The sequence below is a fragment of the Alexandromys fortis genome, unplaced genomic scaffold, assembly GCF_014885135.2.
Source record: "Alexandromys fortis isolate MF-2015 unplaced genomic scaffold, M_Fortis_MF-2015_v1.1 scaffold_199, whole genome shotgun sequence".
In the NCBI taxonomy this organism is placed as follows: domain Eukaryota; kingdom Metazoa; phylum Chordata; class Mammalia; order Rodentia; family Cricetidae; genus Alexandromys; species Alexandromys fortis.
Window position 1 is genome coordinate 2,487,570 of NW_026068074.1, and position 56,678 is coordinate 2,544,247.

The 56,678-nt window shown below is 49.1% G+C and overlaps 3 protein-coding genes across 11 annotated transcripts in view; all 3 read right to left on the reverse strand.

The window, feature by feature from the left end:
- Positions 1-19,114: 19,114 nt before the first annotated feature.
- On the reverse strand, positions 19,115-24,507 carry Lat (linker for activation of T cells). 9 transcript variants are annotated; one of them, XM_050121612.1, is made up of 11 exons: positions 23,794-24,507; positions 23,597-23,624; positions 23,458-23,492; positions 23,202-23,232; positions 22,967-23,013; positions 22,856-22,885; positions 22,707-22,773; positions 22,541-22,635; positions 19,845-19,907; positions 19,683-19,745; positions 19,115-19,584 (listed from the first exon to the last, which is right to left on the reverse strand). In XM_050121612.1, exons 1-11 carry the CDS (start codon positions 23,894-23,896, stop codon positions 19,487-19,489), a joined length of 660 nt encoding a protein of 219 aa, XP_049977569.1. In that variant the 5' UTR covers positions 23,897-24,507; the 3' UTR covers positions 19,115-19,486. The 9 variants fall into 9 exon arrangements, with proteins under 9 accessions (XP_049977569.1, XP_049977568.1, XP_049977563.1 ...); XM_050121611.1 differs by having other exon boundaries at positions 22,967-23,019; XM_050121606.1 differs by having other exon boundaries at positions 23,157-23,232.
- A 152-nt stretch (positions 24,508-24,659) lies between these two features.
- On the reverse strand, positions 24,660-32,452 carry Spns1 (SPNS lysolipid transporter 1, lysophospholipid). The gene is made up of 12 exons (XM_050121602.1): positions 31,854-32,452; positions 31,689-31,754; positions 30,021-30,157; positions 28,873-29,024; positions 28,716-28,782; positions 27,376-27,521; positions 26,984-27,139; positions 26,484-26,673; positions 26,135-26,200; positions 25,786-25,884; positions 25,328-25,499; positions 24,660-25,005 (listed from the first exon to the last, which is right to left on the reverse strand). Exons 1-12 carry the CDS (start codon positions 32,092-32,094, stop codon positions 24,911-24,913), a joined length of 1,587 nt encoding a protein of 528 aa, XP_049977559.1. The 5' UTR covers positions 32,095-32,452; the 3' UTR covers positions 24,660-24,910.
- A 20,257-nt stretch (positions 32,453-52,709) lies between these two features.
- Positions 52,710-56,678, reverse strand: part of Nfatc2ip (nuclear factor of activated T cells 2 interacting protein) — a 12,566-nt gene continuing 8,597 nt past the window's right edge. Inside the window, exon 8 of the mRNA XM_050121614.1 lies at positions 52,710-54,939. Within this exon, the coding sequence (XP_049977571.1) occupies positions 54,781-54,939 (159 nt within the window). The 3' untranslated portion in view covers positions 52,710-54,780. The remainder of the gene's footprint in view (positions 54,940-56,678) is intronic.

Genomic DNA, 56,678 nt, shown 5'->3' on the forward strand with positions numbered 1-56,678 from the left:
GGGGGGGGGGGGGGGGGGGGCGCAAGGTTGTCTGGGAGGAGTGGCCTTCACCTGGGCGCGGCCAGCGCGCACACAGGTGACGGTAATCCAGGAAAAGTCTGGGAGCTGTAGTTTCCAAGGAATAACAGGGGGTCCGTAGGGTCTTTCAAAAGCAGGCTGAGCAAGCCAGAGAAAACAAGCAACCCCTCCATGCCTCTGCATCAGCTCCTGCCTCCAGGATCCTGCCCTGTTTGAGTTCCTGTCCTGGCTTCCCTCAGTGCTGAATGCCAATATAGAAGTGTAAGTCAAATGAAGTCTTGTCAGCTTGCTTTTTTAAAAAAATTTATTTACTTTTATTATTTAATTCAGCTTGCTTTTTGATCACGCTGTTTAGTCGCAGCGATAGAAAGCCTGCGTAAGACAGCTGAGAAAACTGGACTTCACAATGGAAAGTGTGAAACTAGATCTAGACTTCCCACCTTACACAAAAAAAACCAACAGAAGGGAACGAAGCTTAAAGTAAGAACTGACACTTTGAACCTGAGAGGAAAACACCTCAAGACATAAGCAAAGGCAAGGCCTTTCCCAAAGGATTCCAATGACACAGAAAATCATCTCAAGTATTTGCATAGAATTTCAAAGCTTCTCCCGGGCAGGTGAGCAGGCTCTGCAGGGAAAGGCACTTGCCACTAGATTCTTCTCTTATACAATACATCCCAAGCATAGTTTCCCTCCTGCCACTCTTTCTAGCCCCCCCCCACCTCCCCTCTCCCTCAGATCCATGCCCCTTTCATTTTCTGTCAGAAAGGAGTAGGCCTCCAAGAGACAACCACCAAACACAACAAAACAAGATATGGAAGATAAGGTAAGACAAAGTTAAAACCTTCATATCGCGGCTGAACAAGGCAACCCAATAGGAGGAAAGGAGTCCCAAGAGCAGGCAAGAGTCAGAGATACAACCACTCCCGCTGTTCCAAGTTCTACAAAAACACCAAGCTAACGAATGGCCACAACGTGTACACAGAGGACCCGGTGCAGACCCACGCAGGCCCATGCTTGCCTTACGCCAAAATCTGGTCACTCACTAAATAGCTTTGGGTTCAAAGAAACCTCCATTATAGAGCCAGTCAAGTTCAAAGAAAATGCTGGGACGCCATTCAAAAGAGCTAACTGGTAAGCTTTTAATTATCATAGGACAAACCTTAGAGTAGACCCGGGCAGCAATTCTATCTTGAGATACTTTCATTTGATGGTTTTTTTTTAATTCCCTTCGAATAGCAAGTAACATGCTTACTTCTAGTTCAACCTGAAACTCCCTGCCAGTTATTTAAATCATTTCTTGACAGCTCAGTTAGATTAGGTGGTTTGCAAATTTCATCTCGAGAAATTTCTCTGCTTAGGCTCCTGCTGTGCAGTGAGCCAAGCCACCGCCTGCCCCCACACCTGTGGTTCTGGGCAGCTCTCTCCGAATGCTCCCTGCGGAGCCTCTTCTCTCCAGACCCTCTGAGGAACTGTCTGCTTCTTACTCGGGTTTTCTCTTGTTTTTATCGATTGCGTTTTTTTCCCTGTGTTTTCCCAACAGATGCTGTCTAGGTTATCTGAAAGCTTGCCAAAAACCTTTCGTCAGCCGTTCCCAAAATGCCTGCTCCAGCCTTTGCTTCTTGTCTGTCTGTACTTACATCTGTATTCTTAACCGCATTTTTTTCAAATGGGAGTTTCTTCTTGTTGTTGTTTGTATCTTTTGTTGTATTTTTTGAGACAGGGTCTCTCTGTATAGCCCAGCCTAGCCTTCAACTCTCAATCCTCCTTCCCAAGTTTCCTATTGCTAATATTACATACACATGCTGCCACGCTGGCCTGTATCCAAACACTTCTCAGCATTTCTGCCAACAACATAAGCTGTGACTCTCCATAGCCCCCACTGCTGAGCCATGTCCCTCCGCCTGATGGACACCGCACACACCTGTCTGGCGCTTTGTTTGGCATTTCCCTGGCCACTGGTGAGGTTGAGAGTCTGTCGTGTGTTTATTTGCTGCTGGAATTTGCCTCCTTGTGAACTGCTTTTTCATGCCCGGTTCCCTTTTTCAGCTGTTTTACAGTTCTCAGTCTGGAAGGACTGTCTTGACTACAGCGACTTGCCTGCCCAAGTGCAGCTTGGCCTTCAACTTTTTGTAAGGTAGTTTCTCATCATTTTCCCTTCAATACTTTTATATTAGGTGGAAATATGAAATATATACATAAGACAATCTCTTTCTGTCACTCAGGGTGAACTCAAACCTGCTTCCGTCTCCCCAGGGTGGGCATCAGAGTTGTGTGCCAATGCGACCGGCTTTCTGAGGCTGTTTTCTAACATTTCACTGAGAGTAGAGGGAAGCTGGTCTGCTTCTTATTTTTTTGTTTGTTTGTTTTTTGTTTTGGTTTGGTTTGATTTTTGTCGTCTGTTTCTTGGTTCACTGTGTGCATCGATTTTTATATTAAGATCACATTATGTATAACATGACAGAGACAGGAGGATGCCTGAGTCTTGCTAGCCAATTAGTCTGTTCAATCAGTGAGCTCCAGGTTCAGCAAGAGACCCTATCTCAGAGAACTACGGCGGAGAAACAATTGAGGAACTGATGTTAACCTGTAACTTACATATGCATTTTCTCTCTCTCTTCCTCTCCCTCTTCTTCTCACCCCCCCCCCCACACACACACACATACACATATCCTGACCCGTGGGATACGAACCAGGGTCCTAGTGGAGAGGAATGAAAGGAGACAAGGGACATGAGAAATGACGGCAAGACATGATTTCTGATCAAGCCGTCCAGTTTATTATTTCCTCAGAAACTGTTATAAAGCAAACAGGCAAAGGGGGAGGGGAGGTGTCAAAGGGAAGGGAAAGGTGTCAGGAAGCTCAGGTCTGCTGGAGTTCAGGTCCGGAGATATCCCCAGGGGCTGGAGAGATGATCCAGTGGTTAAGAGCATTGCCTGCTCTTCCAAAGGTCCTGAGTTCAATTCCCAACAACCACATGGTGGCTCACAACCATCTGTAATGACATCTGGTGCCCTCTTCTGGCCTGCAGACATACAGACAGAATATTGTATACATAATAAATAAATATTTTTAAAAAAATATCATGCTGCCTCCTTAAAATAAGAGTTCACACAATCTGCTGTACCCTAGAGTAATGTAGGTAATCCTGGGATACCTTCCCACTGGACAACTCAGCGGGGGTGTCAACTCCTCTGGGATGTGGTCAACTCCTCTGGGATGTGGTCCCTACATTTAGAACCTTAGCAGATCTCACATATATAAGTTCTAAGTTTGTTGCCTTCATTTTGTTTGGTTGGTTTTAGTTTCCAGACAGGGTTTCTCTGGGTAGCCCTGGCTGTCCTGAAACTCTCTCTGTTTAGACCCACCTGCCTCTACCTTCTGAGTGCTGAGATTAAAGGCGTGTGCCACCACCACAAACTGGCATTACTTTTTTGTTTTTATCCCTTTTTGAGACAGGGTTTCTCTGTATAACGGTCTTGGCTGTCCTGGAGCTCGCTTTGTAGACCAGGCTGGTCTCGAACTCTTTGAGATCTACCTCCCTCTGCCTCCAAGTGATGGGAATAAAGGCATGTGTCACCACCATCCAGCCTGTTTTTATTACTTTATTTGAAGGGATTTTAAATCGTCAAAACCTGCTACCTTTATAAGTAATTTTTAAACAGTTTATTTTTATTTTATATGCATTAGTGTTTTGCCTGCATGAATATCTGTGTGAGGGTCTCAGGACCCCTGGAACTAGAGCTACAGTTGTGAGCTGCCATGTGGTTGCTGGGAATTGAACCTGGGTCCTCTGGAAGAACAGTCAGTGCTCTTAACCACTGAACCATCTTTCCAGCCCCCATAAGTAATTTTTTAAGGCCAATTCCTGCCTGACCTGTAACTCACTATGTAGACTAGTCTCTCCTCAAACACAAGAGACCCGCCTTCCGATACTTCCAGAGTGCTGAGGTCAAAGGAGTGCTTGTGCCCCCATACCCACCTGATGGTTTTATAACTATGGATGAGGAGGAGGATGATGGGGGGGAGAGAACGGGAAGAGAGGAGGGAGAGGAAACTGTGGCCGGAATATAAAATAAAAAAATGTTAATAAGATAAAATAAAAATAAATTTTAGCCGGGCAATGGTGGCGCACGCCTTTAATTCCAGCACTCGGGAGGCAGAGGCAGGCGGATCTCTGTGAGTTCGAGACCAGCCTGGTCTACAGAGCTAGTTCCAGGACAGGCTCCAAAGCCACAGAGAAACCCTATCTCGAAAAACCAAAAAATAAATAAATAAATAAATTTAAAAAAATCTCACACACACACACACACACAAACACACGAATGTATGCACAAAAGTTAAATAGCACAAGCTAAATGAAGAGCCGAGGGTCAAGCTTGGGCGTTTTTTTAACTTTCTCATCCTTGTCACCACAGCTCAGGGGCAAGGCAAGTGCAATGCCCACTGCCTTCTCCTAACAGCTGGGGTCTGTTGGCACAGGGTAGAGCCAGTTTCCACGGGTTCCTTGCAAGGAAGTCAGACCCCTGGGGTGCAGCTTGCGATTTATCTCTGTTCTCTTCTTCCTTGCGGTAGAAAACGTGCCCACATTTAAACCCTGGTGTTTCCTTCCTCTGGAATTTATGTGGACAACAGACAGAGACTCTAGGGGCAGCAAGACAAACGGGATTTGAAGCTAGCTATCCACCATGGTGCTGGCTAATGGGTACCTGCAGGGGCTAATTTTCTCTGTTGAAGGCCTCAGAGCAGATTCTCCATAGACATGTCCAGCTTGTCCCCACCCCACCTCTAATAGGTGGGAACTGAGCTTTGCTGAACGGGCTGGAGCTAGGAGGTACCCCCAAATCTAATAAAGAAAGTAGGTTAGTACTCAGAGGTAATCAGGCTGGGGTGAAGATGATGTGGGATTAGCCTGGTCCTGCAGATGGAGAAACTGAGGTATGGGGAGGTAAATTGATTGCTGGGGGTCACACAGTTACAAGGTGTTGAATCTTCTGTTGAATCCTCCATCATGGGCCATCATGGGCTGTGTTCCCTGTGAGCCCGGGTGTCTCTGCAGCCTTCCACAGCCACCTACACCCCTAGCTTCTGCATGCCCTGACACTTCGTACTGCCCCTCCCACCCCCCACCCCCAGCGTGACTCACCGGCTGCCTCCCTGGGGAGGCTTCCCCATGGCTGCTTGTTCCCACCCCTCCCCCACCTGGGAGCGGCTTCTCATACCTACTGTGGACTTAGGACTGAGGGCACAGACAGTGGCCGCAGGCAGGGCTCCTGCAGGAGGCCAGAGGCCTGGTCCCAAAGTGAGAGCAAGGAGCACACTATCCCAGCAGCGCCCAAGGTCCCCTCATCCTGGGAGGTAGGAGACAGCCTCTAAATACCCATCAGCTGAGAACAGTCTGGGCTTCCTGGAAGGATCCCGTCTCAAAAAAGAAAAAAAAGAAAAAAAAAAAAAGAAAGAAAAGAAAAAAAAAAAAGAAAAGAGAGAAGTGAGCCCGTGAGCTGGGTGGTGGTGGTACACCCCATAGGCAGGTGGATCTCTGAGTTCCAGGGCAGCCTGGTCTACAGAGCGAGTTGGACAGCCATAACTACACAGAGAAACCTGTCTCAAAAACAAAAAGCAAAAAACAGCAGATTCTTAGGTCAATTACAAGATGCTACTTACGTAATCCGCAAAATGCCCTTGTCCACAGGTTACATTCCAAGATTGCCAAAGGCTTCTTGAAACCATGCATCCTGCCAAGAACTGAAGTACACCAGAGTCCGTCTCAAACTGAGCCAGCTACTAAGTGCATTACAGGAGCCCCCACTGTCCTCAGCTGGGCAAACGGACAATGCACGTCTTAGACAGGGCAGGGCAGAATCGTTACACTATTCAGAATGGCATCCGTTTAAAAATTATGACTTGCTTGTTTCTAGAATTTTCTATTTAATATTCTTAGACAAAGTTTGCCAGAGGGGACTTTAAACGACAGACTCTAAATGGCAGGTGAGGAGAGACTGAGTATAAAGTGAAAAATGCCAGCTACGAATGGTACAGAATTACACCACTTATGTAAAAAAGAAGGGGTGGGGAGTAAGCATTCACGTGCATTTGCTTCTATAGTCAAAGAAAATTCATACTTTTCTTTTCCTTCTGTTATTGTTGTATGAAACAGAATTTATGTAGTGCAGGTTGGCCTCGAACTCATAATCATTCTGCCTCAGCATTCTGAGTATTACGCTCACAGGCATGCGACAATATACCTGGGTTACTGTAAAGCACTTTTAACATTTATTTATTTATTTACTTACTTACTTACTTATTGAGAGTGTGTGTGTTTACACATGCCACTGCAAGAGTGTGGACACCGGAAGACAGTTTGCAGGAGCTGGGTCTCTCCTACCATATAGGACCTGGGGCATCAAACTGAGGTCATCGGACATGGTGGCCCTCCCACTGGACAGTTATTTGATAACTGTTAACATCAGCTGCACCTTGGGACAGGGTCTTGGTTGTTAGGGATGGACTGGGAGGGAAAATTTTTTCCATGGACAGCTGTCCTTCAGAATCCTGCTTCCAGGACCCAGAAGACACCGAAGTCTTTGGTGTAAAGTGGCCTGGTGTTTGCACGTAACCTACAAAGTCCTCCTGGGTGCCTTACATCAACTGTGGAATATTCATAGCACCTCCTCGCTGTGGTGAATCTTCATGGCCTTAGGATCACCATGGAAACACACACACTCCAGCTGTGTCTATGAGGGTGTCTCTAGAAAGGGTTACGAGAGCAGGGAAGGGAAGATAGGTCGTGAATGTGGGTGACATTCCTCCCACTCCGTTTTCTGACTATGGATGCCATGGAAGCATCCTCCTACCACACCCTCCTACCACGGTGACTTCCCCACCACGAAGAGGTTACCCTCAAACTGTAGCCAAAGCAAGCCCTTCCTTCCTGAAGCTGCTTTGCCAGGTATTTCAGTCACAGCAAGGACAGAAAGTAACTACAGAGTTCCTACAATGAAAATGCTATTACATAGATGCTGGGCTGTGTGGTTGCGATGACGGCGCTGGCAAGAAAAACTGCGCGTGCTCAGCACGGAAGCCATCGCTTCTCCAGATAGCTTCTTCTCTTTGTTTTGTGCAGCCCTAGGTGGACTGGAACTCATGAAGACCAGGCTGCCCCTGAAATCAGAGAGCTGTGGCTGCCTCTGCCTCCAACATGGGGGGACTAAAGGGGTGCCTCTTCAGACATTTCCAAGGCTGGCTGCATCCGTGGGTACATGATTCATGGCTAGAGAGCGAGCACCAATTGGCACCTCTGAAGCCACAGCAATGCACCGCCAAGTTTATAAAAACATTAAATTGTATTGAAAATTGAAATGAAAATAAACCAGCACATGCACACGCGGGGCTACAGGCCACCGTGAGACAGCCCACATCTGTGTGAGCCAGAGGTGAAAGGCCCGTGAAGAAACCCGTGCTCCAAATGGCGGCCACAGCTGACAGCCTGTGGTTGCCCTCTCCTTGGCCCGAGCACTTCCTCCTTAGTAACAGAATTCTGTTTGTGTTTGAGGTTGCTATGGGCCCAGATTCAGAAACACAATTCCAGGTATCTTTACAATGACAAGCGGCCCTGACCTCAGTTGTGGCCTCCCTGAATGAAGACTCTTCATTTCTCTGACAGGCCTCAAGCTGGCGGGAAGGGTCCCATCTTTTCCTCCCAGTTTTCTTCTCACGGGAACACAGACCGTACACTGGCCGCCACCTCGTCACGGCTAGGTGGAACTAAGAACTAGGGTGTGAGGCAGAGAAGCAAAGTCCTCTGTGTCCCAGATGCTGCCAAGCCCACTGCCCACCCTCAAGCAGGGAGTTGCTGTGCCAGAAGGCGCATCGTTCCTGCAGCAGACACTGCAGGTTTATACGCGGATGGTGTATGCAGATCGTGATGGTTTTCTGGAATATAGTAGCAAAGCATTTCATTTAACAAAGTCAGCATAAAGATTTCCAACTCATGAAAATACAGAGAACAAAACACTCTTTTCTTTTCTTTTCTTTTTACTTTTTTCTTTTTTTAAGACAGAGTTCTTCAGCAACTATGGAGCCTCTGAAGACCAGGCTGGCCTTGAACTCACAGAGACCTGGCTGCCTCTGCCTCCTGTGCTGGGATTAAAGGCGTGCACCATCACCACCACTGCCTGGCTAATTTCTGGCTTCTGAAGGCAAGCACACATGTGCACATATATACATATATATACACATATACACACATACTACAAACATAAAAAATTAAAAACCCATCATAAAATATAACCATGCAGATCTTTTGCAACCAAAAGGGCAGGAGTAAAGCGTTCGAAATCACACATTTGGTAAGCAGTTAATGTCCACAAAATGTAAATAACTCATAATTCAACAATAACCAAAAAATGACACAGCCTTAAAAGTAGGCAAAAGATTTGTAGACATATCTCAAAAAAAAAAAGGCCAGCAAAAATATAAGAGATGCTTAATGTTACAAATCTCTCAAAAAATGCAAATCTGCGGGGTGGTGGTGGTGCACACCTTTAACCCCAGCACTCGGGAGGCAGAGGCAGGCGGATCTCTGTGAGTTCAAGGCCAGCCTGGTCTAAAAGAGCTAGTTCCAGGACAGGATCCAAAGCTACAGAGAAACCCTGTCTAGAAAACGCCCCCCCCCCCCAAAAAAAAAAAAGAAAAAAAGAAATGCAAATCCAAACCAAAGATTCCACTACAAACCTGTTAGGACAGCCACCATCAACAACAGAAACTGTTGTCAAGATGGTTCAGCAGGTGAAAGCCTTTGTCCCTAAGCAACCTGATTTGCCCCCCAGGAAAGTGGGGGGCACAGAAAGAAACTGCTGAGTTCCTACAATGAAAATGCTTTTACGTGATGCCGGGCTGTTGAGGAGATGACGGCGCTGGCAAGGAAAACTGCGCATGCTCAGTAAAGGCCCGGCACTCAACGAGGCTGAGGCAGGAGACCCAGGAGTATAGACCAGTTTAAACCAGTTGTAAATCAGGATTACACGGTAGGGCAGGCAGAGGGAAAGAGGGAGGGAGGACAAAGGGAGGAAAAAGGGGAGGGGGGGCAGGGAAACAAGCATCAGGAAGATGCTGAGAACCTGGAAGCTGTGTGTGCCATTAATGAAAATGCGGGGCAGAGTGCTCACCGTGGAAAACCATGTGGCCTGGCCTGAAAGAATTCAACATCTGACTTGCGTATGATCCACCCATTCTATTTCTGGGCGTGTGTGCAAAAGAAAGGCAAGGATTTGAACAGACGCGTGCACTCTGAGGTTCACGGCACCGTCACACACACAAGAGCAGGGCCACCTATGACCCGTGAGTCTGTCTACTAAGCACGGTGTTATTCAGCCTCTGGAAGGAGAAACTGAGCAAGCTGGCCTGTGACTCGGGAGGCTGACTAGCAGGATCACTCGAGACCAGCCTGGGCTATATGCTTACCGTCTCAACAAAAAAGAACAAAATTCTCATACATACTACAGCATGGGTGAATCTTTAGGACATTATGAACCCAGTCATAAAACAACCAAAAATGAAAACCAGAGTGGAGGGGGGAAGTGGGACATTGGTTAAGAGTACAGTTTTCATTTTGCAAGATGAAAGGATTCTGGAGCTCAGTCTGCCCCTGGGCGATGCGAGCATGCCTGGTGCTGCTGAATTTACATATGGCTGAGCTGGTGACTTCATGTCCCGTGGGAGCTTCTCTTGGCTACAGTCTTTAAAAACCAAGCACTTGAGTGGTCTGCCACTTTCACTGTTTCACGGGCGCCTTCCCCAGTCTGGGCTTGTCCCACCTGCTGGAGCTGGACGGCTGTGAAGCTCGGGGGCCTGCCTTTTTTTAAAATGATTTATTTTAAATTAATGTTTGTGAGTGTTTTGCCTTCACTTACATCTATACACATGTGTCTGCTCCCCTCGGAAGTCAGAGGATGCCAGGGTCCCCTGGAACTGGAGTTACAGATGGCCGTGAGCCACCACGTGGGTGCTGGGAATGGAATCCAGGTCCTGGTAAGAGCAGATCTGATAATTGCTCTTAATGCCTGAGCCATTGCTCTAATCTGCCAGGGGTTTTGGTTTTGTTTTGTTTTCTAGACAGGGTCTATGTAGCCCTGGCTGTCCTGTAACTCACTCTGTAGGCCACGATGGCCTCAAACACCTGTCTCTGTCTCCCGAGTGCTGAGATTGAAGGTGTGCCCCACCACTGCCCGGATAATCTACCAGCTTTTAAAAGCGGTTTATTTTTTGCTTGTTTGTACCGACAGTGTTGGAGATTGGACACAGGGCTCTGGTGTGCCAGGCAAGTGCTGTGCCGCTCGAGCTGTTTGAACAAAAGCAGCCTCTGTCCTTTTGAACTATTTCTCCAGCACTATTGGCTGAGCTCCGACTCCATGCCAAACCGTATGTGGACCCCTGGAGTGGCCCTGGAGGACACGCAGCACACAGTCCAGAGAGACAGAGTCATGGCAACGCTGCATCACAGAGTTAGAGACTGAGGGTGGAGCCCAGGCACAGAGCATGTCCTTAGCATGTGCGCAGCCCTGGAACCCGGCACTGACACAGGAAGGATAAGATGAACGTTAGGAAGCCAACCCCACGGTGTAATAGGATACAGGGGCACTTGGAGAGAGAAAGGACTGTGTGAAGGGAGAATTTTCAAGCCGGATCCAAGTGACTGAAGGCAGCCGGAACGTCAGACAGAGAGAGCAGCCGTGTCTGAGCTGGCAGGAACTGGGAGGCAGCAAGAGTGATTTGGGGAACAAGTGGGAGGCAGGTGGTGGAAACACTGCCAGTGGCCCTGTATGCACGAGTCAGATGAGAAGCCATCGAGGTAGGAGTGAGAGTTCCAGGGCCACACACTGAGATTCTGGAGGGAGAGCAGGGGACGGGGAGTGAAGTCCCAAATACCATGGCAAGAAAAGGAATCATCAGAACCAACTCTTGATTCCTGGAGAAAAACTGAGCAGTGGCCTCCCTGGGCTCACCTTTTACCTCAGCATTCACTGTAATGATGAGAAAAGACACCTATCCACCATCCACTCTGTCTTCCGTCGTCTCCCTGTGCAGTGGGTGTGTTGGGCAGCCCAGAGATGGGAGGGGAAAGCAAGGCTGGGACCCCGAAACAAATGTCTGCAGGGTGGGGTGGGAAGGCTGGGGAAGGGCACCCCAGTGTTGGTGGTCTTTACTTATGTGAGAAAAACCCAGTGGTGTAGGGCTAGAGAAACCTGGGCCCCGCTCACCTTGTGGGGACAATCCCTCTCCCTGACCCTGTAGTAACTGGGAGTGGGACCTAGTCAGGGCTCAAAGGAATAACACAGGGCATCCGAGGGAGACAGGAGTCACATTGTGCCCATGACCTTGTGGCTGAGTTGGGGGTGTCTGGGCTAGCAACAACAGCCACTACTTGGTGTGGCCACCCCTGCCTCCTGCTTGCTCTTCTCCCATGATCCCCATCCCTGTTCTTGGCCCCTAGTGCTTCTCTGGCTTTAAACAACTCCGGCTCATTTCTTCAGCTGCCACAGGAACTCGGAAGGACCTGAACGGTCGCCCAGGCCACTGCAACAATCTGATCGCTCTATAGGCCCCGCCATAGCTGCTGGTGTCCCAACTGGGCCTCTGACTGGTCACGTGGGCTTGGATCAGTGAAGCCAGGCTCTGCCTGGTGGGTCTGAAACATGCCCAGTCAAACGGGGGTTCTCAGTTATCAACTGGCTGACAGTCACCTAAACCCCAGTCTTTCTGAGCCGACAAGATGGTTCAGATGGTAAAGGCACCAGCTGCCAAGGCTGGCCACCTGAGTTTGATCCCCACCACGCACACAATAGGAAAACTTCTTTCCACAAGTGGTCCTCTACCCTCCACACACACGCCGTGTGCACTTGAGTAGAGTCAATCAACCAATCAGTGCAAATTGTTCTTAACATTTCAATCCAGTACTACTGATGGGTAGAGCATGCGTTAGGGTGTGAGTCCTGGGTCGCATCCGCAGCCTGAAATCAGCTAGTCAGATGCAGCACTTCTGCATCCAGTCGCGGCTAGCCATGCCCACAGCTGCCTGCATTCATACTATTTGTCTGTAAAGCAGCTGGAGAGGCAGCTCAGCGGTTAAAAGCATTGGCTGCTCTTGTAGCGGGTTTGACTCCGACACCCACATGGCAGCTCCCTCACGGCTGTCTGGAACTCCAGTCCAGGGAATGCAGTGCCCTCTTCTGGCCTCCAAGCTACTGTATACATGTGGTGCATTTATATTTGCTGGCAAACACTTGAATAAATAAGATTTTTTTTTCCTTTTTGAGACAGAGTGTCTCTATATAGGCTGTCTTGGAACTTACTATGTAGACCAGAGATCTGCCTGCCTCTGTCTCCCAAGTGCTGGGATTGAAGGTCTGTGTGTCACCGCGTCCAGAAATACTATATTATTAAATTTTTTATTCAAAAGAGGTTATAGCTTGATTCTGTCTGAATACATAAATAAACAAACAACAATGGACCGGCTTAGAGCCAACCAGACTTTGGCAAAAAACAATTTAATGGGATCAGATTCCTGTCAGGAGGCATCCTGGTGGTGTGGCCGTAAAGTCTCTCAAATTCTCTGTGCCTCGATTCCCACACTCTCTAAATAGAGTTAATAAAAGCAGCTACCTTAGAGTTATAAGACAAAAGCAGTAGGACATGTCACAAAGTGCCACCAAAGTAAGTTCACCACCGTGAGAGTGGAAGGTTTGGGAGGGGGTCCAGAACTCTCTCCTGCTCCGGAAACCTCTCCTCTGACCCCTGGCAGGCTCAGCTGACCAATCCCCTTCCCCAAGGGTCTGATCACCCACCCTCAACTGTTACAGTCAGGCCCCTTGACTTAATTCTCACATGACCAACTGGTAAGAAGGTGGGTTCGATGGGCCCCATCCACAGAGGGAAGAAGGGAGATCCGCAGGAGGTTGGTGGCAAGACCCCTCAGTCTGCTTTGCAAGGGAGCGAATAGATGCTGGGCTCCCGCCCCTCCCCCTCCAGCACCCCAAGGCATTATCTCCTGGCAGCAGTAGCAGCTGAACCTCCTGGTATCTCTCTGATCCCCCAGATTTCCGGTTCCCCAAAGACAACTCAGGATGTGGGGAAGGAGGGGCAGGGAGAGGAGGAGGAGACCAAGCAAGAGAAAGATGAGAAAGACAGAGAGAGAGAGAGAGAGAGAGAGAGAGAGAGAGAGAGAGAGAGGNAAGAAGGAGGAGGAGGAGGAGGAGGAGGAGGAGGAGGAGGAGGAGGAGGTGGAGGAGGAGGAGGAAGATGGAATGACCATTATCAAGGGACAGTGACAGACACACCAGAGGGGAAGCAGACAGACAGAAAGACGGTTGGAAAGACAGAGAGAAACAGACAAGAGGCCTGTCATTCCAGTATTAGGGAGGTGGAAGCGGGAGGGTCAAAAGTTCAAGGTTGCCAGGCTTGGTGGTCACCTTTAATCACCGCACTAGACAAAGGAAAAGCAGATCTCTATGAGTTCAAGGTCAGTGTGGTTTACAACAGAGTTCACGCCAGCCAAAGCTACTTAGTGAGAGCCTCTCTCAAACAACCACAAAACGTTCCAGGTCATAGTCATTGTCCTTAACTGCACAGTGAAGTTAAGGACCAGCCTGTGCTTAAACAGTCTCAAAGGGGAAAAAGGAGATCGAGTCAGAAAAGCAACACGTGTACAAAGGGAGGCAGAGGCGGGGACGTCGAGAATGAGGCAAAACTGAAAGCAGTCTGTGGGAGAGGGCGAGAGCAGGGCTTGGTGTGTGGGGTGCTGCAGGGACCCAGAACAGAGAGAAAATTAGTAAGCTTGTGAGCCTGGTGGGAGAGGGTGAGAAACGCTAAGCACCTACCTGTTAGGGGAAGAGGAGGGGTAGCTGGCCCAGAGGCTAAGCCAGAGGGCAAAGAACCTGTCACCTTCCTCAAGGCACTAGGGACCTGTCAGTCCCCCCCCTCCCTGTCTTCCTCTGTCCCGGGGTTCTGGTGCTCTAAGTACCCACCCCACTGAGCTCACACAGCCACGTCCTAGAGAAGTCCAGTGGGGGAGCACAGCACAGAGGGGGAGGGTCCGGGAAGACACGGGCACAAGCCAGTGAGTGTGGTGGCTGAGGAAGAGGAGATCAAAGAAAGACTGGCTGGGAAGATGGCTGGAGGGAGAGCCCCAATCCCGCCTAAGCCTCGCTGTCCTCTCTGAGCCTCGGTTTGCCAAACAGGAGCATAGAGAAGCCATGCAAGGGTGACCCTCCGAACAGGCTATATATGAAAGCACAGGGCCCTGAACACAGCATCTGGCAGGTGCCTGAGGCCTAGGGCCCTTGCTGCAGCTGATGCCCCCACAGCATCCTGTTGGTGAGGCGAGACACTTTCATTTACAAACGGCAGACACACAGCTGAAGCCCATCTAGACCAAAGAAGGGTGCTGGAGCACCATGTCCGATGGCAGGGCCTGACCTCCTCCCAGGGCGGATCCAGGCCTCGGTGGAGTTCTCAGCAACCTGCAGCCCTCACCTCCCGACTATCCTCTTGGGATGGTCCCTCGAAACTCCAGGCCTGGGCCCTGTTGAATGGTCTCCGGGTGAAAGAGTGTCTTCCGGTGTGTCAGGCAGAACCAGCTGACTGTTGTTACTCTCTGGTTTTGCCCTGCTTTTTCCTTCGCCAACATCTAACGGTACATGGCTCCCCTTCCTCTAGCTCCCAGCAAACAGCGCTTCTGTTAATAACTGTGCAATGAGCTATGTGACAGTAAGAAAACCTTTTAACCTCCGGGGCCTGTTTCCCTGTCTACAGAATGGGCCCAGTGAGTGCAGCGGGAGTGGTGTGGCTCCCACGTCTCTGCAGTAGAGCACCTGGTTTTCTTCAGATGCCTGCTCATTTCCAGTCCTTTGAGTTCGGGGTAGAATATAGAACATGGCAAACCTCGCCAGTCAGCCCAGGGGAGTTCTACCAGCCTGTGATTGGTTCAGGAGAGTCTGTGTCCTGATAGAGTTCGATAGAATAACCTCAGCCAGGTGGTGGTGGTGGCACACTCCTTCAATTCCAGTACTCAGGAGGCAGAGAACAGCAGATCCCTGTGAGTTTGAGGCCAGCTGGTCTACAGAGCGAGTTCCAGGACAGCCAAGGCTACCCTGAGAAACCCTGTCTCAAAAAACAAAAAAAAAAAAAAAAAAAAAAAAAATTTTTAGTGTTTTTGCTGGAGAGGCTGAGACATATTTCATGGGCTCCCAGAAGGATATGATACTCAGAGCAGACAGAATCATGACCTGACCGCACAGGGAAAAGCTGTGAGGAGATGGCTGAGGGGGTAAATTGTTTACTCTAAGTGTGAGGGCCTAAGTTCCAATCACAGGACACGTGTAAAAATAAATCCAAACTGGTGACTTTGGGAGGCAATGATCAACCACGCTCTCCTGGTGCCTCCCAGCCACAACCTACGAGTCACTGTGGTCCCCGGATTGTGAGGCCGCTTCTCTGCTAGCCGAGCGCCTGCTCCTGCACGCCTACCTCAAAGCCATCTGCCTCTCCTAGTCGGCCTCCACAGCTAACGCAGAGAGAGAGAGAGAGTTGCTGAAACACAAACTCGGCCCTGTCATCCTGGCCTCCCAGTCTCCAGGGACCAACCATGACCTCAGGATGAAGCCGTCAGCTTGCTCAGTCCCTCTGTCCACCCTTACGTCTGCTGTGGGAAAATCTTTTGGACACCGTGGAACTATATCACTCCAATTAGTTTACTAAAAAGCTGAATGGCCAAAACTTAGGCACGATTTCCAGGCACAGAGGATGCTGGGAAGATGGGTGGGGTCACAAGGAGACCCAGAGGAAGCGTGCCACGTGGGAGATGAGATAAGCCGTGAGCCACGTGGCAGTGCGTAATAGAAATGGGTTAATTTAAGTTCTGAGAACTCGTTAGAAACAAGCCTGAGTATCTGCCAAGCTTTCATAAATAATAATAAGTCTCCTGTCATAGTTTGGAAGCTGGCTGGCAAGATAGGAAAAGACTAGCTCCTACACACGTCTGTTTCTCCAGGATCCTAACGCAGTGTTTCTTTAGCTCTTCAACCTCTCCTCAGGGCTTTAGTATATGTGGCCAATAAAGCCTGGAGCATCTTGGGCAATTCATCCAATTGTCACAAATCAATCAGTGACGCTCTGGCCCGGGGCTGATTATGCCACACACTTTATGTCCACCGTTCCTGGGCCTTCCTTGATCTTGTTTTTGTTTTGTATTGGATTATTTGGTTTGTTTGTTTTGTTTTTCAGACAGGGTCTTGCTAAGTTAAGTAGCCCTAGCTGACTTGCTATGTAGATCAAGCTGGGCTTGAACTCACTGGCTCTGCCTGCCTCTGCCTCTCAGGTGCTGGAGTTAAAGACACACACCATCATGCCCCAGGCCCTTGACTGTAATTATTATGAAATCATCCAGACCTGAAAACACTTCAAATTTTTATCGAATAATTATCGAACACTTTTGGAGCCCCCCCCATTACAATGTTTTGGGGGAGGCAATGGTGGAGCTCAGACCTCCCCACATGCACAAGTATGCTACCGCCGACTTCCCCAGGCCAGACGTGCACAGTTCGCTGAGGCCCTTGTTGCACTCCCATCCTGGTTCTCTCCCTCCACTGAAGGTGGCGCTGTCCTGAATTTCGTATTCACTCCACACCTGCCTTGCTACACCACATGCACATGCCCCTGAGCAACACATACAGAGAACATCCCTAAATCCAAACATCTGAAACCCAAGATACTCCCAAATATAAAACATTCCGAGTGTTGACATGACATCCTGAGCAAAAAAAATCCATGTCTGGCTTCAAGGGGTGGGTTTCAGTCAAATACAGATGCATTCACAATCATGGAGAGAGCTGCTCTCAAGACTATGTGTATAAGGCACATATGAAACTTAAGAATTCCATGTTTAATAATAATAAAGTCCAAGCAGAGGCAGATGGCTTTCTCCTGGGTCCCTCTGTTTCTCGGCAACACTGCCTTGCACAGCTGGCGCCTGTACATCCATTGAGCTGGTAAAGGTCCTACTCAGGGAACCCACTAGGCACAAGGGCCTGCCTGTCTTCAGCTTTACCGCTTGTTGCTCAATTGTTTGACAAGGTTGTTCTGCCAATTTGCCTTCATTAGTAACTGCTGTTGGAGCCTCTGCCCATTCCTCCTGCCCCTGCCACCCAAAGAAAAGAATCTAAGCCCATTAATTTATGCCAAAGGTTCCCAGACTCTCCCTCTTCAATCTGCTGCAGCTGGATAATCTGAAGGGCTCCCCTTGTTTCCAGCTGTTGGCACTTTGCAAAGTCACCAGAATATAGAGGCTACCAAGAAGCAGCGTAGTGACTCTGGAGGCCCAGATCTGATCGTAGACTGATCTTTTTGGCTGTGCATCTTTGAGCAAGTTACCTCACCTCTCTGGGCTTGTTCCCTTACCTACAAAATGCAGACACTAGCCATAACCATCAACAGGGAAGCCACAGTGATTATGGGATACAGGGGGTACCAGGAACTCAGATTCCTTCAGCAGCCACGGAGAACCACTAACTCTATATTCATCAGAGTGGCATTGGTTCCACAAATGACACCCCGAGCCAGTTGCTGGCACACTGTGATTTACTAGCCCACATGAACCAGAGGTTGTAGAGGTCATTTTGCTCATATGTGATAAGATTCAGGTAATATCTAAACCACCCTTCTCCTATCCAGGGTTTCATTCATAGGCAGGCCTTGCCAGTGGGGTCTCCAGAACTATATCCTTCCGACCCAGTAACAGCTGGGATCAAAAGGTCTCCTGAAAATTCCCAGGCCTATCCCACCGCCGCGGGCCACAGGCCCTACCGGAACCATCATTAAGCAAGGCCGGAGAGGACCAGCTCACGCCCCAGGACGGAGGGCTGGGTTGCCATCTCTAAACACACACAGAACGGAACTGGGAAAGAGTGGGTCCTGAAGGAGACTCGGATAAAATGCCCAGAACACATTCCCACTTCCAGACCCAGCAAGCTGGGTCATCACACAGCAGCACTGAAGCTTGCTGGCTGCGCCTGAGCTTCAGCTGCCCTAGCCACTTTGGTGCGGGGTGAGCTATGTCCCACTATGTGTCTGTGCCAGGCTGGCTTTGAACTCCTGGGCTTCAGAAATCCTCCCACTCCACCCAGAAGCAGCTGAGACGACCTGTATACACCACCTTGTCTGACTTGCTCAGACCACTTCAGTGACTTCCCTGAGAACCACGCGAAAGACAAGAACCGAGACGCCTGTGGGGCCATCAAGGCAGGAACGAGAGTCACCGTGGAAGGGTCTTGCTGCTGACACATACTCCCCGCCCAGAGGACCCTGTACCCCTTCTCTGCCACTGTCACAATGAACAGTTGCACACCCATGAACTACCTGTAGGGAGATACATTCTGAACCCCAGAAGGGCCAGGCTGGGTCAGAGGCCTCACTCAGGAAATGGCTAAGTTCAAGTCACTGTCTGCTGTCACTTACAGTATTTAACCAAGACTGTGGAGAGGGGCCCCTGTAGAGGAGGGAGACCCACAGACAGACAGACAGAGTTATCCATACACTCTGTTCTATTTTTTTGTTTTTGTTTTTGTTTTTGTTTTTGTTTTTTTTTCGAAACAAGGTTTCTCTGTAGCTTTTTAGTGCCTGTCCTGGAACTAGCTCTTGTAGACCAGGCTGGCCTCGAACTCACAGAGATCCGCCTGCCTCTGCCTCTGGAGTGCTGGGATTAAAGGCGGGCGCCACCACCGCCCAGCTATCCATATACTCTGATGCAGACTTGTGTACACACACACACACACACACACACACACACACACCTAGACCCATAGGTCATGTATGTCCACCTTCACAAACATCCCACAAAGAAAAGGGCAGCCCTCAACCCAATACTACCTTACCCAGCCTTCCAGGACCCCAAAACCAACAGGGCTGCTAACATCTGTACACATCTGTACTCCCAGCACCAGGAAGGCAGAGGCAGGATGATCACCCACATGTTCAAGGCCAGCCTGATCTATACAGCAAGACCCTGCCCCAAATAAAAACAAAAACCAAAAGGAAGACTTCGGACCATAGGAGCCTTTATTCCATGACAGAGTCAGGCAGGAACAAGATTCATTCTCAGGCTTCATCAAAGGTATAGAATACTGGGGACATAGACTGAACCCCAAAGTAACAATAAATTAGGAGAGATTCTCAGGTTGTTGACAAAGCAGAAGTCAAACGGGATTCCCTTAGAGCCACTCGCAGCTGCCCAGTTCTACCCTCCCAGCAAGGCTAGTTCCAGGACAGATGGCTGCAGCTGGAACACAACAGGGCAGGGGAGACAGCAAGGGCAGAGTCACGGAGTCATGAAACCACTCAGGTATCCAGAGCCAGATGTGCCTAACAGCTGGAGGTGGCCAGGAAGTGGTCCTGGCCAGAAGGCCCGCTCACCAGGCTCTCAGTGAAGTTCCTGCAGGTTCTCATAATCGGGAGCTTCTTCTCCCTCCACTCCTTCCTCTTCTCCTTCATCTACAACCTCCTGGGAGGTCACAGTGGCTGGGAGGGAAAGGCAGAGGGAGATTGGTGTTCAGTCCGCAGGCTACCTGCTCAAGGCAGCTCTCCAAACTTCTGCCCCCTTCCACCTCGGTACACACCCTGCTCAGCACCGCTCACTGGCTGCAGCTCCTGGGACACATTGACATATTCCCGGCTCCCATCTGTGGAGGACAGATCAAGAGGGACAGTCACGGGAAGGGCAGGCCACAGAAAGGGTGGGGAGAGGCTATAGGACATACATGGGGTACAGAGCCACCTACCCAGAGACGCTTCTGCACTGTCCTCACTCTCAAGAACATTCACGTAGTCTTCACCCGACTCCACTGCAGGACAGCCATCGCAGTACAGTGACTAGAAGACCCTCAGCCAGGCACTGCTTCCCAGAAGCCCCCCTGGTCTCCAGACACAACCTTCCCCCTGAGGCAGTCCCACAGAATATTCAGGAAAAGCAAGGGGAGCAGCCTGGGCAAGGGCCAAGAAGATGGACAGAGATCGGCCAAGCCAGGGCCACCAGGAAACGAAACAGTAAGCCACAGTACGGCTGGGAGCAGGGATCAAAGGCGCTCAGAGGACAGACATCTTGGTGGCATGTGAAGGAGGTGGCACACTTGGCCCAGATGGTGTCCTGTCTTCATCAGACCTGTCTGGCTACTCAATATTACCAGCCATTGCCCACACCACATCTTCCCAGGCCCACACATATCACTCACTCTGTTACATTGCTTTTTTGGTTTCACAGTTGCCTGGTTTCTGTATGAGCAAGTAGACAAGCTGGGCTTTGGAGCCAAATATCAGGGTTCAAATCCCAGCTCCAGCACCAGCCAGCTATGTAACCTCAGATAAGATACCTCAACATTCTATACCTCAGTTTTCTGTCTGTAGAATAAAGTTCCTAACAGGACCTGCCAGCAGGGACTATTGTGAGAATGTTGAAACAGTAAATTGTAAAATCAAGCCTGCCATACGCTATGTGCTACTAAGTATCAGTTCATAAACCTGCTGGACATGGCGACACAGGCTTGTGGTCCCAGAAGGCTGAGGCAGGTGGTAACTTGAGCTCTGGGTTGCATCACTAGAGCAAGACTATGTCAATCAATCAATCAATCAATCAGTCAGTCAACAGAAATGAATGAACGAACTCTTGCATAGCACAGAGACGGAAGAGAAGGGCAGGAGGGGAGGAGTAGTCAGAGGAGCACCCAGGAACTGTGAGGTTTAATGAGTTATATGTACTACAAGGGAAGAAAGCAGGTCCTCGGTCACCAGCAGCTCCTTTAGTATCTTCGTGTGTGTGCTAGGCAGATGCATGCACCCACGAACACACAGAGGCTTTATCCACTCCACCTCAGATCCTTAAGATACGGCCCCTAGCAATGATTCTTTTATCATTACAATTTTGCTGAGTTGACTTACTAATCCCTAACATAATCCAGGAGACATACCCAAGAAATAAGAGAGGGATGGATGAATGGGTGGATGGATGCATGCATGCATGGATGGACAGATGGATGGAGAATCACTTAAACATTCTCAGGGTACAAGAGAGAAATCACAAATTAGAAATCTATATTACACATGGAACCAGAGGCCAGGTGGAACATACCTATAATCCCAGCACATAGAAGGCAGAGGCAATTGGATCGCTGAGTTAAAGGCCAAACTAGTCTACAAAAGCGAGTTCCAGGACAGCTGGGACTACACAGCGAGATTCTGCCTCAAACAAACAGAAAAACCACGCAGGGCTAAGGTATAGACATAATAGTCTAGGGTAAATGCAGAAGGTTGGGTATTCCTGAATTAAAACTCCAAAATTCAGAATATTCCAAAATTCCAAACCTTTTAAGTACTGGTATGATGCCACAAATGGAAATTTCTACACCATGAAACTTTGGTTTCATGCAAAAGGTTAACCAAAATTTTCATAAACTACCTCTAAGGCTAAGCATGGTAGCACATACCTTTAATCTCAGCACCCAGGAGACAGAGACAGTCTCTGTGAGTCTCTGTGAGTCTGAGGCTAGCCTGGTCTACGTATCGAGTTCCAGAACAACTGAAGCTATACAGTGAACCCTGTCTCAAAAAAGCAAAACAAAACAAAATTCTACCTTCAAAAAAATATACACACACATACATACACACATATATAGTGCGTATATAAATATACATGGGGTATATAAAGCACAAATGAATTAATTCCATGTTTAACCTTGAGTTCCATCCCCAACAGAATTCATTATATGTGTATAAATATTCCCAAATCTGCATCTAAGAGTTTCAGGTAAGGGATACTCACGCCACAGAAAAGAGAAGAGACTGAAAAACTGAAAATCACCAAACCCTAAAGAAGAGCGGGAAGGAAAGAGACCAAGGCAGAAAAATGCAGCCCAAGAGGAACAAAGACCACATGGTAAGCAGAAGAAAGCTTCAGAGAAGAGAGAATGTGAGTGAGAGAGACAGACAGACAGACTGAGAAACAACCTCTAACCAAAGTTCTTACAGATATATTAGATGATATTGCTTCCATGGAACAAGAACAGGGTACTATATAAAAAGAACACTCAGAAGCCCAAAAAGAGCTTTCAAGTAAGAGAAGTGAATTTTTTTCTTTTCTTTTGTTGGTGGTAGTGCTGCTGCTCTGGTTTTTGAGACAGGGTCTCATTATGTAGTCCAGGCTAGCCTCAAACAACCCCCCTACCCAGACTCTTGATGCTAGGGTTATAGGCATGTGCACTCACATCCAACCAAGAAATAAAATCAGGACATTCAGACAACAGACAAAAATGATAAGATAAAGAGGGTGGAAAGATGAAAGGAAAAGCCAGGCAATCAGAAGTGAAGAGCAGGAAGCCCAGCATCTGAAGGAGGAAATGGAAGGGCAGCGATCATCGCAGAAATGAGAGGGAAGAGAGGAGCAGCAGCACATGGCGGAAGGAGGCGGACAGAAACCCCGACTCACTGGAGAAGGCGCTGTCCCGGAGGCCAGGGTTGCTGGGCACAGGAGCAGAGGAGACGACGGGAATGGTGGCAGGGGTGCTGTCAGGAAGCACCTCTCTGGAAGGAAGGCATGAGGAGGTAAGAAAGGGGACTCAGCTTCCACTCCCACCCTCCGTCTCTCCACTCACAGGTAGCCCTCATTGGGGTAGTCCTCCTCGTCCTCCTCATCGTCGTCCTCATTCTCAGAGGTTGGCTCTGTGAAGAACGAGAAGTCAACATGACCTGGGACAGACCCAGCCTCCCCCACCCCGCCCAGTGCCCCAGACCCTAGACCCACCCTGGTTCTCGTAGCTCGCCACACTGTTGACTTCAAAGAGAGGGAGAGGAAGATGGAGTCAGTGCAGGCTGCACGCCCTCTCCCCAGCCCTCTAGCCCTGTACCCCCTTACCATCATTTGAATCCTGCTGGCAACCCCCAAAGGGCTGTGGGGATCTCCTGGAAGTCAAAGGTCAGGGAAAAGGTCTAGATAGGACTCTGAGGGTAAGAGGCATTACAACAGGGGAAAAGTCACCCCACCCCCCATCTTAGAAGGGGAGGAGGCACAGTGGATCAGAGGGAGGGAGCTGAGGGGTACTCACAGGTCTGGCTGCACCAGGGGTGGGAAGGAAGCAACAAAAGGATATGAAGTGTCAGTTGTTGAGGGTCTGTTTATCTCTGAGGACATAGAACCAAGCTTGAGGGGACTCCAGACATTACCCCCACCCACCCATGTCAAGGCCTCGAAGGACAGATGGACCCATAAACACCATACCCTAAATAGGCATGGGGGCTCCCACTTTCCCCCAACCCAACCCAGATAAGAGCCCTGCAGACGGCTTAGGGACAAAGAAAGGCACACTCCCGAGAACCCTCAAGGAAGGCCAAGGACATAGAACTTACGAGTTGGTTTGATGAAGATACTGCTTGGGTACAACCTGGCAGAAAAAAGGCAGCCTGAGTACAGGGCCAAGTGGGCCCCAACCCCAAGCCCTTCATCAGAACAAAGGGAAGACACAGGGCAACGGGACTGAACACTCACCTCTCTGTGGACACACTGTCATAGGAAGCTGGAGGAGAGAGGGCCAACGAGGCAGGATCAGGGTACACTGGGAACAAAGATGTTCAGTCCCATCCTACCCCCAAGCAGGACTGAGGTATGAACAGAGGGAGCCAGGGGCTGGGGAGAGGATCCCATGGGGTAACCAGCGTCCAATACCCCACAGCTCCCCCACTTACCTGGCAGCTCACGGCAGCGCACACACAGGGCAGCCAGGAGTGTGACCAAGAAGGGCAGCAACAGGAGGCCCAGCCCCACGGGGCTCAGAGTGTCTGCTTCCATCTGCAGAGCACCTGGCCCAGGCCCCACTGCACCGCAGCCCCTCCAGGCAGAGTGGCAGCAGGGGTGTGGGACTGAGTGGGCCCCAGCCTGGGATCCAGTGGCAGGTAGCTGTATGCTTCTTTGGGGCTCAATGACCCCCGCTTCCGTGCTGGACCGAGTGGAGATCAGTGTTGGGAGACGCTGGTCCCAGAGCCTGAGCTGGGGCCTGTGCCCCAGCTACCAGTCGCCCGATCCCTATGCCCAGCTGTACCAGCCCCTTTCTTGTTCCCCGCCTGCTTCTCCTCCTCACCACCCGCGTGCGACAGGAAGCTGTGGTGAAGGCAGGAAATCATCAGGCTCCTCAGCCGGCTGCGCCTGCCCCCTGCCCACTCACCCCCACCCAGTTGTGGGAAGGGGGAGGAGGCAGAGGGACTAAGTGAAGGAAGGGGTCCGAGGCTGCAGGATGAGGCAGACCCTCCGCTAGGAAGGGAGACACGTGCCAGACAGGCGGGCTGTGGCCTCCCCATCCCTGGAGGGGAGACTCTGCAAGGGCAGCACTGCCCCCACCTTGCAGGCTTGCCTCTGGGAGATCAACTTCCAGGGGACCACAGTGAGTCACAGTCACACCGAACCAACTCACTCAGAAGAGAGCGGTCCTCCTTCTTGACTGCCCAGCCCCGAAGACAGGGACTCACCCACAGGGTGACCCGACTGCCCCTGGTAAGTCCTGAGGCTACAGACATTCCCTGAAACCAATGGCACCCACAGAGAGACAAGCAGCCGGTCATAGTCTACTTACAAATTTTATTCCATTACAAATAGCACCAAACTCGTTGGGTTGCCCTAATAGACAGGACCCCCCCCCCCCATTTCTGGGCCCCCATCTCTTCCCTGGGCTGCCCACGTAGTGTCTGGGAGCTGGGACATATCCCAAGGCTTCCTCCTCGGACCTGGATCTGTTGAGGGCTTCTGCCTGGACACCTCCTGGGGTGGGCCCAGGGCCTGTGCACCTGTGGTTGGATGGGCAACAGCTCCTCAGATGAGAACGCTGGACACAGGGACACGGGTAGAACGGCCTCGCTGAGGGACCACAATCCGGTCATCTGAAGGCCCTGTCTCCTGCAACAGACCTGAGGGGAAAGGGTCAGAGCCAAGGCCAATCAGATAAGAGCCAACAAGGGGGCAGGTGACAAATGGGGCTGAGGGGCAAAGATGAGACAGCAGTGAGAGCCCTCAGAAACCTGATACACTCTTAGACTCAAAACTGAGTGGGTGGTACTGAGAAGCTGGTACCCTTGGCCCTGGCAGGTGGCTTGGGCCTGGGCTGATGGGACAGTCTGAGTGGTGGGAGAGCTGTGAACTAAGAGATGTGGGGTGCAGACACATGAGTCAACGGATGGACAGACTGACGGGCAGTACCGTGAGCATGGGCTGACCGTGGCCCCCACTGACCCTGCACGTGGAGTTGAGCCCGCCGGCGGTCATCCTCAATGAACATGGCAGTGCCCAGGAAAGCCGCGCCACCCAGGGCCCCAACGAAAGCACAGAGCATGAGTGAAAACTGCAGGGCCCGGAACTCGGACAAGAAGGAAGCGGGCCAGCTCCGTCGGAGGCGGTCAGAAATCTGTCGGGACGAAAGAGTCAGAGACCCAGGGATGGGGAGCCCTGAACACCAAGAAAATGAAAACTGGAGCCTAGCCACAGCGTGAGACCCACAGCCCCAAAGGTAAAACCTTTACACCGCTTCCTCCCATCCACCAGAGGCACCAATGGGGAAAGTACCACAGGCAACTATTGCCTAACTAGGCCAGACTACCCCATCCACCTAGGCTCCTGTCACCAGCCACCTGCCAGGGTAGGGAGTGCCAGATCCCCAAAAGCATCCCATCCCGGTCAAGGATAGTACTCACTAGACCAATGAGGTAAGGGCTCCCAGCATCACCTAGCAAATGGGATAACACGATCTGGAAGGCCTCGGCAGTGGAGCGTCGAGTAGGGATCACCACATACTGGGGAAGAGGGGAACTCAGTAAGGGTCCCAGAAAAACCAAGGACAAAGCCCACTGTAAGCCCAAGGCAAATTTGTCACTGAGGTCAAGGACAGGCAGACGTGGGACAAGGCAGGCCCAGAGGCACCTCTGTGGCTGGACTCTGCAGGACACATGCAGCTGAGATTTGAGGGGAAAGGCCAGAATTCGGAACAAGTGCCACCTTCTGACCCCGATCCCTGCCCCCTTCAGCCTCTGCCCAGTTACTCACCAGTAGGATGTCAGCCACGATGGCCCAGTTCATGGACAGCAGGGTCTCTCCAATAAAGATAAAAATCTGGAGGGCAGAAGTGGGAGCGAGTCACGTGGCCAGGCTTACTTATCCACCAACTCCCCTAGTCCCCATTGTGCTCCACAAGGCAGGTGCTAGCCTCTGTACCACCACCTTACACCTGAGGAAAGGGCCAGGGTTGGGATTTGGAAGAAGGCATTTCACCTTCAGCCTGCTCTGAACTGCTCTGCTGGCGGTCATCCTCAACGGACACGGTGGTGCCCAGGAAGATACTGCCCCTCCTGCCCCCGTGCAAAGATACCCGCTAGACCCCTGGTATCCGACTCACGTAGGTAGCCACGATGCTGCCTCGGGCACAGGCCAAGGACAGGAAGAGGAAAGGTGCGGAGCCCAGGAGGCCAGCTGCACAGACTAGTGGGTCGGCCCGAGGGTTGAAGCGTCGAAGACGGCGGCTGATCTCCACACCCAGGCCCACACCCAGAACTCCAGTCAGGCACGTGATGAGTCCAAAGATGAGACTAGGGTTAAGCCCAAAGATGAGACGCCCTCCCTGGCATACTCTGCTGTAGGGGCGTGGGAGCTACTCCCTCTCCTGCAAGGCCCTGACCAGCGAGGGCAGTCCACCCCAACTGCCCTCACACCCAAACCCATCCCACACAGAACCCCGGGGCCGTTGTTACCTCATCTCATGGCTTCTCAGAACCAGAAACAGAGACTCCAAGAGTGGAGTCAGGACTCAAACCCTCGCGGCCTGAGTCGAAATCCCTGATACCCCCGCCACACACACACACACACACGCAGTCCCCCCACTCAGCCCCTCCCACGCACCTGTCAGAGGACGAGCATGAGTCTCCAGGGAGACAGGGCAGGGTCTGTCCCAGAACAACACGGGAGCGCAGCAGGAACGCTGGGGCCCAGAGAGCCAGGGAGCCCGTGACGAAGGCCACGGCAGTGAAGCCGAGGGAGGACAGGACGAAACTAGGACTGGGAACATTGGGAGGAAGTCAGACCCACAGGGGTGCCCTCTCCTCCTCCCTGGCTTATTCTGCTGTCAGAAGCTGGATGTGACCTATGTGTGTAACTCAGACAAATGCCTCAAAGACAGCAATGCCTGGGTCCCTGGCCCTAAATATGGCCTCCTGGTACAACGCAAAACCTGGCCTGTTTAAAACTTCAGCCCCCGTGGAGGCCTCAGACGTGGAAGAAACGGGTCAACTCACTTTCGCGCCAGCGCCTTCAGATCTGCCCACCATGAGGTGGGGCTCAGGGGTGGTGAACCCGAGTGCCGCTCCACAGCTCCTCTTGGGGGCTCCTGTACCACCAGGAACAGCAGCAGAACAGCCACCACCCCCAGACCTGGTGTCACCTGGGGAAAGAACAAGCTTTGGGATGCAGGGCAGGAGTATGCTGAGCTTCTGGGGCCATGAGGAGCGAGGAGGACAGACATAAGGGCTGGTTTAGAAAAGTTGGTACTGAGACTTGGGAAGGTTTGCATCTGGGGACATCCTATTTTTACAGCCTAGATTTACTTTTTTTTTTTTTTTTGGTCACAGAACCCTGATTTTGTTTCAGGGGCCCCCATCTTACTCCACGTGGTTCAAACTGATCTAAGGCCTAACCAAAAGGGCTGTTGAATGCCTGCCGGGTGGTGGTGGCGCACGCCTTTAATCCCAGCACTTGGGAGGCAGAGGCAGGAGGATCTTTGTGAGTTCGAGGCCAGCCTGGTCTACAAGAGCTAGTTCCAGGACAGGCACCAAAAACTACAGAGAAACCCTGTCTCGAAAATAAAAAAAAAAAAAAAAAAAAAAGGGGGGGGGGGGGAGAGGGGGCTGTTGATCTCCTGCCTTCCGTGACTGGTTACATAATGGACACATGACCCAGGCCCATCCAATCAGAGACCATCTCATGACTATTGTTCAAGGATCTGAGGTACCCAAGTTACTCAGTTAAAAGACAATCACTTGGGTTTTGTTTGTTTTTGTTTTTCAAGACAGGGTCTCTCTGTAGCTTTGGAGCCTGTCCTGGAACTAGCTCATGTAGACCAGGCTGGCCTCGAACTCACAGAGATTTGCCTGCCTCTGCCTCCCGAGTGCTGGTAAATAAGGTTAACGTGGGGAAAAGGCAAGTTAAAACAAAACACGAGCGAATCTAGCGGTGGCGTGGGAGTCCTGGCTCGGCTCCACTTTCCTCCAGGAAAGCTCATACTGCAGCTGATTTCTGCAGCCTGCAGCTTTACACCTGCGAGCGAGGCTTTTGGCTCCCTACCGAGGACCAGACTTGTTGCAGGCTCAGCACAGTGAGCACGGCCACGAAAAGGAAATGTATGGGGCCAGCAAGCTGGCTTAGTGAGTAAAGGGCCTTGCGGCCAAGCCGGACCACCTGAATTTAATCTCCAGGACCTTCGGCTGAAGGAGAACACCGACTTCCAAAGTTGACCTGACTCCTACAGGCATGCATACACACACTTTTTTTTTAAGTGTGTTTAAAAAGGGAACAATGACGAGCAGAAAGGAAGGTCAGCAAGAATGTGGCTGACTCCCCAAACTATAACCAGACTCACCCGCAAAGCCCAGTGCCAGTCCCCGGCCACATCCTTCACTTTGGAGCCTGCAATGTAACCTAGACCACTGTGAGAAGGCAAAGGGGAAAGAGGGCACAGGCTGTCAGTCAAACGCCCCGCCAAGCCCCACCCCGCACCAAGCCCACGGCCTACGCACCTGCCCACGGGAATAGCGAAGTAGAAGACGCTGAGCATCCGACTCCGCTGGTCTGCCACGAAGAGGTCGGCGATCAGGGTGGGCGCAATGGTGGAGTAACTGGCCTCCCCGACCCCCACCAGGCCCCGGGTCAGGAGGAGCAGCCAGAAACGCTGGGAAAGGAGACACGGGGGAAGTGGCATCCCACCCTGGAGCCAGCCTCCCAGGAGACATTCTCCAGCTAGTGCTGGAGAGGCAGCAGGGACGGCAAGAGGCCTGGGTTTAGAATCACACAGACCTGGCTTGGAATCTTGGCTCCACTTACTAGCTGTGACTTTGAGAAAATAACTTAACCTCTCTGAGCCTCAGTTTCCTCATCTGCAAAAGGGGAACAACAACAGTTTGCTCACATCGATACTGTGAGGGCTTCACACTAGTTAGGTGCAAAATCAGTCTTGGGTTTCTACTGTTCCCTCCCACCTCTGATCCCCTCATGGTGAATAACGATCTTAACTGGGGGCTGTCTGCTTACCAAAGGCACCTGGTGCCAAGGCCAGGGCGCGTGATTACCTGAGGGCACTAGGGCCTGGGGCTGATGGGAAGATTTCAAAGACAGAAAAGCATCTGCCAGGAAACTGGGAGGGAACCCCGTGGCATCATGTGTGTTCAGAGTTTTTGGAAGGAAGAAGTGGGTCACTGTGTCAGAGTCTCCCCAGAGATCCGGCAAGGATGGGGCCAGGAGAGCCACATGAAGCAACCAGAACGGCAGTTGTCGACAGAGTCAACAGAGCGGCAGGGGCAGCACTTGAGGGTGGGTGAACTAGGGAAGTGACGGCCGCCCCCGGCTGCTCTCTCACCCACATTAGCTCCAGGCTTAAGAGGAAGCCCAGTACCAGGAAGGGAGAGGACAAGGCACAGAGATCAGCGGTGAAGTGTTTAGGTGTGCGGTGGGAGAGTTAGGGACGGGAGAAATGGCGAGTGGAAGAAAGTTCTAGAAGAAAAGCCAACAGGATAGGGTGGGCAGGTTAACGCAGGCAAAGGAAGGCAAGATCTATGCACGGTGGCACAGATCACGGAAACTCTAGAGGTTCCCCCACACTCAGTCCAAAATGACTCCAGAGAGCAACAGCAATATTGATGGGGAGTGGGGAGCAAGTTCAGCGCCTCACCTCTCTGGGGATGAAGGATGATCCCAGCGTCACCAGGGACCAGAAGGCAATGCCCCCGCACATGAGGTACTTCCGATTGTACCTGTCACCCAGGTAGCCGAACACGGGTGCCAACACCATATAACTGGAGATGAACACTGGGGGAAGAGCAGAGAGTCACAGCCCAGTCCTGGTCCCTTACTGCCCGCCCCATTCCAGTTAGGGAGCAGGGTGGAGGAATGCCTAACGAGAGTCACCAGGCCACCTTCACCACTTCCCATAGAGAATGGAGCATCCAGCAGATATGTCCCACCTTTCTACCCAGCCTGAAACAAAATCCACGTTCCACACCGCACTCACGGTGTCCTATCTAATCCAGTCTCTGCACCTTCATGACAACCGCCTAGATCGATACCACATTAGGGTTCGGCACTCAGTGTTCCCTCTACTGGGACCATTTTCATTTCTGTCCTGAGCATCACAAAACTCAACTGCTTCAAATTCCAACCCAGATGCATACTGGACTATCATACATCCTGGCCCAGACTATCATACATCCCAACCCAGGCGCATACCAGACTATCAGACATCCCAACCCAGGCGCATACCAGACTATCAGACATCCTGACCCAGACTATCCTACATCCTGATCCAGGCACAAACCAGACTATCAGACATCCTGACCCCATTTTCCTTTCTTTTTTTCCCTCGGGGTGGGGGAAGCTCACTATATACACAGGCTGCAGTGAACTCACAGGGGTTCTCAGGCCTTTGCAGAGTTCCCAAGTGCAGGGATTAAAGGCGTGCACCACCACACCTGCTCTAGGCTTTCTTTCACACTCATCCACCTGCAAGTACCACGTTTTAATCAATCCCCTTAGGCACAGGAGGACGTCAGCTCCCGTAAGGGCCACGACTGGGAGTCTCTCATTTAATTCACAACCTAGCACAAAGCAGGTGTTCAAGTCACCTGTGCTGAATGAAAAGCGGGCAAATGAAGCCAGCCTCTCCTCTAACTCAGCACCACCTTGACCTAAGACTTCACTCTCACTTCCCCACACTAAGTACCCCAGTTCCTCATCGGCCTGGAGCCGGGAAACAAACACTTCAATTCCCATTCACCTATCCACTCATGTGACCCTGGGCAAACCCTAATTCTTCACACCCTCCGAGTTTGCTTATGAAAACACAGGTAACTCCATCAACTCCCTGTGCAAAGCAGGAAGAACGCTACGCCTCAGCCGATGGAAGGGTAAGAAGGCAGGTAAGAATGCCTTACCAAAGTCCTATTAGGGCTACTACCACTTCTAAGGTGCACCACTAGGCCCTGGCACATAGTAGGTTCTCAGAAAGGAAGGAAGGAAATGAAGACTTCCTGCACAGCAAGAACTCCTGCTAGTATTTACTGGTGCCTACTATGTACCATGCATGGCATTTCTTAGTCCTCACAGCTGTCCAAAGAATTAGCCCATTTTATTACTGGCTTGGAGCTTAGAGAAGGTGAGCGTGTTGCCTCCCATCACACAGTAAGTAGTTGGCTGGCTCCTCGGTCCCACCTCAACTAGAGCAGTCAAGGTCATTGCCTCCAAGAGCTCTGGCCAATAAGCCCTAACTAGGCAAACCTGCAAGTACGTAACCCAGCCGAGGCAGCAAAAGGCGAGTGGTTGTGTGAGCAGGACCCTCACTCACCAGTCTGGATGAGGCCAGAACTGCTGTCTCCGATGCTGAAGAACTGCTCGATGTCTGGAAGAACGCCTGGAGAGAAAAAACTCTCAGGATGAGCACGGAGAGGAGACCCCATCCTGGAGAACTGCTCCCATGCCCATGTCCCTTCTTCCGAATGGCAGTGCATACCAGCCACGGTGAAGCGGTCCATGTAGTTCAGGAGGTTGATGTAACACAGCACAGCCACTATGAGGGTCGAATGGCCCTGAGACAAACCAGTGATACGCTGCAGGCCCTCGCGGTCCGGGATCTCGGGCTCCCCGGATTTAGGATTACCCATGGGCCCTGGCATTCCCGGGTGGCCAGGCGCTGGCCCGTCATCTGGGTCATCAGCTTGGCTGAGGAACGGCGCCGTGTCGGACCCTGCCATGGTTCCAGGAGAATGCAACCGCCCACGTTCCGGTCCCACCTCCGAAGGAAGGAGGTTGGCGAAAGGACGGCGAGGAGGGTAGCCCACGGCCGGCTAGGAGCGTGCTCCGATGCACAGAGCAAAACTGTGGAAAGCCCGGGGTTTCGTCATTCCCTCTGGTCCCGATAGAAGAGAGGATGCGTGAGACGCAGGTGACGTTGGGGACAGGAGTGAGAAGACCAGGACTCAGTCGCCCTTCCCACGCTGATGCTCTCCTCACCCCGGGAAGGAGCGAGCCACACTTGCTGTCGCTCAGTCCCGGAGCTGCACCACGGCCGCCGCCATGTTACCCCAGAGCAGGTCATGTGACACCGGAGCCCGACCGGAGAAAGTCACCCGGTGCAAGGATTGAGCACGTGACGCGCCACCGACTACGGAAGCCTCCAAGGCTTCTTGAGCTCCTGCACACAGCCAAGTACCATAGCAACCCGACGCTTGTTCCCACTTTCACCAGAAGTCTCTAGGAGGCATCTCAAGTTGGCAAAGCCGTAGATGGAATGCCCATTTATCCTGTTTCTTGTCATCACACAAAGGGGGACTGGAGAGATGGCTTAGTGGTTAAGAGCACTGGCTGCTCTTCCAGAGGTCCTGAGTTCGATTCCCAGCAACCACATGGTGGCTGGCAACCATCTGTAATGAGATCTGGCGCCCTCCTCTGGTGTACAACCGTACATGGAGGCAGAATGTTGTATACATAATTAATAGATAGATAGATATCTAGATAGATAGATAGATATCTAGATAGATAGATCCGGATTAAACTAGATCTTCCCACCTCAAATTAAGCAGAAATCCCTCACACGTGTGCCTTCCATTTTAAAAATAAAAAGATCACAAAGGTTTGGAAATAATAAGTTCCGGTTTTCTTCTTTGGTGACTGGCTGATGTCTTCATTGCTCAGTAGTTGTTGGATGAATATGAGCAGCTGCCCACTTTTATTTCCCAACCATGAACTTTTACTGTGGACACTTAGATTCCTACAGAATCGGACGGGATGGTGCACACCTTTTGTTTGTTTGTTTGTTTTGTTTGTATTTTGTTTTTCGAGACAGGGTTTCTCTGTGGTTTTTGGAGCCTGTCCTGGAACTAGCTCTTATAGACCAGACTGGTCTCGAACTCACAGAGATCTGCCTGCCTCTGCCTCCCGAGTGCAGGGATTAAAGGCGTGCGTCACCACCGCCCGGCTTGGTGCACGCCTTTTAAGTCCCAGAAGGCAAAGAAGTCTTTGCAGCTTCAGGGCCAGCCTGGTCTACATAGCAGTTCCAGCACACACACTATAGAATGAGAACCCCCTGCCTCAAACAGAAGATTCCTGTAGACTAGAAGGAAGAGGACACACCAGCAATGGCCACTAAGAGTTTTCCTCCAGCAACCAAGACTGGAGTCCTGGCGCCCTCTAGTGTCTCTCCTAGGACAGGCAGAGGCTCAGAACCAAAGAACTGCAGCACCCAACACAAGAAGCCAAGCGGTGAAAGCAAAGGCCTTTAATTTCAGCACTTGGTTGGCAGAAGCAAGCAGGTGGGTCTCTGAATTCGAGGCCAGCCTGGTCTACAGAGAAAGTTCCATTACAGCCAGGGCTAAACAGAGAAACCCCATCATGAAAAAAACAAACAAACAAAAGACAATCTCCACTGGGTGTAGTGGCTCAAACCTTTAATCTCAATGCCCAAGGCACAGGCCACCCCCTCCCTTGTTTTTAGTTTTTTTATTTTCTTCCAAAGTTTCTCCATGTCTAGAAAGACTGTCCTGGAACTCACTCTTTAGACCAGACTGGCCTCAAACTCACAGAGATCCACCTGCCTCTGTCTCCAGATTGCTGGCATTAAAGGTGTGTTCCACCACCACCAGAATGCTTGTTTTTCTTACTCTACATACATTCTGAATAAAAATTGCTATAATCCTATAGTAAACCCACTTTGTGATCCCACTTCCAGAACTGGGATGTAGTTCAGTTGGTAGCATATTTGCCTAGCACAGGGGAGACCTGGGTTCAATTCTCCAGTATCTCATAAGCCAGGCCAGTGACAGGATCCAGGGGAGGAGAAATGGAAGTTCAAAATGGTCCTTGACACATAGCTATAGTAAATTCAAGGTGAGCTTTGGTTACATAAGACCCAGTCTCAAAAAAATTAAAAGTAGCCAGGCAGTAGTGGCGCACGTCTTTAATCCCAGCACTTAGGAGGCAGAGGCAGGCAGATCTCTGTGAGTTTGAGGCCAGCCTGGTCTACAAGAGCTAGTTCCATGACAGGCTCCAAAGCCACAGAGAAACCCTGTCTCGAAAAAATAAAATAAAATAAAAGTAATTAACAACAAAGAAGTTTGAGGGTTTGAGGACTAGACTATATTGAGAGTCATAAACCAGCCTGGACTAGATGATGATGGTGGTGATGGTTATGATAAAGAAGAGAGAGCAATAAACCTCAAAATACGTGAGAGTCAGCAAGATAGCTCAGAAGAGAAAATCCTCGCTACCAAGACTGACAACCTGCGTTCCATCCCTATGACCCAAGTGGAAGAAGAGAACGGACTCCCGCACGCTGTCATACATGTGCCATGGCATGCACACAAAATAAAAATGTAATAAGTAAAAAATTTACAATGCTGTTAAATAAGAAGCTGGACATAAGAGACTGCATACTGTCTTCCTCAAAATCTGGCCGGGTGGTGGTGGCGCACACCTTTAATCCCAGCACTCGGGAGGCAGAGGCAGGCGGATCTCTGTGAGTTCGAGACCAGCCTGGTCTACAGAGCTAGTTCCAGGACAGGCTCCAAAGCCACAGAGAAACCCTGTCTCAAAAAAAAAAGAAAAGAAAGAAAGAAAGAAAGAAAGAAAGAAAGAAAGAAAGAAAGAAAGAAAGAAAGAAAGAAAATCTGGTGGCTGGAGACGCCTTTTGTCCCCCATGCTCCGGAGGCTGAGGCAGTGGATCACTTGAACCCAGGAATCTGAAGCCATCTGGGCTAACTATTGAGTCTCTGTCTCAATCAACTGATATTAAAGTCACATTTACATCTGAGAAAAGTTGACGCTCGGCCTGAGGTAGATGGAAGAGGATTAGGAGTGAAGCAGCGGCCCATGTTACCACACTACAGACAGGACATGGGATGAAAAGGGACAGCAGGGCACTGATCTGAGAATGGAGACAATGGAGTTAGAAGCTAGCCTGGGCTACATATTAAAATCCCATTGTCAGGCGGTGGTGTTGCACGCCTTTAAACCCATCCCTGGGGAGGCAGATGCTGGTAGACCTCTGTGAGTTCAAGGCCAGCCTGGTCTACAGAGCAAGTTCCAGGACAGGCTCCAAAGCTACAGAGAAACCCTGTCTCAAAAAGCAAAGACAGAATCAAGGGGTGGGGGGTCAGTCATGGAGACATAATGAAGATGAAGCGCTTTCAGCCTGCTTGGGACCCCAGGTGCCATCCCAAACATCACAGAGCAAAGTATGAAGTCGGGGGGGGGGGGGCAGAGCACCTGCCCAGCCTGAGTGAGGGCCTGGTTTCCATCCTCCGTACAAAAAGGAGCAGAGCTGACACATTATTTCCAGCTCACTCACTGAGATGGTGGCAGTGGGGTTCCCTGAGCAAACTTTTGGGAGGAAACAACTGCGTGTGAGATTATGAACAGCGGGCTAGATGTTTGTTGAAAAGAACAAGCCAGTGTGTTTGCCAAGCACTTACAGACTGAGGGAAAAGCACGAAACAGACCACCAAATAGAAGTAGAGGAAGCTACAGCCACAGCCTTGGGTCATCCTAAGACGGGACGTGAATGTGAAGTGGCCTTGGCTGGGCGGTGGTGGCGCACGCCTTCGGTGCTCAGGGAGGTGGAGGCAGGCAAATCTCTGTGAGTTCAAGGCCAGCCTGGTCTACAAAGCAGCCGCCAGAACTGTTACACAGAGAAACCTTGTCTTGAAAAACCACACACACAGACACACACACACACACACAATGAGGTGGCCAGCTCTTCAGGTGCTCTAAAAAGAACAGATGTCTGAGTTAGAGAGTCGGGGAGATCAGAGATTGTAAAATTCTAAAGATGCATAAAAAAGGACAAAGTAACCAGCGCGGTGGCACCTACGATCCCAGCCCTGGGAGGCTGAGGCAGAAAGATCTTGAGTTAGAAGGCAGACTGGGTTACATAGAAAAACCCTGTCAAGAGGACTGTGGGGTCTTCTCAAAGATTTCTACTTTCTGGTATTTAAGGACTGGGTTTGAAGGAAGATGATACGGAAGGAGAAAAAAAAAAAACAAAGCGCTGTGAGCATTTCACTGCCTGCGGGATCATTCCGGTGGGGCCACGCCTGCTCTGGCTGCAGAGAACCGCTGGCACCTAGCCCGGATCTGTCTTCTGGTCAGCAGATACCTTTTGTTTTTGTGCCCTATGTGAATCTTGTCTGATAGTTTCCCAAAGGTGCAAAGCCTATGCAAAACTTGGTTAGAAAACTGCGGTATTTTCTTATGGAGAATTTACACTTGGCTTTGTCTCTTTGGAAGCTTTCCTCAGGATGTTTTAAGGATGTGGAAATCAATTTGCTAAAGTATAAATTGGAAAACAATAAAAGAAGCCCTGGGTGAAGGGAAAACGGTTCAATCCTTAGAGAAGGACCCACCCTGCAGCTGAGAAAGGCTAAATTCATTCTTCAGGTGCCTCTGAGTCTTCTTTCCATGGACCCTCGTGAACACCCACGCCACAACAATCCCCTGAGTTCTCATCAGAGACAGGCATCCCAGGCTTGTCTCTCAGAGTTTCTGGTCCAGACCACAAGCTCCAGTGCAAGCTCCTGCTCTCCTCCCTCCCCATTTTATTTCATGAATATGAATGTTCTGCCTGCATGCCTGTGCGTGCCTGATGCCCTCAGAAGTCTGAAGAGGGCATCGAATCCTTGGAACTGGAGTTAACTGGTGGTTGTTAAGCCGCCATGTGGGTGCCAGGAATTGAACCCGAGTCCTCTGCAAGAGCTACAAGTGTCCTTAACCACTGATTAATCTCTTTTTTTTATTTATTAAAGATTTCTGTTTCTTCCCCACCGCCGCCTCCCCCTTTCCCTCCCCCTCCCCCTGATTAATCTCTTGAACTCCCTGCCTACTTCCTTTTTTTTGAGATGAGGGTCTCACTAGGTCACTACGGCTAGCCTGGAACTTGGTAGAACAGGATGACCTTGAACTCACAGAGATCCTCAGGCCTCCAATTAAAAGTGTGTGCCACCCCATCTGGCCTTACATCTAAAAAAATTAAAAAAAAAAAAGTGGTTTCTCTTTATGTATGTGTGTGTGTGCCTGTGTAAGTATATCCCCCATGTGTACAAGCCCCATTTGTACAAGCCCCATGTGTACAAGGGCCTGGAGAAGCCAGAAAAGAGCATTGGATTCCCCAGGGTTGAGTTTCAGGCAGTTGTGAGCTGCCTGACGTGGGTGCTGAGCACTGAGCTCTGGTCCTCTGCAGGAGCAGCAAGGGTTCTTCCTCACTGAGCTGTCTCTCCAGCATTTTACCAGGACCCCAGGACACTTGGATTACACTCTCCTGTTGCAGGAGGTCCTTCCGCCCCTCCAACCAATAGCTGCTGAGATACCAGCCCATTGGGGCGTGGTTTCTCTCCCTTTAAAAAAACCGGCTACTTCCTCCGCTCGCTCTCTTCACTTCCTGCTCCGCCGGTGACTAGACTCCCTTCCTGGTTGCGCAGAGGTCTGTTGTCTGGGACGGTGATCTGTAAGTTTTTTCCCCTTTAAATAAATACCACCCTATTAATCATAACTCCAAACTGGTGTGGCATTGTTCGTGATTTACGCCTTCACTCTCCAGTGTGCCAACCTCAAGAATTCCGAGTCTCAGGTCAGGGCCCCTGGTATCTAGCTCCGCAGTGGGTGCCTGTGAGGACTGTGGCAGGTTAATCTCCTTAGCTTTGGTTTCTTTGGAAAACTTGTGCTTCACAGGGTGGCTCTGAGGAACAAGATGGTGGAAAGTGCCACACTCGGCCTGTGACATTGAGGAAAGTCTGAAAGGCAGAGGGAATGGGAGGAATTTAGACTTTCTAGCTCTAGCTATGGAGTCAAAGGTGTGGATAAGCAATCTCACAGAACAAAAGAAGCTGGGGAATAGCATGCACGCTACTGCTTACCTACGTCCCCAGTCCAGCTTTTTGTTTTGTTTTTGAGATGTGGTTTCAGTTACTGACCTTGAACTCACTCTAGCCCAGGCTGGCCTGGAGCTTCCCAACACCCTGCCTCAGACTACTGAGTGACTGGGGTTATAGACCTATGCCACCAGACCTGGGGACCAGGTAGATACATATTTATACCCATTTCATTTCTGCAACTAGACATCTGTGGAAACCAGCCCATTGTCCTAAAAGATCCACTATGATGCTGCTTGCAATGGCTGCATCTTGGGATGTTGTGTTCGAAGTAGTTACATCTTGGGCTGCTTTTAGTGACAGAGATCCTTAAGGAAGTGATTTCAATGAGACAGTTATCTCAGTGCTCTGGGACTCCTAATGGCAAGGAGACCAACACACGGACTGCCCTGTCTCACTGTGTGCCCAATGAGTTCCAATTCTGAAAGTCTGTGTTCATAGAACAGTCTGCCTCCCGTTGGCAGGAAATAAGTGAGCAGAGGAGTGGACACTGCCTCTACCAATGTCCCTGCAAGGGCAGCCCTCCCCACTTCCATCCCAGGAGGCTGAATTACACCTAGCCAGAGTCCTAATACATGGTATGGGTGCTGTGTCAATAGTTATACCGTGGTTTTCGGGAGTCGTGATGAAAACGAACCTATGTGAGCTCTGGTATAAATTTTTTCTTAAGATTTATTTATTTATTATGTATACAACATTCCTTCCATGTATGCTTGCATGCCAGAAGAGGGCACCAGATCTCATTACAGATGGCTGTGAGCCACCATGTAGTTGCTGGGAATTGAACTCAGGACCTTTGGAGGAGCAGGCAGTACTCTTAACCTCTGAACCATCTCTCCAGCCCCTCTGTGTGATTTCTTTGGGACTTAATGATTGTGGGAACTGGGCAGGACAGAAAACTCAGACAACACCTGTGTGTTCTGAAGCAGCTACAAAACAGGGGTTTGGCCATGAGGCCTTTCTTTAGTCTCCAAAACTATCACATGTGTTTGCAGCTGGTCACCACATCTACCAGCAGGATGTATAAAAAAAAAAAGTGATTAAGCAGCAGAGCCAGGAATGAGACATAAGTCTGTATGACTTCAAAGCTTATGATTGCTCTACTAATAAAACTTCAGATAGTAGTTTGGCTGGAGAGATGGCTTGGGCTGGAGAGATGGCTCAGTGGTTAAGAGCACTGCCTGCTCTTCCAGAGGTCCGGAGTTCAATTCCCAGCAACCACATGGTGGCTCACAACCATCTGTAATGGGGTCTGGTGCCCTCTTCTGGCCTGCAGGCAGATACACAGACAGAATATTGTATACATAATAAATAAATAAATATTTTTTAAAAACTAGATCGGGTTTTGGTATGTAGCACAGGCTAGCCTCAAATTCACAAACCTACTGTCTCTCAAGTGTTGAGATTACAAGATAATCTTTTTTTTATATTACAAAGGTGATTTATTAGATTGGTTCCATGTTATGGTCTGGATAACCTAGTCACAGCTGTCTGCATATCAGACAGGCTAGAAATCTGAGTCTGGTTCAGTCTACAATTACAAGATAATCTAATGCCCGAGTTTCCCGAATAATTTTGATCCACGGTCACTTGAGTCTATGGAAGCTTCACAGACTCAAAGGATTGGTTATGGTGTCTATAAGACCCTTGAGGCACACAAGTGGCCAGGTCCCTCCCCTGAGGACCTCCAACCACCGGGTTCTACCCATGGAACATTCTAACTGCCCTAACGGCTGGGCTGTTGTCAGGGCAAGGACTAGAGGAAGCAATGTGTAATCTCTACCAAGACTTTCCAGATATGTTTCATTATCAAGGCTTCTTCTCGATTTTGGATGGGGCGTAGAGGAGAAGTGTGTGGAGGAAGAGGTCCTGCGAGCCCGTGAAGCCACGCTTTGGACACGTCACTCTTTTCTTCCTTCAGCACATCCACAAGAGGCTGTTCAGAGACAACTCTGTCCTCTGCAGAGGCACGTCTGTCCCTGGAACTGAAAGCTACGCTTCTGAGAGCTCCTAGTGAGTCACCTAAGTACTTATGTCTTTGCCAAGTCTTCAACACCCATCTTCTAGAGAACTTAAATAGATGACATCATACGTATATATTTTATAATGGAATGCCTGGTCCCCCGAGAGGCTCCTTTTCCCAGAGTTGGGCATTTGGACAAAGGCCCCATGGCCTTTCAAGGGCAGTGCTGGCCTCTGATCAATCCCTCAGGCCCCGCCCATGGGCCACACCCTCAGCTCCCAAGCCCCCTTTCTCCTGTTCCCATTTTGTCCTGGGGTCCTTGTCACTTTTCCTTGCATTCCAAGAGACAGCCTTAACATCTTGGTTAAAACTTGTTCTGTTGGAATGGCTATTTTGGTTTCTTTTTTTTTTTTTAAGAGTTATCTATTTATTATGTATACAGTGTTGTTTGCATGTGTGCCTGCAAGCCAGAAGAGGGCACCAGATCTCGTTACAGGTGGTTGTAAACCACCATGTAGTTGCTGGGAATTGAACTCAGGACCTCTGGAAGAGCATCTAGTACTCTTAACCTCTGAGCCATCTCTCCAGTCCTGTTATTTTGACTTCCTTACTGAACCACTTATCTGTGATTAAAAGGTTTTATTTTGGTATTTCAAGAGCTCCCATTCAAAACCATTATCTTCAAAGCTAAACCTGCAAGACACGTAATGTAAAGCCCTAGTCTTATGGAAGCTGCTAACTTATTGTTGACGGTTAGGGAGCACAGTAGTCGGTCATGCCTACAAATGAAGTTCTTTCTTTGTAGTCATGCCAAGTGCTTACTTAGTCCCCCATATATGTTTCCAAAGCTGTCTAAAACAAGCAACTGGAAACAAAGTTTGTCTTACTCAGATATACCTAATAGATAAATAGTTCTCACATGCTAGGAGATCTGCAGAAAATGGCACTTAAAATGCTTAATTGAAAAGCTTTTTGTGGGGCTGGAGAAATGGCTCAGTGGTTAAGAGCACTGGCTGCTCCTCCAAAGGTCCTGAGTTCAATTCCCGGCAACCACATGGTGGCTCATCAACCANAGGCGGATCTCTGTGAGTTCGAGACCAGCCTGGTCTACAGAGCTAGTTCCAGGACAGGCTCCAAAGCCACAGAGAAACCCTGTCTCAAAAAAAAAAGAAAAGAAAGAAAGAAAGAAAGAAAGAAAGAAAGAAAGAAAGAAAGAAAATCTGGTGGCTGGAGACGCCTTTTGTCCCCCATGCTCCGGAGGCTGAGGCAGTGGATCACTTGAACCCAGGAATCTGAAGCCATCTGGGCTAACTATTGAGTCTCTGTCTCAATCAACTGATATTAAAGTCACATTTACATCTGAGAAAAGTTGACGCTCGGCCTGAGGTAGATGGAAGAGGATTAGGAGTGAAGCAGCGGCCCATGTTACCACACTACAGACAGGACATGGGATGAAAAGGGACAGCAGGGCACTGATCTGAGAATGGAGACAATGGAGTTAGAAGCTAGCCTGGGCTACATATTAAAATCCCATTGTCAGGCGGTGGTGTTGCACGCCTTTAAACCCATCCCTGGGGAGGCAGATGCTGGTAGACCTCTGTGAGTTCAAGGCCAGCCTGGTCTACAGAGCAAGTTCCAGGACAGGCTCCAAAGCTACAGAGAAACCCTGTCTCAAAAAGCAAAGACAGAATCAAGGGGTGGGGGGTCAGTCATGGAGACATAATGAAGATGAAGCGCTTTCAGCCTGCTTGGGACCCCAGGTGCCATCCCAAACATCACAGAGCAAAGTATGAAGTCGGGGGGGGGGGGGCAGAGCACCTGCCCAGCCTGAGTGAGGGCCTGGTTTCCATCCTCCGTACAAAAAGGAGCAGAGCTGACACATTATTTCCAGCTCACTCACTGAGATGGTGGCAGTGGGGTTCCCTGAGCAAACTTTTGGGAGGAAACAACTGCGTGTGAGATTATGAACAGCGGGCTAGATGTTTGTTGAAAAGAACAAGCCAGTGTGTTTGCCAAGCACTTACAGACTGAGGGAAAAGCACGAAACAGACCACCAAATAGAAGTAGAGGAAGCTACAGCCACAGCCTTGGGTCATCCTAAGACGGGACGTGAATGTGAAGTGGCCTTGGCTGGGCGGTGGTGGCGCACGCCTTCGGTGCTCAGGGAGGTGGAGGCAGGCAAATCTCTGTGAGTTCAAGGCCAGCCTGGTCTACAAAGCAGCCGCCAGAACTGTTACACAGAGAAACCTTGTCTTGAAAAACCACACACACAGACACACACACACACACACAATGAGGTGGCCAGCTCTTCAGGTGCTCTAAAAAGAACAGATGTCTGAGTTAGAGAGTCGGGGAGATCAGAGATTGTAAAATTCTAAAGATGCATAAAAAAGGACAAAGTAACCAGCGCGGTGGCACCTACGATCCCAGCCCTGGGAGGCTGAGGCAGAAAGATCTTGAGTTAGAAGGCAGACTGGGTTACATAGAAAAACCCTGTCAAGAGGACTGTGGGGTCTTCTCAAAGATTTCTACTTTCTGGTATTTAAGGACTGGGTTTGAAGGAAGATGATACGGAAGGAGAAAAAAAAAAAACAAAGCGCTGTGAGCATTTCACTGCCTGCGGGATCATTCCGGTGGGGCCACGCCTGCTCTGGCTGCAGAGAACCGCTGGCACCTAGCCCGGATCTGTCTTCTGGTCAGCAGATACCTTTTGTTTTTGTGCCCTATGTGAATCTTGTCTGATAGTTTCCCAAAGGTGCAAAGCCTATGCAAAACTTGGTTAGAAAACTGCGGTATTTTCTTATGGAGAATTTACACTTGGCTTTGTCTCTTTGGAAGCTTTCCTCAGGATGTTTTAAGGATGTGGAAATCAATTTGCTAAAGTATAAATTGGAAAACAATAAAAGAAGCCCTGGGTGAAGGGAAAACGGTTCAATCCTTAGAGAAGGACCCACCCTGCAGCTGAGAAAGGCTAAATTCATTCTTCAGGTGCCTCTGAGTCTTCTTTCCATGGACCCTCGTGAACACCCACGCCACAACAATCCCCTGAGTTCTCATCAGAGACAGGCATCCCAGGCTTGTCTCTCAGAGTTTCTGGTCCAGACCACAAGCTCCAGTGCAAGCTCCTGCTCTCCTCCCTCCCCATTTTATTTCATGAATATGAATGTTCTGCCTGCATGCCTGTGCGTGCCTGATGCCCTCAGAAGTCTGAAGAGGGCATCGAATCCTTGGAACTGGAGTTAACTGGTGGTTGTTAAGCCGCCATGTGGGTGCCAGGAATTGAACCCGAGTCCTCTGCAAGAGCTACAAGTGTCCTTAACCACTGATTAATCTCTTTTTTTTATTTATTAAAGATTTCTGTTTCTTCCCCACCGCCGCCTCCCCCTTTCCCTCCCCCTCCCCCTGATTAATCTCTTGAACTCCCTGCCTACTTCCTTTTTTTTGAGATGAGGGTCTCACTAGGTCACTACGGCTAGCCTGGAACTTGGTAGAACAGGATGACCTTGAACTCACAGAGATCCTCAGGCCTCCAATTAAAAGTGTGTGCCACCCCATCTGGCCTTACATCTAAAAAAATTAAAAAAAAAAAAGTGGTTTCTCTTTATGTATGTGTGTGTGTGCCTGTGTAAGTATATCCCCCATGTGTACAAGCCCCATTTGTACAAGCCCCATGTGTACAAGGGCCTGGAGAAGCCAGAAAAGAGCATTGGATTCCCCAGGGTTGAGTTTCAGGCAGTTGTGAGCTGCCTGACGTGGGTGCTGAGCACTGAGCTCTGGTCCTCTGCAGGAGCAGCAAGGGTTCTTCCTCACTGAGCTGTCTCTCCAGCATTTTACCAGGACCCCAGGACACTTGGATTACACTCTCCTGTTGCAGGAGGTCCTTCCGCCCCTCCAACCAATAGCTGCTGAGATACCAGCCCATTGGGGCGTGGTTTCTCTCCCTTTAAAAAATGGGCTACTTCCTCTGCTCGCTCTCTTCACTTCCTGCTCCGCCGGAGACTAGACTCCCTTCCTGGTTGCACAGAGGGCTGTTGTCTGGGACGGTGATCTGTAAGTTTTTTCCCCTTTAAATAAATAACACCCTATTAATCATAACTCCAAACTGGTGTGGCATTGTTCGTGATTTACACCTTCATCTGGCGCCCGAACGTTTGGCTTTTAGGACCTCTCCTTTCCCTGCTCAGCTGCCGACCGCGAGTTCGGCTTGGCGCTAGCCCTCCCTTCCTCAGCTGCGGCCTGTGCCTTGCGGCGGCCATGTGGCCCGTGCCTTGCGGCAGCCTTGTAGCCTGTGCCTTGTGCATGGAGCCAGCAGTTTAATATAAATTATCATGCACTGGCTTTTCTTGCTGCAGTTATTTTTTTTTGTTTGTTTGTTTGTTTTCGAGACAGGGTTTCTCTGTGGCTTTGGAGCCTGTCCTGGAACTAGCTCTGTAGACCAGGCTGGTCTTGAATTCCTAGAGATCTGCCTGCCTCTGCCTCCCGATTGCTGGGATTAAAGGCATGCGCCACCATCGCTGGCCTTGCTGCAGTTCTTTATATTTTTTTAGACACCTCAGATTGACTTCAAGTCCCTACGCACCCTATCATCTGCCTCCCCATGTGGATTTAAACTCCACGGGCCCACGTAGTCTCTGCCTGCGTGGTTTACTCTTTTCTGAGTCGTTTTTAAATCTCCCTTGCAAGTACAGCTCTTAAGTGGTGCGAACCAGAGCACGTAGTTGCTGAAAGCTACGACCCCTCAGGGTGACTGTCACGTGGAGGCATACAAGGCTTCCGGGTTACTCTTCTCTACCCCTGGATTCTGGGTTTATGGTTCTGTGTACAAAATTGATTTAATTACATTTACTTTTTTTTTTTAAAGATTTTTATTTATTTATTATGTACACAACATTCTGCCTCCATGTATGTGTGCAGGCCAGAAGAAGACGCCAGATCTCATTACAGATGGTTGTGAGCCACCATGTGGTTGCTGGGAATTGAACTCAGGTCCTCTGGAAGAACAGTCAGTGCTCTTAACCACTGAACCATCTCTCCAGCCCTACATTTACTTTTTTGAGCAACTTGCATTTCCCAGTTTTTAACAAATACTAGGCCTGAAACAGGACCCCGTTTTCATTGTGACTTGGCAACAGCGCCACCTGCTGGATAATGGGTAATATGGCAGTTTTCGTTTCCAACCTGAATTTNGTGGCTCACAACCATCTGTAATGGGGTCTGGTGCCCTCTTCTGGCCTGCAGGCAGATACACAGACAGAATATTGTATACATAATAAATAAATAAATATTTTTTAAAAACTAGATCGGGTTTTGGTATGTAGCACAGGCTAGCCTCAAATTCACAAACCTACTGTCTCTCAAGTGTTGAGATTACAAGATAATCTTTTTTTTATATTACAAAGGTGATTTATTAGATTGGTTCCATGTTATGGTCTGGATAACCTAGTCACAGCTGTCTGCATATCAGACAGGCTAGAAATCTGAGTCTGGTTCAGTCTACAATTACAAGATAATCTAATGCCCGAGTTTCCCGAATAATTTTGATCCACGGTCACTTGAGTCTATGGAAGCTTCACAGACTCAAAGGATTGGTTATGGTGTCTATAAGACCCTTGAGGCACACAAGTGGCCAGGTCCCTCCCCTGAGGACCTCCAACCACCGGGTTCTACCCATGGAACATTCTAACTGCCCTAACGGCTGGGCTGTTGTCAGGGCAAGGACTAGAGGAAGCAATGTGTAATCTCTACCAAGACTTTCCAGATATGTTTCATTATCAAGGCTTCTTCTCGATTTTGGATGGGGCGTAGAGGAGAAGTGTGTGGAGGAAGAGGTCCTGCGAGCCCGTGAAGCCACGCTTTGGACACGTCACTCTTTTCTTCCTTCAGCACATCCACAAGAGGCTGTTCAGAGACAACTCTGTCCTCTGCAGAGGCACGTCTGTCCCTGGAACTGAAAGCTACGCTTCTGAGAGCTCCTAGTGAGTCACCTAAGTACTTATGTCTTTGCCAAGTCTTCAACACCCATCTTCTAGAGAACTTAAATAGATGACATCATACGTATATATTTTATAATGGAATGCCTGGTCCCCCGAGAGGCTCCTTTTCCCAGAGTTGGGCATTTGGACAAAGGCCCCATGGCCTTTCAAGGGCAGTGCTGGCCTCTGATCAATCCCTCAGGCCCCGCCCATGGGCCACACCCTCAGCTCCCAAGCCCCCTTTCTCCTGTTCCCATTTTGTCCTGGGGTCCTTGTCACTTTTCCTTGCATTCCAAGAGACAGCCTTAACATCTTGGTTAAAACTTGTTCTGTTGGAATGGCTATTTTGGTTTCTTTTTTTTTTTTTAAGAGTTATCTATTTATTATGTATACAGTGTTGTTTGCATGTGTGCCTGCAAGCCAGAAGAGGGCACCAGATCTCGTTACAGGTGGTTGTAAACCACCATGTAGTTGCTGGGAATTGAACTCAGGACCTCTGGAAGAGCATCTAGTACTCTTAACCTCTGAGCCATCTCTCCAGTCCTGTTATTTTGACTTCCTTACTGAACCACTTATCTGTGATTAAAAGGTTTTATTTTGGTATTTCAAGAGCTCCCATTCAAAACCATTATCTTCAAAGCTAAACCTGCAAGACACGTAATGTAAAGCCCTAGTCTTATGGAAGCTGCTAACTTATTGTTGACGGTTAGGGAGCACAGTAGTCGGTCATGCCTACAAATGAAGTTCTTTCTTTGTAGTCATGCCAAGTGCTTACTTAGTCCCCCATATATGTTTCCAAAGCTGTCTAAAACAAGCAACTGGAAACAAAGTTTGTCTTACTCAGATATACCTAATAGATAAATAGTTCTCACATGCTAGGAGATCTGCAGAAAATGGCACTTAAAATGCTTAATTGAAAAGCTTTTTGTGGGGCTGGAGAAATGGCTCAGTGGTTAAGAGCACTGGCTGCTCCTCCAAAGGTCCTGAGTTCAATTCCCGGCAACCACATGGTGGCTCATCAACCATCTGTAATGAGATCTGGTGCCCTCTTCTGACCTGCAGACATACAGACAGAATATTGCATACATAATAAATAAATATTTTTTTTTAAAAAAAAAAAAAAGAAAGAAAAGCTTTTTGTGATGGAGAACATGCCTGCCTCTGGAAGCACCCTATTTCCTCCAAAGAAGATGGATAGGCACAGAAGAACCTCCACCCAGACCTTGCTTCAAATGTGGCAACACCAGCCACTGAGCAAAAACCGCCTTTTGCCTCAATTGCTGCAAAGCCCCTCTTCAAACTGTGGTCAAAACAGGACACTGGGAAATCAACCGTCTCCAGTTACCTAGACAAGGTAGGCTGGTCCTCCCCCAAGTCCCTAGTCCACAGGAAATCTGTCTGATCTTTGGGGGCCTGGCAGACCTTGGCGAACACGTCCTGAGACCTCTGCCCTCAACGACTATGGGGGCCTGTGGGGTAGTGTGGGGTAGGCAGCAAGTAAGTGTCTGTCATTTTCATCACTAATTCAGGTAAAATGTATCCTCCGGAACTCTGATGCTGTTTGACGACTAAGCTTGATAGCTTTGTCAGTTTCACAGTAGCAACCAGGGCTTCAGCTGCCTTCTCGGTTCTCTGTGTGAAATTCAGGTCACAGGCCTCGCTCTCCAGAGCTAATACTAAGTCTAGACACAATTTGCCTCAGTACCAGACTCGGAAAAGAGATAAACTCACAAAACAGATGTCAGGGTGGCTCTTTGCTATTTCTTTGTTTAAAGGGACTTACTCTACAGTGACTCCCCTCAGTAATCAGCCACCTGTATCTCCTGGTGAGTTAGAAGGTGCTTTAAGGTTGGTTTCGGTGAAGAGAGGAAAGCTTAACTAGTGACCAGGAGAACGTGATTTGAGATGTGCAAAAGGATGAACCATGTTCCAGGTTCCTCTCTCTTGCTATGTTACTGTGCATAACTTAAGTAGTAACTGGCAGGACTCTGACAGGCAGAGCTCTCACTCCCCAGTGGACTCTTATCTCTATACAATCACAGCACAAGCTCACAAGCTCAGCATCTTAAGGTCCCTTTGGTTGTCTTCTAACTAGACTTAAAAGGTGCTTTTCATTGTGCTAAAAATATCTGTCACGGTTTTCTGGATAGAAAAAAAAAAACTGTTAATGCTTTCCCCCAGAGTCATTTCTGCTGTGACTATACTGCCATTTCTACAACATAAATTTCAGCATAGGTTATAAACAGTGGGGATGCCGATATGTCTAAAAACTCACCTTTGCCCAAACTCAAAGAATGCTTTCAAGCTACGGGAAGTCGACTTGGTCAGACGCACTCCAGATAAGTACCGGCAAGCAACAGACCAAGTCTCCCCACCTTTCCCTGGTCTTGGGACTCCCCGCCCTCAATTATCAGGATCTAAGAAAATAATTTTTTTCCCTACACTTAAACTTTATCCTCTGCTCTGTCAGCCTCTCGCCAGGTCCAGGAGGCACCAGATGGCCCCACAGAGCCTGGACAGTGAAGTGAAACAGCTATTCCTGGATTTGGCCAGCACCCCAATTTTCCCAGGTCCCCCAAAATGCAACACCCCAGGTCAGCAGGAAGCAGTTTCGAGATTCGGAGCCCTCATCCCGTCTCACCTGCTACCTCTTTCTAATGTCCTACCTTTTTGTAACAAATAAAAGGGAGGGATGTAAGCGGTCAGGCAACTGCCCTGGCCTGCCCTTGGGGACACATGAGCTTGCCAGTACTCAGGCAGTACTCTGGCCTGGTCAGGGTTCTGAACTACTTGATCTCTGTGCACACGTGCTACGCGCCTCACCCCTTAAGAGACAAGCTCTGCCCGCCTCCTCTTTCTCTGCCTCTCTGTCTCTCTTCTTCTTCCCCCACTTCTGTTTCCAAAGGCTGGTCTCCTCCCTGTCTCTTCTTCCCCATTCCCTTCCCCCAATAAAATACCCTCCACGTGAGTCCTGTCGGTCCTGTCGCATGATAGTGTCTTTCCCCCGCTCCTGCCATTTTTAAATTATAACAGAATTTGGCCTCAATACCCCTTAGATAATCAATCCAAAGGGCTGCCTAACAGCAGCCTAGATCCCAGTCTTATTTGAGACCTTTACAATACTGATCAATCAGAGAAATGGAAAGAGATTTCCCACTTCCCGTTTCTCTTCTCTCCTCTAAGCGGTTTGGTTTTGTCTGGTCGCCCACAAACACACTGTGTAAATGTCCTGTTCCTTAAGTAACCATTGATCAATCTGTAACTTTGTTGCAAAGTGGGAGCCCAGAGTCAGACCTAGCCAGGGGGGAGAGCAAAGGAGCAGGCCAGCTGCAGAGCGCATCCACCCTGCGCACTCTTCCCAAATGGTGCATTTCTCAGCTCCCTCCAGCAGGGTCCTCTCAAAAATGTTCCCGTCTTCAAGAAATCTCTCTCTTCTCAGCTTCCTGGATTCAGTCTCACAGGAATTCAGGTGTCTTTTAGGTACGAATGGCATCAAACTGCTGTTTTATGCTGTCCCACTTCAATTAAAAGCTGGCTCTGAGGTTGGGGTATGCCCCTCCCTTCTAGACCCAAGCATGCTTCTTTAAAAGTTTCCTCCAAAATCTGCCAATATAAGGCAAGTCACCTGACTGGGTGACAGAGAAAGGAGAGCAGAACAAAATAAAGGGGCAGACCATTCCCAGTGGGCACTATTGCTTCTCATCTCATACTCTGTGGCTTTGGTTTAACTCTAAAACTTTTGCTAAGGTATAAATCTTATCTCAAGATTTGTAAGTGTATTGGATATTTATTTATTTATTTATTTATTTTTTGGTTTCTCGAGACAGGGTTTCTCTGTGGTTTTGGAGCCTGTCCTGGAACTAGCTCTTGTGGACCAGGCTGGTCTCGAACTCACAGAGATCTGCCTGCCTCTGCCTCCCAAGTGCTGGGATTGTAAAATCTATACATAAGGAATCTTTTTTTTTTTTAAATTGGCTTTTCGAGGCAGTGTTTCTCCGTGTAGCTTTGGTGTCTGTCCTGGAACTAGCTCTTGTAGACCAGACTGGCTTTGAACTCACAGAGATGCATCTGCTTCTGCTGGGATTAAAGGCATGAGCCACCACCACCCTGGCTTTACATAAGTAATCTTAAAGGAAAACAGGTGGCTTGCTGTCATCTTAGCTATTGCCCCGACCCCCTAACAGGGATGGGGCAACGACATGGCCAACAGTCATCTTTGCTAGGGTTGGAAAGGATGTATTTTGCCGTGTGACTTCACTCTCATCTTGATTAAAAATGACATGACATAAGCCAACCAAGGAAAAACAACTCCTTCTAGCTAGGAAGCCCAAACCAGGTGATTCCTGCACTGTTTTCTGCACACTGATGAGCCTCCCCTATTGGCCTCTACCCAGTCCCTTCTCTCCCTCTCTGGCCTCTTTAAGTCTCCCTTTGTCCCTCCGCAGTGATAGCTGCCCATATCAACCTCCCAAGCACCCACTTTCAGCCCACTGGACCCCCTTTTCTTTCCCCTATCCAGCCTAAACCGGCCACAGTTCTCCCCGTGCAAGAGGTTGCCAGAGTGAATGGCTTGGTCAGGGTTCACATTCCCTTTGCGTTAGGCAAACACTCGTACATAGAAAAGAGATGGGGGGGGGAGGGCTGGAGAGATGGCTCAGTGGTTAAGAGCATTGCCTGCTCTTCCAAAGGTCCTGAGTTCAATTCCCAGCAACCACATGGTGGCTCACAACCATCTGTAAAGAGGTCTGGCGCCCTCTTCTGGCCTTCAGGCATACACACAGAATATTGTATACATAATAAATAAATAAATATTTAAAAAAAAAGAGAGAGTGTACACAGGTCATTCTTGATATAAGAATACCAATGCTCCCTTTATTGTGCGTAGGAGCAGCTTATATAGGAATCCTTAACCACGCCCAGCTCTCGGGATCTTTCAGCTGCAGGTCTCAGGCTCAGTTCACTCAGTCAACGGATCTGAGAAAGTCAAGAGGCCAGGGATCTATAGCTCCCAACAGGTTCCCAAGGCAGGCATTCCAAAAGAACAAGCAGACATGCTAGACTTTTGCTGATGCCTCCTTGACCAAAGCAGGTGGACAGCCTAGAGTATGAGAGCAAAGAGAAGGGCTTGAAGTCAGTCAGCTCCATGCTTGTGAATATAACTGAATCTTCTGGTCTCTCACTGCTCTGGTTCCAGTGACTGGTGCTGAACATCAATGAGGCTTCAGGTCTCAATTTCTGAGCCAGGTACATTCTGAGAATCCTGAATAGTCATCCTCTGTGGTCTCATGTTCCCAGGCACCGCTCCAAAGAGGGTCTAACTGAGCGCTTTGAGCTGTTTGTCATGAAGAAGGAAATCTGCAATGCCTACACTGAGCTGAATGATCCCATGCGGCAGCGGCAGCTGTTTGAGGAACAGGCCAAGGTAAGGAAGGAGAGCAATGACATTATTTCACCGCTGAGTTCACTCACCAGGAAGAACTGGCCTTAATCCTGTCTATGGACACTTTCTTGGCATTTTAACCAAAGTTAAAAAGGCTCTTTAATTTTTTTATTTTGTTTTATGTATATGGGTATTTTTCGAGCATGTGTATTAGTATACCACGTGCTTACAGAGATCAAGAAGGACAGAAAAAGGGAATTGGATCCCCCGGAACTGGAATTACCAGTGGTTGTGAGCCACCATGTGGGTATTGGGGATTGAACCTGGGTCCTCTGGAAGAGCATCTCTTAACCACTGAGCTGTTTCTCCAGCTCAGAAAGAGGCTTTCGTAGGAGGAAGTCACATTTAAAGTAGAGCTCTTCGTTTTTGAAGAGCCTTATCTGGACGCTAAGGCCACCCTTGAATTCCTTGATCCTCTAAGGACTGGGATTAGAGTGACTCTCCCACACCCAGCTGAGACTCGGGGCTTTGATCTTACAATGCATAAAATGAATTTAAGATCACCTCTATTTATTTAGCAAAAATACACTTTTTCTTAGACTATACCTCTTTTTTGCAATGGTATGGTGATTTGGGTTTTTTTTGTTTGTTTGTNAGGTTTTTCAAGACAGGGTTTCTCTGTAGCTTTGGAGCCTGTCCTGAAACTAGCTCTTGTAGACCAGGCTGGCCTCAAACTCACAGAGATCCACCTGTCTCTGCCTTCCGAGTGCTGGGATTAAAGGCGAGCACCACACCACCACCTGGCATAAACCCTGTCTTCTGCTCAGCTCTCTTGCTGCTTCTCACCCAAGCAGAGGAACCATGTTCCTGTGTTCTTCCCTCCCAATAAATGTCCTGTGTCAAGGTTACTGGGCCACTGGTGTGATGTGGTATTTCTTGGATCCCGACTGCCAGGATTCCTTTTCCCTGAGAGCTGTAGCACAGTGTCTTCATTCTGAGCATTTCGCACTGTGTTAAAAAGCCATGGATTTTGTTAACCAAGGACAAAGAAGGATGGCGTTTGGGAATAACTAATGGCCTCTGCCACAAGAACTTCAAATGGGATAAATGACATGAGAACCACAAAGAGAAAGCATCAGGTGTTGCTAAGTTACAGGCATCTCCCTTTATTAGCCGAGACTGAATACATAACAGCAATGTGTCCAGATTCATTAATCCTCACACGAGGGCCGAGAAACCTGGAAGCTATGCCATTTCACAGAGTATTTTAATGTTAAAAATTCAAAGGAATAACATTCTTACAAAAAAATTTAAGAAGTTGACATATTTTTGTGAAAGTAGGACTATATATTAGTAGATTAATTTTTTTTTAGTAGACAAAGCTTAGAAAACTGGCTCATTATAATAAAATACAAAATAAACTTGCTCTCCCAAACAAGGTGCATTTCAGATGGTTCAGAAGTGATGTACAATAGTCAGGATCCAGTACAGCCTAGCTGCAACCAGGGAGAACCAGAGCTGAGTGCTCAGAACAGCAGCATCCACACCACACCACGGTAGACCAGCTAGAACTCCATTCTCATTTAGTGATCTCAATATGAGAGAGATAAAAAAAACAAAAAACTAGCAAGCTAACAGAAGAAAACAGAAGTTTCTTAACTAGTTTAGAAATCCAAAAGTATCAATCCTGAGATTCCCGCTAGAGGCCTCCCACTCTCAAAGTTCTTTCTCATTTTCTCTAAGAAGAAAAAAAAAAAAGCAACAGACCTTTGACCAAAGCCAACTGTCTACATTAAAATAAGAATGTCTGCTTGGTGAAAATCCCCTGAATACACAAGGTGCTATTCTGAAGGCTATTTGCAATTGCCCAGAACATAAGCAACTCACAAGAAACACACACGAAAGCAAGCAGTTAACAAAGATAACCAGAAGGGGAACGTAGATAAGAAATGGTGATCAGATAAAGGATATTAAAGTATGCAGTGCTTTATACACAATGAACTGGCAAAATCAGAAAGTACAGCAACACCAAATACTGGTTAAAGATAAGGAAAGAGAAGCTCCAAGAAAGGCTAGTCTGCATTCTGAAGAAAACGTTAGAAAAACCAGAAAAATGAACCTGTATAACCCATAGTCCCATCCTGGCCCAGAAGTAAACACATAAGATGTTTGCTGTAGCCTGGAATATGGTACCAAGGCTGGAGACTCAGGCATCCTCCCACTTAAGGCAATGTGTGAGTAAAATCACCTAACGCCCCTCAGGGGCACCCACAGCAGAGCAGAGCAACAACAGATCTACAAAGCGCTAACACGGCTAAACTGTCACTCATACTGAGTGAAGACAATGTCTATTGCACAATACCGTGTATATATACTAAAATCGCACTCATTTAGAAATTTATCTTATAAAGACATTCACATTCAAAGACACAAATATACTACTAAGTGGGTAGCAGGATCAAAAACTAGAAAAGACCTCGCTCGCACTCAACAGCAGCGTGCTCAGATGTGGCTAGATGTACAGGCTAGGAAGTGTGTAGCAGACACTGGCTAATCCTGGAAGACTGGATGCCCAGGGCTGAAGACAGCACTATTGTCAACCTTTAAAGATTACATTCATCTACCTAGTTCTCAGCTTCAGCATCTATGCAGCCCATCACCTACTCATTTTCCTGCAGCCAAGGATCCCCACCAGGGAATGTACATGTATTCTCAGCTTCCAAATAAAAATTAAAATCACTGCTGGTCCCCCAATGTGGCCTAAATCCCAAGCTGGGCACCCAAATGCAATGCCCATTTAGCTCAACAAACCCAATATATGCCAAGTTTCACAGCACAGATGTCTGAAGTACACTAATGAGCGTGAAATGGCAGGGAAGCCAAGACCCCAGGGTCTGCCAGATATAGCACAAACATACACACACCACAGGCAGCCGGGGTAGACACAGTCACACAAATAATAATCAGCCAACTGCTTGAGACTATGGTAACAAGGGACAGGTCAAAGGTCATGCCTTGGTTTTACCTCCACTTCACAGAAACATCCTTAGCATATGCACAGTCCAGGGTTCAATCCCCAGTGCTGGAAATAAATAAATGAGTTCTAACTCAGTTTCTGTTAGCCCTTGTGGGGCAAAAAGTAATAATAAAAGTGGGAGCTGTTGTCCCCAAGTCTTGGCTCTACATCCAAACAGGAGGAGGAAGCTTCAGCCCCAAACTTCAATGAGATCCCCAGATTCCATGCCCAGATCAGCTGGCAGCTCCTTGCCCGAAAGCTTTGTTCCATCAAAGAAGAAGGAGAGCTTGTGTCCGGAGAGTCCCATGGTCTCCTCGTAGTGTGACATGAGGACCTTAAGAGGAGAATCCTGCACAGAGACACAAACAACAAATTTAAGACTATGAAAACTAGGTGGGGGAGCTCCTACAGGGGCAGGCAGAGAACCTGGGACACAGATCAGGAGTGCAGTACAGTGGACAAGCATACACTTTCAAGTTCAATGTGCTAAGTTCATTCTTTAACACACACACACAAAAAAAAAAAAAAAAAAAAAAAAAAAAAAAGGGTTAACTTTTTGCCAACCATGCAGCACATGCCTAAAAAGACAGGACTTGGACTTGCAGAGTAGAAGCTTCAGGCCATCCTGGGCTACACAGTGAGCTTCAGGCCAGCCTTGGCTACATAATTAAGTTTCAGGTCACCCTAGGTTACATAATGAGACCCTATCTGAAAATAAATTAAACAGAACAAACAAAAAAGAACATGGGACAAGAAAGACGAGGGCAGAGCACATCCATAGAGTAAGAACCCTGGAGGGGAAGGCAGGCTCCTCAGGAACTGCAGAGTGGGACCACAGAGGACAAGACTCCAGGGTACAGACTATGGGATACACAGGTTCCCTAAGCTCAGTGATCCCCTCTGAAACAGAACCGTGACTAAAGTGAACGTAAATTCTAGAGGACTGTGTGTGACTTAGAAAAGTGTTGTGGGTCAGCCTGTGTGCCCCAAAGACACCCTGTTATCCTGACCTGGCACATGGGAATGTAGCCTTCTTGGACTTAGGCCTCTGCATATATAATCAAGTTAGATGAGCTGAGACCTTGTTCGGATAGCTAATCCAGCATGACCTAGGTCTTCACAGGAGGAAACAGAGACACCAGGAGTACACCAAGGAACTCTTGCGGCCACCAGAAGCTACAAGGAGAAAGAAGACTCAACGTGGAGTCTCAGCCTACAGAACTGTAAGAATCGACTTCTGCTGCTCTAAGCCCACCAGCTGTGGTGGTCATCCCTTGTTCATTCCATGGGGGGATATATTCCAAGACATTTATCTGGCACCTCAAGTCAGCGATACCACCAAACCCCATATGCACCATGCATAGTAACACACCTATGATACTTTAGGAGTTATGGGGCGGGGAGATAGCTCAGAGGATAAAGGCATTGGGCTGCCAATCCCTGTAACTCCCATGCTAGAAGTAGGAAACTGATTCCCTCCAGTCATCCTCTGACTTCCATACATACTCCATGGCGTGTGTGCACATGCACACACACACAGAGATATTATACAGTAGGAAATTAACAAAAGTAAATTTAGTTTTTTGTTGTTGTTTTTGAATTTTTTTTTTTTTTGAGGTTCTCACTCTACTCTTGGGTGGCCTGTACCGGGTTGGCCTCAAACCCAGAGATCTACTGGAATTAAAGAGATGCCACCACACCTGGAAAATTAGAAAAATCGTAACAATATACTATATACTATAATAAAAGTTATAATTTATGAATATATAAAAATGAAACAAGAAAAAATACAGAGCCGGGCGGTGCCTTTAATCCCAGCACTTGGGAGGCAGGTGGATCTCTGTGAGTTCGAGATCAGCCTGGTCTACAAGAGCTAGTTCCAGGACAGGCTCCAAAACCACAGAGAAACCCTGTCTCGAAAAACCAAAAAAAAAAAAAACAAAACAAACAAACAGTATTTGCCCTCTCATGTCTGTGTTGTCTGGTTGTATGTGGGTAGGATCTGGTCCACACCCAATGGGGCTCTGCTAACTGTGTCCCTTTTCCTACAGGTCCATTCTGCCTCTGCTCTGGAGAGCTACCCCGCCC

Excerpts from the sequence above, each read along its gene's own strand:
- Lat (XM_050121604.1), bottom strand. The coding sequence starts at position 23,896 with ATGGAAGCAGACACTCTGAGCCCCGTGGGGCTGGGCCTCCTGTTGCTG. Across the intron at positions 23,664-23,793 it reads GCGCTGCCGTGAGCTGCCAG|TGTACCCTGATCCTGCCTCG; the intron begins GTAAGTGGGGGA and ends CTTTGTTCCCAG. Across the intron at positions 19,908-22,540 it reads CCGGGACAGCGCCTTCTCCA|TGGAGTCGGGTGAAGACTAC; the intron begins GTGAGTCGGGGT and ends GCTGTCCTGCAG.
- Spns1 (XM_050121602.1), bottom strand. The coding sequence starts at position 32,094 with ATGGCAGGGTCCGACACGGCGCCGTTCCTCAGCCAAGCTGATGACCCA. Across the intron at positions 28,783-28,872 it reads TTCGCTATTCCCGTGGGCAG|TGGTCTAGGTTACATTGCAG; the intron begins GTGCGTAGGCCG and ends GCCTTCTCACAG. Across the intron at positions 27,140-27,375 it reads CTGAAGGCGCTGGCGCGAAA|TCCTAGTTTCGTCCTGTCCT; the intron begins GTGAGTTGACCC and ends CAATGTTCCCAG.